The sequence below is a fragment of the Vulpes vulpes genome, chromosome 10, assembly GCF_048418805.1.
Source record: "Vulpes vulpes isolate BD-2025 chromosome 10, VulVul3, whole genome shotgun sequence".
Classification (NCBI taxonomy): Eukaryota; Metazoa; Chordata; class Mammalia; order Carnivora; family Canidae; genus Vulpes; species Vulpes vulpes.
In genome coordinates, this window is record NC_132789.1 from 37,917,377 (window position 1) to 37,989,465 (window position 72,089).

The 72,089-nt window shown below is 44.3% G+C and overlaps 7 long non-coding RNA genes across 7 annotated transcripts; all 7 read left to right on the plus strand.

The window, feature by feature from the left end:
• Positions 1 to 4,023: 4,023 nt before the first annotated feature.
• LOC140594172 (uncharacterized) lies at positions 4,024 to 5,736 on the plus strand. Its single transcript, XR_011994752.1, has 3 exons — positions 4,024 to 4,152; positions 4,589 to 4,705; positions 5,419 to 5,736. It is a non-coding gene; the product is annotated as an uncharacterized lncRNA (long non-coding RNA).
• Positions 5,737 to 10,664: 4,928 nt separating this feature from the next.
• On the plus strand, positions 10,665 to 12,375 carry LOC140594173 (uncharacterized). The gene is made up of 3 exons (XR_011994753.1): positions 10,665 to 10,793; positions 11,232 to 11,348; positions 12,058 to 12,375. It is a non-coding gene; the product is annotated as an uncharacterized lncRNA (long non-coding RNA).
• Positions 12,376 to 17,293: 4,918 nt separating this feature from the next.
• On the plus strand, positions 17,294 to 19,010 carry LOC140594174 (uncharacterized). Its single transcript, XR_011994754.1, has 3 exons — positions 17,294 to 17,422; positions 17,859 to 17,975; positions 18,693 to 19,010. It is a non-coding gene; the product is annotated as an uncharacterized lncRNA (long non-coding RNA).
• A 4,923-nt stretch (positions 19,011 to 23,933) lies between these two features.
• LOC140594175 (uncharacterized) lies at positions 23,934 to 25,642 on the plus strand. Its single transcript, XR_011994755.1, has 3 exons — positions 23,934 to 24,062; positions 24,499 to 24,615; positions 25,325 to 25,642. It is a non-coding gene; the product is annotated as an uncharacterized lncRNA (long non-coding RNA).
• Positions 25,643 to 30,559: 4,917 nt separating this feature from the next.
• Positions 30,560 to 32,268, plus strand: LOC140594332 (uncharacterized). The gene is made up of 3 exons (XR_011995051.1): positions 30,560 to 30,688; positions 31,125 to 31,241; positions 31,951 to 32,268. It is a non-coding gene; the product is annotated as an uncharacterized lncRNA (long non-coding RNA).
• Positions 32,269 to 37,186: 4,918 nt separating this feature from the next.
• LOC140594177 (uncharacterized) lies at positions 37,187 to 38,895 on the plus strand. Its single transcript, XR_011994757.1, has 3 exons — positions 37,187 to 37,315; positions 37,752 to 37,868; positions 38,578 to 38,895. It is a non-coding gene; the product is annotated as an uncharacterized lncRNA (long non-coding RNA).
• A 4,920-nt stretch (positions 38,896 to 43,815) lies between these two features.
• Positions 43,816 to 45,658, plus strand: LOC140594176 (uncharacterized). Its single transcript, XR_011994756.1, has 3 exons — positions 43,816 to 43,944; positions 44,381 to 44,497; positions 45,206 to 45,658. It is a non-coding gene; the product is annotated as an uncharacterized lncRNA (long non-coding RNA).
• Positions 45,659 to 72,089: the final 26,431 nt, after the last annotated feature.

Here is a 72,089-nt window from a genome sequence, read left to right on the forward strand (position 1 = left end):
CCCAGGTCCCCAGGATCAATCCCTGATCCAAAGGCAGATGCACAGCGCTTGAGCCCCCCAGGCATCCCAGGCACAGGATTTTGGTATCTCAGGGGAAATTATGTTTAACTCAGATACCAGTCAGAGACATTTCCAATTCTCAGTGACGACAGTTGTTTTACTTCCAGATAAGCAGCAAAAACCAAGCCCCTAGCAGTTAACAAATTTAATCATCTGCACACCACCGCATCCTACACTGCCATTAATATAACCTCAAGTGCTTATCTCTCCTTATTTTGTACATCTGGACATTTCCTTTTCGTATACTAGGATTGGCTGCACCATCGTTTTTTTTTTTATATAAATTCATTTTTTATTGGTGTTCAATTGCCAACATATAGAACAACACCCAGTGCTCCTCCAATCACGCGCCCGCCTCGGTGCCCTTCACCCAGTCACCCCCACCTCCCCTTCCCCCCCCCCCCGCCCCGTTCGTTTCCCAGAGTTACCAGTCTCTCATGTTCTGTCTCCCTTTCTGATATTTCCCACTCCTCATTTTTCTCCTTTCCCCTTTGTTCCCTTTCACTATTCTTTATATTCCACAAACGAGTGAGACCCTATAATGTGTGTCCTTCTCCGATTGAATGATTTCACTTAGCATAATACCCTCCAGTTCCATCCACGTCGAAGCAAATGGTGGGTATTTGTCGTTTCTAATGGCTGAGTAATATTCCATTGTATACATACACCACATCTTCTTTATCCATTCATCTTTTCATGGACACCGAGGCTCCTTCCACAGTTTGGCTGTTGTGGACATTGCTGCTAGAAACATCGGGGTGCAGGTGTCCCAGCGTTTCATTGCATCTGTATGTTTGCGGTAAATCCCCAGCACTGCCATTGCTGGGTCGAAGGGCAGATCTAGTTTTAACTCTTTGAGGAACCCCCGCACACTTTTCTAGAGTGGTTGCACGAGTTCACATTCCCACCAACAGTGCAGGAGGGTTCCCCTTTCTCCACATCCTCTCCGACATTTGTGGTTTCCTGCCTGGTTAATTTTCCCCATTCTCACTGGTGTGAGGTGGTATCTCATTGTGGGATCGATTCATAGTTCCCCGATGGCAAGTGATGCGGAGCATTTTCTCATGGCTGCACCACAATTTGCCTAAGTCCTTATTGACGTGCATTAAGGTTGTCTCGCATATTTCTCAACTCTAATAAAAAAAAAAAAAAAACCTCACCATGAACAGTCTTACAGGTATTGAGAATTATGGGTATTATGTTGTATCTTCCTCATTGTATGACATTTTTTTTTTCAGCAGCATTCATCAACATCAGAATGTCAAATTGTTGGAATCTGTCAGACTTGGGATTTTCTGCCCAAGAAAGCAGAATAAAGAGATCTGGCAAGAGAGCATAGACTTTGGTAAGAAAATCATTGAAATTAGGAATCATAGATTCTGAAGTGGGTGAGGAGAGAAATCAAGATAAAAGGAATCAGAATCAATAAGAAGAAAGGAAGGGTCAGTGGTTGTAGTCCCCATGAAGTAAGAACAATTCAGTGATTACATTGTAAGCTCAGGAAGTAGTAGTCAGAAAATGCAATGTGTGAGTACATGATTTCAGAAGTGGGAAAATTCTTGGGTACTGGAAAACACCAGGTATGGCCATAAGCAGCAGCTGAGGTAGAATGGATGGGTGGATATTATTGATAAAGAAATCAAAGGAGAAGACAAAGCATTGAATCTACATGGACACTGTAGATTGAACGGGATCATCTACATGGACGCTGACGTCACTCAAGATGATGGACTCAAGGGGTGCCAGGGTTGCTCAGTGCGTTGAGCATCTGCCTCTGCTCCAGATCATGATCCTGGGTTCCTGGGATCAAGCCACATGTCAGACTCCACACTGAGTGGGACATCTCCTTCTACTTCTCCCTCTGCCCCTCCCCAGCTTCTTCTCTCTCACACACACTGCCTCTCCTCCCTGTCTCTCTCTCTCTCTCTCTCTCTCTCTCTCTCTCCCTCCCTCCGTCCTGCTCTCGCTGTCATTCTCTGTCTGTCTGTCTGTCTCTCTCTGTCTAACTCTCTCTAATAAATAAATATTTTTGTTCAAAAACGATGATGGCTTCAAGACTAAGACTTTGAGATAAGCGCAAGTTTCTCATCGAAGAAACGGGTATCTATATCTGGAGTGCCAGGGAAATGGTGAGTAGCAAAGTTTCTATGGAACAAGAGATTTCCTAATGAGGAAGAGGCATAATAGCTTGAAGGTGTCAGAAGAAACAAGGAAAATACTGTACATCCCCACCTCGAAGAACCGTAGAGTTTGGGAGGAAGGGTCCCTATTTAAGACATACGCAAAGGAAGCAGTATTTTCATGGAAAATCCAGGTTACAGTTAAAGCCAGGAAACTCAAGAAACAGGAAATCATGAAACCGACTAAGGAAACAGGAAGTTTTCCAGGTATTCACCTGGACTTCTTAATAATATCACTGATATTCATGGAGTGGCCTAAGTGATGTACGAGGGCTTTGGAGAAGGGAATAAGTTAACTAGCTGGAGGCATGCACTTCCCACTTTACCCACACCTGCTTCCGATGCATTCTCTTGGTGCCCAGGCCCGGACTGCAGCACAGCCCTTGGATCGATCTTTGCCTAGTGAGGGGCAAAACTACATGTTCTCCCAAGGCCTAGGGACTCCTATGACATTTCTTCTGTCTGCTATTTCCTGGGATCACTCTCCAACCTCGCACCCGGGGCCATGTCCCTGGCTGGTGAGCCTGCTGACGTGCCCAGAGGGAGGGGCCCACACGTATCACAATGGGCATTGAGCCAGGGGATGATGCGCGGCCTGGCTTGGGACATAAATAATGGGGTAAGTCTGAGCTTATGTCCAGTTACTCATTTGGTCAAGATGAGTAACTAGCCAAACGCCCTTGGAGAAATGACAAAAAAGCTGCCTCGGATTTCTTCTTCTCGACCCCAGGCTCCACCTACGCACTCTATTCCTTGCTCCTCTCCACCCCGGGCTCCACCTATCCACTCTATTCCTTCCTCCTCCCGAAACCAGGCTCCACCTACCCACTCTATTCCTTCCTCCTCTCGACCCGGAGCTCCACCTACCCACTCTTTTCCTTCCTCCTCACGACCCCGGGCTCCACCTACCCACTCTATTCCTTCCTCCTCTCCACCCAGGGCTCCACCTACCCACTCTATTCCTTCCTCCTCTCGACCCGGAGCTCCACCTACCCACTCTTTGCCTTCCTCCTCACGACCCCGGGCTCCACCTACCCACTCTTTTCCTTCCTCCTCTCGACCCCGAGCTCCACCTACCCACTCTTTTCCTTCCTCCTCTCAACCCCGGTCTCCTTCTATCTACTCTATTCCTTCCTTCTCTCATTGTCCAAGGCCCTTTCCTCTTGTACGTAACTCTTTTTGTCCACAGAATACTCCCCAGCGTCGGCCACCCCTCTCAACTCATAAGCCTATCTCTTTCCCTCCTGTTCATAGTGCTGTCCCTCCTTGCCGCCCTAACGTACAGGTTTCCCCACCCAAATCTTGCTCTATTCCTTCCAAAACCTCCAGCCCCCGCTCCTTTTTTCTCGCTACTGTTCTCCGTTACTCCAGTTTGTTCTTTGCTCCTACTCCCCCTCCCAGCCCTAAGTAGACGTTAAAGTCTTATCCTCCCCAACATTCCAGCCAACTCCATCCAGACCTCCGTGATTCACAAATCCTATCCTGGAGAGATGATTTCCCTGTGAGTGGGACGGTTCTGACATCATCCAGAATTGCCAGAACAATCGATCCCCAGGAGCTTCACTTGGTGAATGTTGGGAACTCAAGACAATGCCAATCAACATTTAGCTTGCAGGGTAAGCCTTGTCCATCATGGCGTTTTCACCCACAACGTGGTTATCGTACTATTCTCTGTATGTTACCTTCATCCTTGTAAATCGCCTTCAGATGCCAGAGATACCTTTAGCAGGGTCGTCTCTGCCAGAAAACCAGTTTCTTTCCTCTCTTTCCTAATTAGCCGGCCTGAATGAATTCTACATTTATAACTGGTTTCTCCATGGAATTTGGTCTGTGACCCCAGAGCAAACAGCAAGACCAAGGACACAAGGTAGAGAAGAGTGAGTGGAAATCATGTCATCTGATCTCTACACAGGTGAGTCCTATTGATCTGCCCTGGATGAAAGTGAATGCGAGAATGGGTGACCTCGAAGAACTCCCACACAAGCACAAGACCCCTATTATAGACATAGAAGGATTCAAGGTTCTTTGGTCTGGTTCTTCCAAGACTCTATTGTTCTGCACCTAGGATTTGTGGAAACGGACTAGGGACTTTTTGCCGTTAACAAATGCTTCCTGCAAAAAAGAAGGGGGCCCCACATTATGATCTCATTGAAGCTCTGACCCTTGAACCTCTGAATCCCAGAAAATGGCAGGACCCGAGCCTGGAAGGAAAGTATACATCCATATCCTTTCCAGGTGATAGCATCAAATAAACAGATTATACATATGTGTACATAGTAAGTATACATTATATATATATATATATATTCGTATATATATTAAAGTCATCTTCATAAACCAATATATAGATCCCGTGGAATCTCAATCAAATTCGGACACATATCTTCAGGAAACGTGAGAAGCTGATGATACTTTGCAGCGACAGGCAAAAGAGCCAGGAATACCCATGACTCCTTTAAGAACTGGTAAGAATCATTTTGCTACCGGATACGAGACTTACCACAAGAGCCAAAATTCCATAGCCCTTGCCTCTCTACCTTTCTATTGTGGGGCGTGGCCCTCTCACCCCATTCTACAACTCTAGTCCAAGCAGGTGTCTTGGGCTGTCACAGGGCTGCCTGTGGGGCTGCCTCAGGGCAATTGGGGTAAAGAGCTCAGTTCAAAGAAAGCAAGGGAGGGAGGGAGGTGTGGACCCATGGCAAGAGAAAGAAAGGGAGGAAGCAAGAAGGGACAGAAGGAAGGAAGGAGGGAGGGGAAAGAAAGGAAGGAAAGAAGGAAGGAAGGAAGGAAGGAAGGAAGGAAGGAAGGAAGGAAGGAAAGAAGGAAGTAGGCAGGGAAGGAAGGAGGGAGAGAGGGAAGGAAGGAAGGCCTTAGTAGAAAGCTCCTCATTTACTGGAGCTTCCCTTCGCCAGTGGGGCATCAACCCTGGAGAGCAGACTGGGAGACCAAAGGGTCCAGCGGGGACGCCCAGCCTCCACAAGGGGAGCTGAGCCTGAGAGAGCTCCATTAGCCCCAGTGTAACTTAGGGCCCCCTGCCCCCCACCCCAGACATGAGACCACGCCACTCCCAAAGTGGGGACACTGGGGAAGCCACACTCAAACACCTGCAACTTCTGCCCTCCTGGTAAATTTGAGGAAAATGTATCCATTCGGTTAATTGTGTAAGTTAATCTTACAGCTTCTCTAAGATGGACGTGTCAGAGCGCTTGCTGTTGCTTCTCCGTGTAACCACGTCAACAACGTCCATTCTTTCATCCTGTGATCGTGTGCTGAGCCCCTGGGGTGTGCTGGCCCAGGCCCCACGGACTTTGGACCCAAGTCGCCCTCCCTCCCCCTGGGGCGTCCTTCTGATGCCCACGATCTCGTCTCTGGGTCAGCCCGCAATGTGATGACCGCAGGCTGAACCATGTCAGGGTGCACAGCGATATCGCGCTCCACAACGCTACAGTGTGGAGCTTGGGAGAAGATGATGGCCACACGTGGTGTTCAGCGCCCATCTCAGCCTCGTTCCTGAAACCCAGCCTGTGTGCCATGCGTGGATAAATAAAGATGACTTTCAAGCGTCAGTCGGACCTTTCCTTTGTGGAGTCTCACATTGTTCTGCCCGCATGCACTGGCTCAAATCCCTCATCTTGGGCATGGCTGCGTGGCCCAGCGGTTTAGCATGTGCCCTCGGCCCAGGGCGTGATCCTGGAGTCCCGGCATCGAGCCGCACAGCCGGCTCCCTGCCTGGAGCCTGCGTTCCCCCTGCCCGTGTCTCTACCTGTCTCTCTCTGTGTCTCTCGTGATTAAATATATACCATCTTTAAAAAGTACGTGGTGTCCATCTGAAGTGTATACTATCCACTGATTTCTTTATCTCAATGACTCCATTTTTCTTTCTGGGGTTGGTTTCGTTGTTTGTTTGTTTTGGCATCTGTTCTTCAGGGTCTTGTACTTTTTCATAGAACTTCAAGTTTTTGTTCTACGCCTTTCATGACATGAAATTATTGGTGAAGTATTTGTGTAAATATGCCCTTTCTTATACCTGTTGACCATCCCTCACATGGATTGTTTGCTCGACCGTTTCCTAGTTTTGGAGTGTGAGCTCACCTTCAGCGGGGCTTTCCTTGTGATCTGGACCATGGTGGTGCTCCTACAGTGTGATAAATTTGGTACCTAACACCTCAGAGGTCACATGGACCTAAAACCAGTTTCATTTTTCGCTGTGGATCTCTATATCACATAGTTCACATTTTGGACTCAAAACGAGGGCAAGCGGTAGGCACAGGATTTCTCTTATTTTGGTTTTAAGATTTTATTTATTTCCCCATGAGAGACACACAGAGAGAGGCAGTGACACAGGCAGAGGGAGAAGCAGGCTCCCTTCAGCGTGCCCGATGCGGAACTCGATCCCAGGTCCCCAGGATCAATCCCTGATCCAAAGGCAGATGCACAGCGCTTGAGCCCCCCAGGCATCCCAGGCACAGGATTTTGGTATCTCAGGGGAAATTATGTTTAACTCAGATACCAGTCAGAGACATTTCCAATTCTCAGTGACGACAGTTGTTTTACTTCCAGATAAGCAGCAAAAACCAAGCCCCTAGCAGTTAACAAATTTAATCATCTGCACACCACCGCATCCTACACTGCCATTAATATAACCTCAAGTGCTTATCTCTCCTTATTTTGTACATCTGGACATTTCCTTTTCGTATACTAGGATTGGCTGCACCATCGTTTTTTTTTTTATATAAATTCATTTTTTATTGGTGTTCAATTGCCAACATATAGAACAACACCCAGTGCTCCTCCAATCACGCGCCCGCCTCGGTGCCCTTCACCCAGTCACCCCCACCTCCCCTTACCCCCCCCCCCGCCCCGTTCGTTTCCCAGAGTTACCAGTCTCTCATGTTCTGTCTCCCTTTCTGATATTTCCCACTCCTCATTTTTCTCCTTTCCCCTTTGTTCCCTTTCACTATTCTTTATATTCCACAAACGAGTGAGACCCTATAATGTGTGTCCTTCTCCGATTGAATGATTTCACTTAGCATAATACCCTCCAGTTCCATCCACGTCGAAGCAAATGGTGGGTATTTGTCGTTTCTAATGGCTGAGTAATATTCCATTGTATACATACACCACATCTTCTTTATCCATTCATCTTTTCATGGACACCGAGGCTCCTTCCACAGTTTGGCTGTTGTGGACATTGCTGCTAGAAACATCGGGGTGCAGGTGTCCCAGCGTTTCATTGCATCTGTATGTTTGCGGTAAATCCCCAGCACTGCCATTGCTGGGTCGAAGGGCAGATCTAGTTTTAACTCTTTGAGGAACCCCCGCACACTTTTCTAGAGTGGTTGCACGAGTTCACATTCCCACCAACAGTGCAGGAGGGTTCCCCTTTCTCCACATCCTCTCCGACATTTGTGGTTTCCTGCCTGGTTAATTTTCCCCATTCTCACTGGTGTGAGGTGGTATCTCATTGTGGGATCGATTCATAGTTCCCCGATGGCAAGTGATGCGGAGCATTTTCTCATGGCTGCACCACAATTTGCCTAAGTCCTTATTGACGTGCATTAAGGTTGTCTCGCATATTTCTCAACTCTAATAAAAAAAAAAAAAAAACCTCACCATGAACAGTCTTACAGGTATTGAGAATTATGGGTATTATGTTGTATCTTCCTCATTGTATGACATTTTTTTTTTCAGCAGCATTCATCAACATCAGAATGTCAAATTGTTGGAATCTGTCAGACTTGGGATTTTCTGCCCAAGAAAGCAGAATAAAGAGATCTGGCAAGAGAGCATAGACTTTGGTAAGAAAATCATTGAAATTAGGAATCATAGATTCTGAAGTGGGTGAGGAGAGAAATCAAGATAAAAGGAATCAGAATCAATAAGAAGAAAGGAAGGGTCAGTGGTTGTAGTCCCCATGAAGTAAGAACAATTCAGTGATTACATTGTAAGCTCAGGAAGTAGTAGTCAGAAAATGCAATGTGTGAGTACATGATTTCAGAAGTGGGAAAATTCTTGGGTACTGGAAAACACCAGGTATGGCCATAAGCAGCAGCTGAGGTAGAATGGATGGGTGGATATTATTGATAAAGAAATCAAAGGAGAAGACAAAGCATTGAATCTACATGGACACTGTAGATTGAACGGGATCATCTACATGGACGCTGACGTCACTCAAGATGATGGACTCAAGGGGTGCCAGGGTTGCTCAGTGCGTTGAGCATCTGCCTCTGCTCCAGATCATGATCCTGGGTTCCTGGGATCAAGCCACATGTCAGACTCCACACTGAGTGGGACATCTCCTTCTACTTCTCCCTCTGCCCCTCCCCAGCTTCTTCTCTCTCACACACACTGCCTCTCCTCCCTGTCTCTCTCTCTCTCTCTCTCTCTCTCTCTCTCTCTCTCCCTCCCTCCCTCCGTCCTGCTCTCGCTGTCATTCTCTGTCTGTCTGTCTGTCTCTCTCTGTCTAACTCTCTCTAATAAATAAATATTTTTGTTCAAAAACGATGATGGCTTCAAGACTAAGACTTTGAGATAAGCGCAAGTTTCTCATCGAAGAAACGGGTATCTATATCTGGAGTGCCAGGGAAATGGTGAGTAGCAAAGTTTCTATGGAACAAGAGATTTCCTAATGAGGAAGAGGCATAATAGCTTGAAGGTGTCAGAAGAAACAAGGAAAATACTGTACATCCCCACCTCGAAGAACCGTAGAGTTTGGGAGGAAGGGTCCCTATTTAAGACATACGCAAAGGAAGCAGTATTTTCATGGAAAATCCAGGTTACAGTTAAAGCCAGGAAACTCAAGAAACAGGAAATCATGAAACCGACTAAGGAAACAGGAAGTTTTCCAGGTATTCACCTGGACTTCTTAATAATATCACTGATATTCATGGAGTGGCCTAAGTGATGTACGAGGGCTTTGGAGAAGGGAATAAGTTAACTAGCTGGAGGCATGCACTTCCCACTTTACCCACACCTGCTTCCGATGCATTCTCTTGGTGCCCAGGCCCGGACTGCAGCACAGCCCTTGGATCGATCTTTGCCTAGTGAGGGGCAAAACTACATGTTCTCCCAAGGCCTAGGGACTCCTATGACATTTCTTCTGTCTGCTATTTCCTGGGATCACTCTCCAACCTCGCACCCGGGGCCATGTCCCTGGCTGGTGAGCCTGCTGACGTGCCCAGAGGGAGGGGCCCACACGTATCACAATGGGCATTGAGCCAGGGGATGATGCGCGGCCTGGCTTGGGACATAAATAATGGGGTAAGTCTGAGCTTATGTCCAGTTACTCATTTGGTCAAGATGAGTAACTAGCCAAACGCCCTTGGAGAAATGACAAAAAAGCTGCCTCGGATTTCTTCTTCTCGACCCCAGGCTCCACCTACGCACTCTATTCCTTGCTCCTCTCCACCCCGGGCTCCACCTATCCACTCTATTCCTTCCTCCTCCCGAAACCAGGCTCCACCTACCCACTCTATTCCTTCCTCCTCTCGACCCGGAGCTCCACCTACCCACTCTTTTCCTTCCTCCTCACGACCCCGGGCTCCACCTACCCACTCTATTCCTTCCTCCTCTCCACCCAGGGCTCCACCTACCCACTCTATTCCTTCCTCCTCTCGACCCGGAGCTCCACCTACCCACTCTTTGCCTTCCTCCTCACGACCCCGGGCTCCACCTACCCACTCTTTTCCTTCCTCCTCTCGACCCCGAGCTCCACCTACCCACTCTTTTCCTTCCTCCTCTCAACCCCGGTCTCCTTCTATCTACTCTATTCCTTCCTTCTCTCATTGTCCAAGGCCCTTTCCTCTTGTACGTAACTCTTTTTGTCCACAGAATACTCCCCAGCGTCGGCCACCCCTCTCAACTCATAAGCCTATCTCTTTCCCTCCTGTTCATAGTGCTGTCCCTCCTTGCCGCCCTAACGTACAGGTTTCCCCACCCAAATCTTGCTCTATTCCTTCCAAAACCTCCAGCCCCCGCTCCTTTTTTCTCGCTACTGTTCTCCGTTACTCCAGTTTGTTCTTTGCTCCTACTCCCCCTCCCAGCCCTAAGTAGACGTTAAAGTCTTATCCTCCCCAACATTCCAGCCAACTCCATCCAGACCTCCGTGATTCACAAATCCTATCCTGGAGAGATGATTTCCCTGTGAGTGGGACGGTTCTGACATCATCCAGAATTGCCAGAACAATCGATCCCCAGGAGCTTCACTTGGTGAATGTTGGGAACTCAAGACAATGCCAATCAACATTTAGCTTGCAGGGTAAGCCTTGTCCATCATGGCGTTTTCACCCACAACGTGGTTATCGTACTATTCTCTGTATGTTACCTTCATCCTTGTAAATCGCCTTCAGATGCCAGAGATACCTTTAGCAGGGTCGTCTCTGCCAGAAAACCAGTTTCTTTCCTCTCTTTCCTAATTAGCCGGCCTGAATGAATTCTACATTTATAACTGGTTTCTCCATGGAATTTGGTCTGTGACCCCAGAGCAAACAGCAAGACCAAGGACACAAGGTAGAGAAGAGTGAGTGGAAATCATGTCATCTGATCTCTACACAGGTGAGTCCTATTGATCTGCCCTGGATGAAAGTGAATGCGAGAATGGGTGACCTCGAAGAACTCCCACACAAGCACAAGACCCCTATTATAGACATAGAAGGATTCAAGGTTCTTTGGTCTGGTTCTTCCAAGACTCTATTGTTCTGCACCTAGGATTTGTGGAAACGGACTAGGGACTTTTTGCCGTTAACAAATGCTTCCTGCAAAAAAGAAGGGGGCCCCACATTATGATCTCATTGAAGCTCTGACCCTTGAACCTCTGAATCCCAGAAAATGGCAGGACCCGAGCCTGGAAGGAAAGTATACATCCATATCCTTTCCAGGTGATAGCATCAAATAAACAGATTATACATATGTGTACATAGTAAGTATACATTATATATATATATATATATATTCGTATATATATTAAAGTCATCTTCATAAACCAATATATAGATCCCGTGGAATCTCAATCAAATTCGGACACATATCTTCAGGAAACGTGAGAAGCTGATGATACTTTGCAGCGACAGGCAAAAGAGCCAGGAATACCCATGACTCCTTTAAGAACTGGTAAGAATCATTTTGCTACCGGATACGAGACTTACCACAAGAGCCAAAATTCCATAGCCCTTGCCTCTCTACCTTTCTATTGTGGGGCGTGGCCCTCTCACCCCATTCTACAACTCTAGTCCAAGCAGGTGTCTTGGGCTGTCACAGGGCTGCCTGTGGGGCTGCCTCAGGGCAATTGGGGTAAAGAGCTCAGTTCAAAGAAAGCAAGGGAGGGAGGGAGGTGTGGACCCATGGCGAGAGAAAGAAAGGGAGGAAGCAAGAAGGGACAGAAGGAAGGAAGGAGGGAGGGGAAAGAAAGGAAGGAAAGAAGGAAGGAAGGAAGGAAGGAAGGAAGGAAGGAAGGAAGGAAAGAAGGAAGTAGGCAGGGAAGGAAGGAGGGAGAGAGGGAAGGAAGGAAGGCCTTAGTAGAAAGCTCCTCATTTACTGGAGCTTCCCTTCGCCAGTGGGGCATCAACCCTGGAGAGCAGACTGGGAGACCAAAGGGTCCAGCGGGGACGCCCAGCCTCCACAAGGGGAGCTGAGCCTGAGAGAGCTCCATTAGCCCCAGTGTAACTTAGGGCCCCCTGCCCCCCACCCCAGACATGAGACCACGCCACTCCCAAAGTGGGGACACTGGGGAAGCCACACTCAAACACCTGCAACTTCTGCCCTCCTGGTAAATTTGAGGAAAATGTATCCATTCGGTTAATTGTGTAAGTTAATCTTACAGCTTCTCTAAGATGGACGTGTCAGAGCGCTTGCTGTTGCTTCTCCGTGTAACCACGTCAACAACGTCCATTCTTTCATCCTGTGATCGTGTGCTGAGCCCCTGGGGTGTGCTGGCCCAGGCCCCACGGACTTTGGACCCAAGTCGCCCTCCCTCCCCCTGGGGCGTCCTTCTGATGCCCACGATCTCGTCTCTGGGTCAGCCCGCAATGTGATGACCGCAGGCTGAACCATGTCAGGGTGCACAGCGATATCGCGCTCCACAACGCTACAGTGTGGAGCTTGGGAGAAGATGATGGCCACACGTGGTGTTCAGCGCCCATCTCAGCCTCGTTCCTGAAACCCAGCCTGTGTGCCATGCGTGGATAAATAAAGATGACTTTCAAGCGTCAGTCGGACCTTTCCTTTGTGGAGTCTCACATTGTTCTGCCCGCATGCACTGGCTCAAATCCCTCATCTTGGGCATGGCTGCGTGGCCCAGCGGTTTAGCATGTGCCCTCGGCCCAGGGCGTGATCCTGGAGTCCCGGCATCGAGCCGCACAGCCGGCTCCCTGCCTGGAGCCTGCGTTCCCCCTGCCCGTGTCTCTACCTGTCTCTCTCTGTGTCTCTCGTGATTAAATATATACCATCTTTAAAAAGTACGTGGTGTCCATCTGAAGTGTATACTATCCACTGATTTCTTTATCTCAATGACTCCATTTTTCTTTCTGGGGTTGGTTTCGTTGTTTGTTTGTTTTGGCATCTGTTCTTCAGGGTCTTGTACTTTTTCATAGAACTTCAAGTTTTTGTTCTACGCCTTTCATGACATGAAATTATTGGTGAAGTATTTGTGTAAATATGCCCTTTCTTATACCTGTTGACCATCCCTCACATGGATTGTTTGCTCGACCGTTTCCTAGTTTTGGAGTGTGAGCTCACCTTCAGCGGGGCTTTCCTTGTGATCTGGACCATGGTGGTGCTCCTACAGTGTGATAAATTTGGTACCTAACACCTCAGAGGTCACATGGACCTAAAACCAGTTTCATTTTTCGCTGTGGATCTCTATATCACATAGTTCACATTTTGGACTCAAAACGAGGGCAAGCGGTAGGCACAGGATTTCTCTTATTTTGGTTTTAAGATTTTATTTATTTCCCCATGAGAGACACACAGAGAGAGGCAGTGACACAGGCAGAGGGAGAAGCAGGCTCCCTTCAGCGTGCCCGATGCGGAACTCGATCCCAGGTCCCCAGGATCAATCCCTGATCCAAAGGCAGATGCACAGCGCTTGAGCCCCCCAGGCATCCCAGGCACAGGATTTTGGTATCTCAGGGGAAATTATGTTTAACTCAGATACCAGTCAGAGACATTTCCAATTCTCAGTGACGACAGTTGTTTTACTTCCAGATAAGCAGCAAAAACCAAGCCCCTAGCAGTTAACAAATTTAATCATCTGCACACCACCGCATCCTACACTGCCATTAATATAACCTCAAGTGCTTATCTCTCCTTATTTTGTACATCTGGACATTTCCTTTTCGTATACTAGGATTGGCTGCACCATCGTTTTTTTTTTTATATAAATTCATTTTTTATTGGTGTTCAATTGCCAACATATAGAACAACACCCAGTGCTCCTCCAATCACGCGCCCGCCTCGGTGCCCTTCACCCAGTCACCCCCACCTCCCCTTACCCCCCCCCCCGCCCCGTTCGTTTCCCAGAGTTACCAGTCTCTCATGTTCTGTCTCCCTTTCTGATATTTCCCACTCCTCATTTTTCTCCTTTCCCCTTTGTTCCCTTTCACTATTCTTTATATTCCACAAACGAGTGAGACCCTATAATGTGTGTCCTTCTCCGATTGAATGATTTCACTTAGCATAATACCCTCCAGTTCCATCCACGTCGAAGCAAATGGTGGGTATTTGTCGTTTCTAATGGCTGAGTAATATTCCATTGTATACATACACCACATCTTCTTTATCCATTCATCTTTTCATGGACACCGAGGCTCCTTCCACAGTTTGGCTGTTGTGGACATTGCTGCTAGAAACATCGGGGTGCAGGTGTCCCAGCGTTTCATTGCATCTGTATGTTTGCGGTAAATCCCCAGCACTGCCATTGCTGGGTCGAAGGGCAGATCTAGTTTTAACTCTTTGAGGAACCCCCGCACACTTTTCTAGAGTGGTTGCACGAGTTCACATTCCCACCAACAGTGCAGGAGGGTTCCCCTTTCTCCACATCCTCTCCGACATTTGTGGTTTCCTGCCTGGTTAATTTTCCCCATTCTCACTGGTGTGAGGTGGTATCTCATTGTGGGATCGATTCATAGTTCCCCGATGGCAAGTGATGCGGAGCATTTTCTCATGGCTGCACCACAATTTGCCTAAGTCCTTATTGACGTGCATTAAGGTTGTCTCGCATATTTCTCAACTCTAATAAAAAAAAAAAAAAAACCTCACCATGAACAGTCTTACAGGTATTGAGAATTATGGGTATTATGTTGTATCTTCCTCATTGTATGACATTTTTTTTTTCAGCAGCATTCATCAACATCAGAATGTCAAATTGTTGGAATCTGTCAGACTTGGGATTTTCTGCCCAAGAAAGCAGAATAAAGAGATCTGGCAAGAGAGCATAGACTTTGGTAAGAAAATCATTGAAATTAGGAATCATAGATTCTGAAGTGGGTGAGGAGAGAAATCAAGATAAAAGGAATCAGAATCAATAAGAAGAAAGGAAGGGTCAGTGGTTGTAGTCCCCATGAAGTAAGAACAATTCAGTGATTACATTGTAAGCTCAGGAAGTAGTAGTCAGAAAATGCAATGTGTGAGTACATGATTTCAGAAGTGGGAAAATTCTTGGGTACTGGAAAACACCAGGTATGGCCATAAGCAGCAGCTGAGGTAGAATGGATGGGTGGATATTATTGATAAAGAAATCAAAGGAGAAGACAAAGCATTGAATCTACATGGACACTGTAGATTGAACGGGATCATCTACATGGACGCTGACGTCACTCAAGATGATGGACTCAAGGGGTGCCAGGGTTGCTCAGTGCGTTGAGCATCTGCCTCTGCTCCAGATCATGATCCTGGGTTCCTGGGATCAAGCCACATGTCAGACTCCACACTGAGTGGGACATCTCCTTCTACTTCTCCCTCTGCCCCTCCCCAGCTTCTTCTCTCTCACACACACTGCCTCTCCTCCCTGTCTCTCTCTCTCTCTCTCTCTCTCTCTCTCTCCCTCCCTCCGTCCTGCTCTCGCTGTCATTCTCTGTCTGTCTGTCTGTCTCTCTCTGTCTAACTCTCTCTAATAAATAAATATTTTTGTTCAAAAACGATGATGGCTTCAAGACTAAGACTTTGAGATAAGCGCAAGTTTCTCATCGAAGAAACGGGTATCTATATCTGGAGTGCCAGGGAAATGGTGAGTAGCAAAGTTTCTATGGAACAAGAGATTTCCTAATGAGGAAGAGGCATAATAGCTTGAAGGTGTCAGAAGAAACAAGGAAAATACTGTACATCCCCACCTCGAAGAACCGTAGAGTTTGGGAGGAAGGGTCCCTATTTAAGACATACGCAAAGGAAGCAGTATTTTCATGGAAAATCCAGGTTACAGTTAAAGCCAGGAAACTCAAGAAACAGGAAATCATGAAACCGACTAAGGAAACAGGAAGTTTTCCAGGTATTCACCTGGACTTCTTAATAATATCACTGATATTCATGGAGTGGCCTAAGTGATGTACGAGGGCTTTGGAGAAGGGAATAAGTTAACTAGCTGGAGGCATGCACTTCCCACTTTACCCACACCTGCTTCCGATGCATTCTCTTGGTGCCCAGGCCCGGACTGCAGCACAGCCCTTGGATCGATCTTTGCCTAGTGAGGGGCAAAACTACATGTTCTCCCAAGGCCTAGGGACTCCTATGACATTTCTTCTGTCTGCTATTTCCTGGGATCACTCTCCAACCTCGCACCCGGGGCCATGTCCCTGGCTGGTGAGCCTGCTGACGTGCCCAGAGGGAGGGGCCCACACGTATCACAATGGGCATTGAGCCAGGGGATGATGCGCGGCCTGGCTTGGGACATAAATAATGGGGTAAGTCTGAGCTTATGTCCAGTTACTCATTTGGTCAAGATGAGTAACTAGCCAAACGCCCTTGGAGAAATGACAAAAAAGCTGCCTCGGATTTCTTCTTCTCGACCCCAGGCTCCACCTACGCACTCTATTCCTTGCTCCTCTCCACCCCGGGCTCCACCTATCCACTCTATTCCTTCCTCCTCCCGAAACCAGGCTCCACCTACCCACTCTATTCCTTCCTCCTCTCGACCCGGAGCTCCACCTACCCACTCTTTTCCTTCCTCCTCACGACCCCGGGCTCCACCTACCCACTCTATTCCTTCCTCCTCTCCACCCAGGGCTCCACCTACCCACTCTATTCCTTCCTCCTCTCGACCCGGAGCTCCACCTACCCACTCTTTGCCTTCCTCCTCACGACCCCGGGCTCCACCTACCCACTCTTTTCCTTCCTCCTCTCGACCCCGAGCTCCACCTACCCACTCTTTTCCTTCCTCCTCTCAACCCCGGTCTCCTTCTATCTACTCTATTCCTTCCTTCTCTCATTGTCCAAGGCCCTTTCCTCTTGTACGTAACTCTTTTTGTCCACAGAATACTCCCCAGCGTCGGCCACCCCTCTCAACTCATAAGCCTATCTCTTTCCCTCCTGTTCATAGTGCTGTCCCTCCTTGCCGCCCTAACGTACAGGTTTCCCCACCCAAATCTTGCTCTATTCCTTCCAAAACCTCCAGCCCCCGCTCCTTTTTTCTCGCTACTGTTCTCCGTTACTCCAGTTTGTTCTTTGCTCCTACTCCCCCTCCCAGCCCTAAGTAGACGTTAAAGTCTTATCCTCCCCAACATTCCAGCCAACTCCATCCAGACCTCCGTGATTCACAAATCCTATCCTGGAGAGATGATTTCCCTGTGAGTGGGACGGTTCTGACATCATCCAGAATTGCCAGAACAATCGATCCCCAGGAGCTTCACTTGGTGAATGTTGGGAACTCAAGACAATGCCAATCAACATTTAGCTTGCAGGGTAAGCCTTGTCCATCATGGCGTTTTCACCCACAACGTGGTTATCGTACTATTCTCTGTATGTTACCTTCATCCTTGTAAATCGCCTTCAGATGCCAGAGATACCTTTAGCAGGGTCGTCTCTGCCAGAAAACCAGTTTCTTTCCTCTCTTTCCTAATTAGCCGGCCTGAATGAATTCTACATTTATAACTGGTTTCTCCATGGAATTTGGTCTGTGACCCCAGAGCAAACAGCAAGACCAAGGACACAAGGTAGAGAAGAGTGAGTGGAAATCATGTCATCTGATCTCTACACAGGTGAGTCCTATTGATCTGCCCTGGATGAAAGTGAATGCGAGAATGGGTGACCTCGAAGAACTCCCACACAAGCACAAGACCCCTATTATAGACATAGAAGGATTCAAGGTTCTTTGGTCTGGTTCTTCCAAGACTCTATTGTTCTGCACCTAGGATTTGTGGAAACGGACTAGGGACTTTTTGCCGTTAACAAATGCTTCCTGCAAAAAAGAAGGGGGCCCCACATTATGATCTCATTGAAGCTCTGACCCTTGAACCTCTGAATCCCAGAAAATGGCAGGACCCGAGCCTGGAAGGAAAGTATACATCCATATCCTTTCCAGGTGATAGCATCAAATAAACAGATTATACATATGTGTACATAGTAAGTATACATTATATATATATATATATATTCGTATATATATTAAAGTCATCTTCATAAACCAATATATAGATCCCGTGGAATCTCAATCAAATTCGGACACATATCTTCAGGAAACGTGAGAAGCTGATGATACTTTGCAGCGACAGGCAAAAGAGCCAGGAATACCCATGACTCCTTTAAGAACTGGTAAGAATCATTTTGCTACCGGATACGAGACTTACCACAAGAGCCAAAATTCCATAGCCCTTGCCTCTCTACCTTTCTATTGTGGGGCGTGGCCCTCTCACCCCATTCTACAACTCTAGTCCAAGCAGGTGTCTTGGGCTGTCACAGGGCTGCCTGTGGGGCTGCCTCAGGGCAATTGGGGTAAAGAGCTCAGTTCAAAGAAAGCAAGGGAGGGAGGGAGGTGTGGACCCATGGCAAGAGAAAGAAAGGGAGGAAGCAAGAAGGGACAGAAGGAAGGAAGGAGGGAGGGGAAAGAAAGGAAGGAAAGAAGGAAGGAAGGAAGGAAGGAAGGAAGGAAGGAAGGAAGGAAGGAAGGAAAGAAGGAAGTAGGCAGGGAAGGAAGGAGGGAGAGAGGGAAGGAAGGAAGGCCTTAGTAGAAAGCTCCTCATTTACTGGAGCTTCCCTTCGCCAGTGGGGCATCAACCCTGGAGAGCAGACTGGGAGACCAAAGGGTCCAGCGGGGACGCCCAGCCTCCACAAGGGGAGCTGAGCCTGAGAGAGCTCCATTAGCCCCAGTGTAACTTAGGGCCCCCTGCCCCCCACCCCAGACATGAGACCACGCCACTCCCAAAGTGGGGACACTGGGGAAGCCACACTCAAACACCTGCAACTTCTGCCCTCCTGGTAAATTTGAGGAAAATGTATCCATTCGGTTAATTGTGTAAGTTAATCTTACAGCTTCTCTAAGATGGACGTGTCAGAGCGCTTGCTGTTGCTTCTCCGTGTAACCACGTCAACAACGTCCATTCTTTCATCCTGTGATCGTGTGCTGAGCCCCTGGGGTGTGCTGGCCCAGGCCCCACGGACTTTGGACCCAAGTCGCCCTCCCTCCCCCTGGGGCGTCCTTCTGATGCCCACGATCTCGTCTCTGGGTCAGCCCGCAATGTGATGACCGCAGGCTGAACCATGTCAGGGTGCACAGCGATATCGCGCTCCACAACGCTACAGTGTGGAGCTTGGGAGAAGATGATGGCCACACGTGGTGTTCAGCGCCCATCTCAGCCTCGTTCCTGAAACCCAGCCTGTGTGCCATGCGTGGATAAATAAAGATGACTTTCAAGCGTCAGTCGGACCTTTCCTTTGTGGAGTCTCACATTGTTCTGCCCGCATGCACTGGCTCAAATCCCTCATCTTGGGCATGGCTGCGTGGCCCAGCGGTTTAGCATGTGCCCTCGGCCCAGGGCGTGATCCTGGAGTCCCGGCATCGAGCCGCACAGCCGGCTCCCTGCCTGGAGCCTGCGTTCCCCCTGCCCGTGTCTCTACCTGTCTCTCTCTGTGTCTCTCGTGATTAAATATATACCATCTTTAAAAAGTACGTGGTGTCCATCTGAAGTGTATACTATCCACTGATTTCTTTATCTCAATGACTCCATTTTTCTTTCTGGGGTTGGTTTCGTTGTTTGTTTGTTTTGGCATCTGTTCTTCAGGGTCTTGTACTTTTTCATAGAACTTCAAGTTTTTGTTCTACGCCTTTCATGACATGAAATTATTGGTGAAGTATTTGTGTAAATATGCCCTTTCTTATACCTGTTGACCATCCCTCACATGGATTGTTTGCTCGACCGTTTCCTAGTTTTGGAGTGTGAGCTCACCTTCAGCGGGGCTTTCCTTGTGATCTGGACCATGGTGGTGCTCCTACAGTGTGATAAATTTGGTACCTAACACCTCAGAGGTCACATGGACCTAAAACCAGTTTCATTTTTCGCTGTGGATCTCTATATCACATAGTTCACATTTTGGACTCAAAACGAGGGCAAGCGGTAGGCACAGGATTTCTCTTATTTTGGTTTTAAGATTTTATTTATTTCCCCATGAGAGACACACAGAGAGAGGCAGTGACACAGGCAGAGGGAGAAGCAGGCTCCCTTCAGCGTGCCCGATGCGGAACTCGATCCCAGGTCCCCAGGATCAATCCCTGATCCAAAGGCAGATGCACAGCGCTTGAGCCCCCCAGGCATCCCAGGCACAGGATTTTGGTATCTCAGGGGAAATTATGTTTAACTCAGATACCAGTCAGAGACATTTCCAATTCTCAGTGACGACAGTTGTTTTACTTCCAGATAAGCAGCAAAAACCAAGCCCCTAGCAGTTAACAAATTTAATCATCTGCACACCACCGCATCCTACACTGCCATTAATATAACCTCAAGTGCTTATCTCTCCTTATTTTGTACATCTGGACATTTCCTTTTCGTATACTAGGATTGGCTGCACCATCGTTTTTTTTTTTATATAAATTCATTTTTTATTGGTGTTCAATTGCCAACATATAGAACAACACCCAGTGCTCCTCCAATCACGCGCCCGCCTCGGTGCCCTTCACCCAGTCACCCCCACCTCCCCTTACCCCCCCCCCGCCCCGTTCGTTTCCCAGAGTTACCAGTCTCTCATGTTCTGTCTCCCTTTCTGATATTTCCCACTCCTCATTTTTCTCCTTTCCCCTTTGTTCCCTTTCACTATTCTTTATATTCCACAAACGAGTGAGACCCTATAATGTGTGTCCTTCTCCGATTGAATGATTTCACTTAGCATAATACCCTCCAGTTCCATCCACGTCGAAGCAAATGGTGGGTATTTGTCGTTTCTAATGGCTGAGTAATATTCCATTGTATACATACACCACATCTTCTTTATCCATTCATCTTTTCATGGACACCGAGGCTCCTTCCACAGTTTGGCTGTTGTGGACATTGCTGCTAGAAACATCGGGGTGCAGGTGTCCCAGCGTTTCATTGCATCTGTATGTTTGCGGTAAATCCCCAGCACTGCCATTGCTGGGTCGAAGGGCAGATCTAGTTTTAACTCTTTGAGGAACCCCCGCACACTTTTCTAGAGTGGTTGCACGAGTTCACATTCCCACCAACAGTGCAGGAGGGTTCCCCTTTCTCCACATCCTCTCCGACATTTGTGGTTTCCTGCCTGGTTAATTTTCCCCATTCTCACTGGTGTGAGGTGGTATCTCATTGTGGGATCGATTCATAGTTCCCCGATGGCAAGTGATGCGGAGCATTTTCTCATGGCTGCACCACAATTTGCCTAAGTCCTTATTGACGTGCATTAAGGTTGTCTCGCATATTTCTCAACTCTAATAAAAAAAAAAAAAAAACCTCACCATGAACAGTCTTACAGGTATTGAGAATTATGGGTATTATGTTGTATCTTCCTCATTGTATGACATTTTTTTTTTCAGCAGCATTCATCAACATCAGAATGTCAAATTGTTGGAATCTGTCAGACTTGGGATTTTCTGCCCAAGAAAGCAGAATAAAGAGATCTGGCAAGAGAGCATAGACTTTGGTAAGAAAATCATTGAAATTAGGAATCATAGATTCTGAAGTGGGTGAGGAGAGAAATCAAGATAAAAGGAATCAGAATCAATAAGAAGAAAGGAAGGGTCAGTGGTTGTAGTCCCCATGAAGTAAGAACAATTCAGTGATTACATTGTAAGCTCAGGAAGTAGTAGTCAGAAAATGCAATGTGTGAGTACATGATTTCAGAAGTGGGAAAATTCTTGGGTACTGGAAAACACCAGGTATGGCCATAAGCAGCAGCTGAGGTAGAATGGATGGGTGGATATTATTGATAAAGAAATCAAAGGAGAAGACAAAGCATTGAATCTACATGGACACTGTAGATTGAACGGGATCATCTACATGGACGCTGACGTCACTCAAGATGATGGACTCAAGGGGTGCCAGGGTTGCTCAGTGCGTTGAGCATCTGCCTCTGCTCCAGATCATGATCCTGGGTTCCTGGGATCAAGCCACATGTCAGACTCCACACTGAGTGGGACATCTCCTTCTACTTCTCCCTCTGCCCCTCCCCAGCTTCTTCTCTCTCACACACACTGCCTCTCCTCCCTGTCTCTCTCTCTCTCTCTCTCTCTCTCTCTCTCTCCCTCCCTCCCTCCGTCCTGCTCTCGCTGTCATTCTCTGTCTGTCTGTCTGTCTCTCTCTGTCTAACTCTCTCTAATAAATAAATATTTTTGTTCAAAAACGATGATGGCTTCAAGACTAAGACTTTGAGATAAGCGCAAGTTTCTCATCGAAGAAACGGGTATCTATATCTGGAGTGCCAGGGAAATGGTGAGTAGCAAAGTTTCTATGGAACAAGAGATTTCCTAATGAGGAAGAGGCATAATAGCTTGAAGGTGTCAGAAGAAACAAGGAAAATACTGTACATCCCCACCTCGAAGAACCGTAGAGTTTGGGAGGAAGGGTCCCTATTTAAGACATACGCAAAGGAAGCAGTATTTTCATGGAAAATCCAGGTTACAGTTAAAGCCAGGAAACTCAAGAAACAGGAAATCATGAAACCGACTAAGGAAACAGGAAGTTTTCCAGGTATTCACCTGGACTTCTTAATAATATCACTGATATTCATGGAGTGGCCTAAGTGATGTACGAGGGCTTTGGAGAAGGGAATAAGTTAACTAGCTGGAGGCATGCACTTCCCACTTTACCCACACCTGCTTCCGATGCATTCTCTTGGTGCCCAGGCCCGGACTGCAGCACAGCCCTTGGATCGATCTTTGCCTAGTGAGGGGCAAAACTACATGTTCTCCCAAGGCCTAGGGACTCCTATGACATTTCTTCTGTCTGCTATTTCCTGGGATCACTCTCCAACCTCGCACCCGGGGCCATGTCCCTGGCTGGTGAGCCTGCTGACGTGCCCAGAGGGAGGGGCCCACACGTATCACAATGGGCATTGAGCCAGGGGATGATGCGCGGCCTGGCTTGGGACATAAATAATGGGGTAAGTCTGAGCTTATGTCCAGTTACTCATTTGGTCAAGATGAGTAACTAGCCAAACGCCCTTGGAGAAATGACAAAAAAGCTGCCTCGGATTTCTTCTTCTCGACCCCAGGCTCCACCTACGCACTCTATTCCTTGCTCCTCTCCACCCCGGGCTCCACCTATCCACTCTATTCCTTCCTCCTCCCGAAACCAGGCTCCACCTACCCACTCTATTCCTTCCTCCTCTCGACCCGGAGCTCCACCTACCCACTCTTTTCCTTCCTCCTCACGACCCCGGGCTCCACCTACCCACTCTATTCCTTCCTCCTCTCCACCCAGGGCTCCACCTACCCACTCTATTCCTTCCTCCTCTCGACCCGGAGCTCCACCTACCCACTCTTTGCCTTCCTCCTCACGACCCCGGGCTCCACCTACCCACTCTTTTCCTTCCTCCTCTCGACCCCGAGCTCCACCTACCCACTCTTTTCCTTCCTCCTCTCAACCCCGGTCTCCTTCTATCTACTCTATTCCTTCCTTCTCTCATTGTCCAAGGCCCTTTCCTCTTGTACGTAACTCTTTTTGTCCACAGAATACTCCCCAGCGTCGGCCACCCCTCTCAACTCATAAGCCTATCTCTTTCCCTCCTGTTCATAGTGCTGTCCCTCCTTGCCGCCCTAACGTACAGGTTTCCCCACCCAAATCTTGCTCTATTCCTTCCAAAACCTCCAGCCCCCGCTCCTTTTTTCTCGCTACTGTTCTCCGTTACTCCAGTTTGTTCTTTGCTCCTACTCCCCCTCCCAGCCCTAAGTAGACGTTAAAGTCTTATCCTCCCCAACATTCCAGCCAACTCCATCCAGACCTCCGTGATTCACAAATCCTATCCTGGAGAGATGATTTCCCTGTGAGTGGGACGGTTCTGACATCATCCAGAATTGCCAGAACAATCGATCCCCAGGAGCTTCACTTGGTGAATGTTGGGAACTCAAGACAATGCCAATCAACATTTAGCTTGCAGGGTAAGCCTTGTCCATCATGACGTTTTCACCCACAACGTGGTTATCGTACTATTCTCTGTATGTTACCTTCATCCTTGTAAATCGCCTTCAGATGCCAGAGATACCTTTAGCAGGGTCGTCTCTGCCAGAAAACCAGTTTCTTTCCTCTCTTTCCTAATTAGCCGGCCTGAATGAATTCTACATTTATAACTGGTTTCTCCATGGAATTTGGTCTGTGACCCCAGAGCAAACAGCAAGACCAAGGACACAAGGTAGAGAAGAGTGAGTGGAAATCATGTCATCTGATCTCTACACAGGTGAGTCCTATTGATCTGCCCTGGATGAAAGTGAATGCGAGAATGGGTGACCTCGAAGAACTCCCACACAAGCACAAGACCCCTATTATAGACATAGAAGGATTCAAGGTTCTTTGGTCTGGTTCTTCCAAGACTCTATTGTTCTGCACCTAGGATTTGTGGAAACGGACTAGGGACTTTTTGCCGTTAACAAATGCTTCCTGCAAAAAAGAAGGGGGCCCCACATTATGATCTCATTGAAGCTCTGACCCTTGAACCTCTGAATCCCAGAAAATGGCAGGACCCGAGCCTGGAAGGAAAGTATACATCCATATCCTTTCCAGGTGATAGCATCAAATAAACAGATTATACATATGTGTACATAGTAAGTATACATTATATATATATATATATATTCGTATATATATTAAAGTCATCTTCATAAACCAATATATAGATCCCGTGGAATCTCAATCAAATTCGGACACATATCTTCAGGAAACGTGAGAAGCTGATGATACTTTGCAGCGACAGGCAAAAGAGCCAGGAATACCCATGACTCCTTTAAGAACTGGTAAGAATCATTTTGCTACCGGATACGAGACTTACCACAAGAGCCAAAATTCCATAGCCCTTGCCTCTCTACCTTTCTATTGTGGGGCGTGGCCCTCTCACCCCATTCTACAACTCTAGTCCAAGCAGGTGTCTTGGGCTGTCACAGGGCTGCCTGTGGGGCTGCCTCAGGGCAATTGGGGTAAAGAGCTCAGTTCAAAGAAAGCAAGGGAGGGAGGGAGGTGTGGACCCATGGCGAGAGAAAGAAAGGGAGGAAGCAAGAAGGGACAGAAGGAAGGAAGGAGGGAGGGGAAAGAAAGGAAGGAAAGAAGGAAGGAAGGAAGGAAGGAAGGAAGGAAGGAAGGAAGGAAAGAAGGAAGTAGGCAGGGAAGGAAGGAGGGAGAGAGGGAAGGAAGGAAGGCCTTAGTAGAAAGCTCCTCATTTACTGGAGCTTCCCTTCGCCAGTGGGGCATCAACCCTGGAGAGCAGACTGGGAGACCAAAGGGTCCAGCGGGGACGCCCAGCCTCCACAAGGGGAGCTGAGCCTGAGAGAGCTCCATTAGCCCCAGTGTAACTTAGGGCCCCCTGCCCCCCACCCCAGACATGAGACCACGCCACTCCCAAAGTGGGGACACTGGGGAAGCCACACTCAAACACCTGCAACTTCTGCCCTCCTGGTAAATTTGAGGAAAATGTATCCATTCGGTTAATTGTGTAAGTTAATCTTACAGCTTCTCTAAGATGGACGTGTCAGAGCGCTTGCTGTTGCTTCTCCGTGTAACCACGTCAACAACGTCCATTCTTTCATCCTGTGATCGTGTGCTGAGCCCCTGGGGTGTGCTGGCCCAGGCCCCACGGACTTTGGACCCAAGTCGCCCTCCCTCCCCCTGGGGCGTCCTTCTGATGCCCACGATCTCGTCTCTGGGTCAGCCCGCAATGTGATGACCGCAGGCTGAACCATGTCAGGGTGCACAGCGATATCGCGCTCCACAACGCTACAGTGTGGAGCTTGGGAGAAGATGATGGCCACACGTGGTGTTCAGCGCCCATCTCAGCCTCGTTCCTGAAACCCAGCCTGTGTGCCATGCGTGGATAAATAAAGATGACTTTCAAGCGTCAGTCGGACCTTTCCTTTGTGGAGTCTCACATTGTTCTGCCCGCATGCACTGGCTCAAATCCCTCATCTTGGGCATGGCTGCGTGGCCCAGCGGTTTAGCATGTGCCCTCGGCCCAGGGCGTGATCCTGGAGTCCCGGCATCGAGCCGCACAGCCGGCTCCCTGCCTGGAGCCTGCGTTCCCCCTGCCCGTGTCTCTACCTGTCTCTCTCTGTGTCTCTCGTGATTAAATATATACCATCTTTAAAAAGTACGTGGTGTCCATCTGAAGTGTATACTATCCACTGATTTCTTTATCTCAATGACTCCATTTTTCTTTCTGGGGTTGGTTTCGTTGTTTGTTTGTTTTGGCATCTGTTCTTCAGGGTCTTGTACTTTTTCATAGAACTTCAAGTTTTTGTTCTACGCCTTTCATGACATGAAATTATTGGTGAAGTATTTGTGTAAATATGCCCTTTCTTATACCTGTTGACCATCCCTCACATGGATTGTTTGCTCGACCGTTTCCTAGTTTTGGAGTGTGAGCTCACCTTCAGCGGGGCTTTCCTTGTGATCTGGACCATGGTGGTGCTCCTACAGTGTGATAAATTTGGTACCTAACACCTCAGAGGTCACATGGACCTAAAACCAGTTTCATTTTTCGCTGTGGATCTCTATATCACATAGTTCACATTTTGGACTCAAAACGAGGGCAAGCGGTAGGCACAGGATTTCTCTTATTTTGGTTTTAAGATTTTATTTATTTCCCCATGAGAGACACACAGAGAGAGGCAGTGACACAGGCAGAGGGAGAAGCAGGCTCCCTTCAGCGTGCCCGATGCGGAACTCGATCCCAGGTCCCCAGGATCAATCCCTGATCCAAAGGCAGATGCACAGCGCTTGAGCCCCCCAGGCATCCCAGGCACAGGATTTTGGTATCTCAGGGGAAATTATGTTTAACTCAGATACCAGTCAGAGACATTTCCAATTCTCAGTGACGACAGTTGTTTTACTTCCAGATAAGCAGCAAAAACCAAGCCCCTAGCAGTTAACAAATTTAATCATCTGCACACCACCGCATCCTACACTGCCATTAATATAACCTCAAGTGCTTATCTCTCCTTATTTTGTACATCTGGACATTTCCTTTTCGTATACTAGGATTGGCTGCACCATCGTTTTTTTTTTTATATAAATTCATTTTTTATTGGTGTTCAATTGCCAACATATAGAACAACACCCAGTGCTCCTCCAATCACGCGCCCGCCTCGGTGCCCTTCACCCAGTCACCCCCACCTCCCCTTACCCCCCCCCCGCCCCGTTCGTTTCCCAGAGTTACCAGTCTCTCATGTTCTGTCTCCCTTTCTGATATTTCCCACTCCTCATTTTTCTCCTTTCCCCTTTGTTCCCTTTCACTATTCTTTATATTCCACAAACGAGTGAGACCCTATAATGTGTGTCCTTCTCCGATTGAATGATTTCACTTAGCATAATACCCTCCAGTTCCATCCACGTCGAAGCAAATGGTGGGTATTTGTCGTTTCTAATGGCTGAGTAATATTCCATTGTATACATACACCACATCTTCTTTATCCATTCATCTTTTCATGGACACCGAGGCTCCTTCCACAGTTTGGCTGTTGTGGACATTGCTGCTAGAAACATCGGGGTGCAGGTGTCCCAGCGTTTCATTGCATCTGTATGTTTGCGGTAAATCCCCAGCACTGCCATTGCTGGGTCGAAGGGCAGATCTAGTTTTAACTCTTTGAGGAACCCCCGCACACTTTTCTAGAGTGGTTGCACGAGTTCACATTCCCACCAACAGTGCAGGAGGGTTCCCCTTTCTCCACATCCTCTCCGACATTTGTGGTTTCCTGCCTGGTTAATTTTCCCCATTCTCACTGGTGTGAGGTGGTATCTCATTGTGGGATCGATTCATAGTTCCCCGATGGCAAGTGATGCGGAGCATTTTCTCATGGCTGCACCACAATTTGCCTAAGTCCTTATTGACGTGCATTAAGGTTGTCTCGCATATTTCTCAACTCTAATAAAAAAAAAAAAAAAACCTCACCATGAACAGTCTTACAGGTATTGAGAATTATGGGTATTATGTTGTATCTTCCTCATTGTATGACATTTTTTTTTTCAGCAGCATTCATCAACATCAGAATGTCAAATTGTTGGAATCTGTCAGACTTGGGATTTTCTGCCCAAGAAAGCAGAATAAAGAGATCTGGCAAGAGAGCATAGACTTTGGTAAGAAAATCATTGAAATTAGGAATCATAGATTCTGAAGTGGGTGAGGAGAGAAATCAAGATAAAAGGAATCAGAATCAATAAGAAGAAAGGAAGGGTCAGTGGTTGTAGTCCCCATGAAGTAAGAACAATTCAGTGATTACATTGTAAGCTCAGGAAGTAGTAGTCAGAAAATGCAATGTGTGAGTACATGATTTCAGAAGTGGGAAAATTCTTGGGTACTGGAAAACACCAGGTATGGCCATAAGCAGCAGCTGAGGTAGAATGGATGGGTGGATATTATTGATAAAGAAATCAAAGGAGAAGACAAAGCATTGAATCTACATGGACACTGTAGATTGAACGGGATCATCTACATGGACGCTGACGTCACTCAAGATGATGGACTCAAGGGGTGCCAGGGTTGCTCAGTGCGTTGAGCATCTGCCTCTGCTCCAGATCATGATCCTGGGTTCCTGGGATCAAGCCACATGTCAGACTCCACACTGAGTGGGACATCTCCTTCTACTTCTCCCTCTGCCCCTCCCCAGCTTCTTCTCTCTCACACACACTGCCTCTCCTCCCTGTCTCTCTCTCTCTCTCTCTCTCTCTCTCTCTCCCTCCCTCCGTCCTGCTCTCGCTGTCATTCTCTGTCTGTCTGTCTGTCTCTCTCTGTCTAACTCTCTCTAATAAATAAATATTTTTGTTCAAAAACGATGATGGCTTCAAGACTAAGACTTTGAGATAAGCGCAAGTTTCTCATCGAAGAAACGGGTATCTATATCTGGAGTGCCAGGGAAATGGTGAGTAGCAAAGTTTCTATGGAACAAGAGATTTCCTAATGAGGAAGAGGCATAATAGCTTGAAGGTGTCAGAAGAAACAAGGAAAATACTGTACATCCCCACCTCGAAGAACCGTAGAGTTTGGGAGGAAGGGTCCCTATTTAAGACATACGCAAAGGAAGCAGTATTTTCATGGAAAATCCAGGTTACAGTTAAAGCCAGGAAACTCAAGAAACAGGAAATCATGAAACCGACTAAGGAAACAGGAAGTTTTCCAGGTATTCACCTGGACTTCTTAATAATATCACTGATATTCATGGAGTGGCCTAAGTGATGTACGAGGGCTTTGGAGAAGGGAATAAGTTAACTAGCTGGAGGCATGCACTTCCCACTTTACCCACACCTGCTTCCGATGCATTCTCTTGGTGCCCAGGCCCGGACTGCAGCACAGCCCTTGGATCGATCTTTGCCTAGTGAGGGGCAAAACTACATGTTCTCCCAAGGCCTAGGGACTCCTATGACATTTCTTCTGTCTGCTATTTCCTGGGATCACTCTCCAACCTCGCACCCGGGGCCATGTCCCTGGCTGGTGAGCCTGCTGACGTGCCCAGAGGGAGGGGCCCACACGTATCACAATGGGCATTGAGCCAGGGGATGATGCGCGGCCTGGCTTGGGACATAAATAATGGGGTAAGTCTGAGCTTATGTCCAGTTACTCATTTGGTCAAGATGAGTAACTAGCCAAACGCCCTTGGAGAAATGACAAAAAAGCTGCCTCGGATTTCTTCTTCTCGACCCCAGGCTCCACCTACGCACTCTATTCCTTGCTCCTCTCCACCCCGGGCTCCACCTATCCACTCTATTCCTTCCTCCTCCCGAAACCAGGCTCCACCTACCCACTCTATTCCTTCCTCCTCTCGACCCGGAGCTCCACCTACCCACTCTTTTCCTTCCTCCTCACGACCCCGGGCTCCACCTACCCACTCTATTCCTTCCTCCTCTCCACCCAGGGCTCCACCTACCCACTCTATTCCTTCCTCCTCTCGACCCGGAGCTCCACCTACCCACTCTTTGCCTTCCTCCTCACGACCCCGGGCTCCACCTACCCACTCTTTTCCTTCCTCCTCTCGACCCCGAGCTCCACCTACCCACTCTTTTCCTTCCTCCTCTCAACCCCGGTCTCCTTCTATCTACTCTATTCCTTCCTTCTCTCATTGTCCAAGGCCCTTTCCTCTTGTACGTAACTCTTTTTGTCCACAGAATACTCCCCAGCGTCGGCCACCCCTCTCAACTCATAAGCCTATCTCTTTCCCTCCTGTTCATAGTGCTGTCCCTCCTTGCCGCCCTAACGTACAGGTTTCCCCACCCAAATCTTGCTCTATTCCTTCCAAAACCTCCAGCCCCCGCTCCTTTTTTCTCGCTACTGTTCTCCGTTACTCCAGTTTGTTCTTTGCTCCTACTCCCCCTCCCAGCCCTAAGTAGACGTTAAAGTCTTATCCTCCCCAACATTCCAGCCAACTCCATCCAGACCTCCGTGATTCACAAATCCTATCCTGGAGAGATGATTTCCCTGTGAGTGGGACGGTTCTGACATCATCCAGAATTGCCAGAACAATCGATCCCCAGGAGCTTCACTTGGTGAATGTTGGGAACTCAAGACAATGCCAATCAACATTTAGCTTGCAGGGTAAGCCTTGTCCATCATGACGTTTTCACCCACAACGTGGTTATCGTACTATTCTCTGTATGTTACCTTCATCCTTGTAAATCGCCTTCAGATGCCAGAGATACCTTTAGCAGGGTCGTCTCTGCCAGAAAACCAGTTTCTTTCCTCTCTTTCCTAATTAGCCGGCCTGAATGAATTCTACATTTATAACTGGTTTCTCCATGGAATTTGGTCTGTGACCCCAGAGCAAACAGCAAGACCAAGGACACAAGGTAGAGAAGAGTGAGTGGAAATCATGTCATCTGATCTCTACACAGGTGAGTCCTATTGATCTGCCCTGGATGAAAGTGAATGCGAGAATGGGTGACCTCGAAGAACTCCCACACAAGCACAAGACCCCTATTATAGACATAGAAGGATTCAAGGTTCTTTGGTCTGGTTCTTCCAAGACTCTATTGTTCTGCACCTAGGATTTGTGGAAATGGACTAGGGACTTTTTGCCGTTAACAAATGCTTCCTGCAAAAAAGAAGGGGGCCCCACATTATGATCTCATTGAAGCTCTGACCCTTGAACCTCTGAATCCCAGAAAATGGCAGGACCCGAGCCTGGAAGGAAAGTATACATCCATATCCTTTCCAGGTGATAGCATCAAATAAACAGATTATACATATGTGTACATAGTAAGTATACATTATATATATATATATATATTCGTATATATATTAAAGTCATCTTCATAAACCAATATATAGATCCCGTGGAATCTCAATCAAATTCGGACACATATCTTCAGGAAACGTGAGAAGCTGATGATACTTTGCAGCGACAGGCAAAAGAGCCAGGAATACCCATGACTCCTTTAAGAACTGGTAAGAATCATTTTGCTACCGGATACGAGACTTACCACAAGAGCCAAAATTCCATAGCCCTTGCCTCTCTACCTTTCTATTGTGGGGCGTGGCCCTCTCACCCCATTCTACAACTCTAGTCCAAGCAGGTGTCTTGGGCTGTCACAGGGCTGCCTGTGGGGCTGCCTCAGGGCAATTGGGGTAAAGAGCTCAGTTCAAAGAAAGCAAGGGAGGGAGGGAGGTGTGGACCCATGGCAAGAGAAAGAAAGGGAGGAAGCAAGAAGGGACAGAAGGAAGGAAGGAGGGAGGGGAAAGAAAGGAAGGAAAGAAGGAAGGAAGGAAGGAAGGAAGGAAGGAAGGAAGGAAGGAAAGAAGGAAGTAGGCAGGGAAGGAAGGAGGGAGAGAGGGAAGGAAGGAAGGCCTTAGTAGAAAGCTCCTCATTTACTGGAGCTTCCCTTCGCCAGTGGGGCATCAACCCTGGAGAGCAGACTGGGAGACCAAAGGGTCCAGCGGGGACGCCCAGCCTCCACAAGGGGAGCTGAGCCTGAGAGAGCTCCATTAGCCCCAGTGTAACTTAGGGCCCCCTGCCCCCCACCCCAGACATGAGACCACGCCACTCCCAAAGTGGGGACACTGGGGAAGCCACACTCAAACACCTGCAACTTCTGCCCTCCTGGTAAATTTGAGGAAAATGTATCCATTCGGTTAATTGTGTAAGTTAATCTTACAGCTTCTCTAAGATGGACGTGTCAGAGCGCTTGCTGTTGCTTCTCCGTGTAACCACGTCAACAACGTCCATTCTTTCATCCTGTGATCGTGTGCTGAGCCCCTGGGGTGTGCTGGCCCAGGCCCCACGGACTTTGGACCCAAGTCGCCCTCCCTCCCCCTGGGGCGTCCTTCTGATGCCCACGATCTCGTCTCTGGGTCAGCCCGCAATGTGATGACCGCAGGCTGAACCATGTCAGGGTGCACAGCGATATCGCGCTCCACAACGCTACAGTGTGGAGCTTGGGAGAAGATGATGGCCACACGTGGTGTTCAGCGCCCATCTCAGCCTCGTTCCTGAAACCCAGCCTGTGTGCCATGCGTGGATACATAAAGATGACTTTCAAGCGTCAGTCGGACCTTTCCTTTGTGGAGTCTCACATTGTTCTGCCCGCATGCACTGGCTCAAATCCCTCATCTTGGGCATGGCTGCGTGGCCCAGCGGTTTAGCATGTGCCCTCGGCCCAGGGCGTGATCCTGGAGTCCCGGCATCGAGCCGCACAGCCGGCTCCCTGCCTGGAGCCTGCGTTCCCCCTGCCCGTGTCTCTACCTGTCTCTCTCTGTGTCTCTCGTGATTAAATATATACCATCTTTAAAAAGTACGTGGTGTCCATCTGAAGTGTATACTATCCACTGATTTCTTTATCTCAATGACTCCATTTTTCTTTCTGGGGTTGGTTTCGTTGTTTGTTTGTTTTGGCATCTGTTCTTCAGGGTCTTGTACTTTTTCATAGAACTTCAAGTTTTTGTTCTACGCCTTTCATGACATGAAATTATTGGTGAAGTATTTGTGTAAATATGCCCTTTCTTATACCTGTTGACCATCCCTCACATGGATTGTTTGCTCGACCGTTTCCTAGTTTTGGAGTGTGAGCTCACCTTCAGCGGGGCTTTCCTTGTGATCTGGACCATGGTGGTGCTCCTACAGTGTGATAAATTTGGTACCTAACACCTCAGAGGTCACATGGACCTAAAACCAGTTTCATTTTTCGCTGTGGATCTCTATATCACATAGTTCACATTTTGGACTCAAAACGAGGGCAAGCGGTAGGCACAGGATTTCTCTTATTTTGGTTTTAAGATTTTATTTATTTCCCCATGAGAGACACACAGAGAGAGGCAGTGACACAGGCAGAGGGAGAAGCAGGCTCCCTTCAGCGTGCCCGATGCGGAACTCGATCCCAGGTCCCCAGGATCAATCCCTGATCCAAAGGCAGATGCACAGCGCTTGAGCCCCCCAGGCATCCCAGGCACAGGATTTTGGTATCTCAGGGGAAATTATGTTTAACTCAGATACCAGTCAGAGACATTTCCAATTCTCAGTGACGACAGTTGTTTTACTTCCAGATAAGCAGCAAAAACCAAGCCCCTAGCAGTTAACAAATTTAATCATCTGCACACCACCGCATCCTACACTGCCATTAATATAACCTCAAGTGCTTATCTCTCCTTATTTTGTACATCTGGACATTTCCTTTTCGTATACTAGGATTGGCTGCACCATCGTTTTTTTTTTTATATAAATTCATTTTTTATTGGTGTTCAATTGCCAACATATAGAACAACACCCAGTGCTCCTCCAATCACGCGCCCGCCTCGGTGCCCTTCACCCAGTCACCCCCACCTCCCCTTACCCCCCCCCCCCGCCCCGTTCGTTTCCCAGAGTTACCAGTCTCTCATGTTCTGTCTCCCTTTCTGATATTTCCCACTCCTCATTTTTCTCCTTTCCCCTTTGTTCCCTTTCACTATTCTTTATATTCCACAAACGAGTGAGACCCTATAATGTGTGTCCTTCTCCGATTGAATGATTTCACTTAGCATAATACCCTCCAGTTCCATCCACGTCGAAGCAAATGGTGGGTATTTGTCGTTTCTAATGGCTGAGTAATATTCCATTGTATACATACACCACATCTTCTTTATCCATTCATCTTTTCATGGACACCGAGGCTCCTTCCACAGTTTGGCTGTTGTGGACATTGCTGCTAGAAACATCGGGGTGCAGGTGTCCCAGCGTTTCATTGCATCTGTATGTTTGCGGTAAATCCCCAGCACTGCCATTGCTGGGTCGAAGGGCAGATCTAGTTTTAACTCTTTGAGGAACCCCCGCACACTTTTCTAGAGTGGTTGCACGAGTTCACATTCCCACCAACAGTGCAGGAGGGTTCCCCTTTCTCCACATCCTCTCCGACATTTGTGGTTTCCTGCCTGGTTAATTTTCCCCATTCTCACTGGTGTGAGGTGGTATCTCATTGTGGGATCGATTCATAGTTCCCCGATGGCAAGTGATGCGGAGCATTTTCTCATGGCTGCACCACAATTTGCCTAAGTCCTTATTGACGTGCATTAAGGTTGTCTCGCATATTTCTCAACTCTAATAAAAAAAAAAAAAAAACCTCACCATGAACAGTCTTACAGGTATTGAGAATTATGGGTATTATGTTGTATCTTCCTCATTGTATGACATTTTTTTTTTTCAGCAGCATTCATCAACATCAGAATGTCAAATTGTTGGAATCTGTCAGACTTGGGATTTTCTGCCCAAGAAAGCAGAATAAAGAGATCTGGCAAGAGAGCATAGACTTTGGTAAGAAAATCATTGAAATTAGGAATCATAGATTCTGAAGTGGGTGAGGAGAGAAATCAAGATAAAAGGAATCAGAATCAATAAGAAGAAAGGAAGGGTCAGTGGTTGTAGTCCCCATGAAGTAAGAACAATTCAGTGATTACATTGTAAGCTCAGGAAGTAGTAGTCAGAAAATGCAATGTGTGAGTACATGATTTCAGAAGTGGGAAAATTCTTGGGTACTGGAAAACACCAGGTATGGCCATAAGCAGCAGCTGAGGTAGAATGGATGGGTGGATATTATTGATAAAGAAATCAAAGGAGAAGACAAAGCATTGAATCTACATGGACACTGTAGATTGAACGGGATCATCTACATGGACGCTGACGTCACTCAAGATGATGGACTCAAGGGGTGCCAGGGTTGCTCAGTGCGTTGAGCATCTGCCTCTGCTCCAGATCATGATCCTGGGTTCCTGGGATCAAGCCACATGTCAGACTCCACACTGAGTGGGACATCTCCTTCTACTTCTCCCTCTGCCCCTCCCCAGCTTCTTCTCTCTCACACACACTGCCTCTCCTCCCTGTCTCTCTCTCTCTCTCTCTCTCTCTCTCTCCCTCCCTCCGTCCTGCTCTCGCTGTCATTCTCTGTCTGTCTGTCTGTCTCTCTCTGTCTAACTCTCTCTAATAAATAAATATTTTTGTTCAAAAACGATGATGGCTTCAAGACTAAGACTTTGAGATAAGCGCAAGTTTCTCATCGAAGAAACGGGTATCTATATCTGGAGTGCCAGGGAAATGGTGAGTAGCAAAGTTTCTATGGAACAAGAGATTTCCTAATGAGGAAGAGGCATAATAGCTTGAAGGTGTCAGAAGAAACAAGGAAAATACTGTACATCCCCACCTCGAAGAACCGTAGAGTTTGGGAGGAAGGGTCCCTATTTAAGACATACGCAAAGGAAGCAGTATTTTCATGGAAAATCCAGGTTACAGTTAAAGCCAGGAAACTCAAGAAACAGGAAATCATGAAACCGACTAAGGAAACAGGAAGTTTTCCAGGTATTCACCTGGACTTCTTAATAATATCACTGATATTCATGGAGTGGCCTAAGTGATGTACGAGGGCTTTGGAGAAGGGAATAAGTTAACTAGCTGGAGGCATGCACTTCCCACTTTACCCACACCTGCTTCCGATGCATTCTCTTGGTGCCCAGGCCCGGACTGCAGCACAGCCCTTGGATCGATCTTTGCCTAGTGAGGGGCAAAACTACATGTTCTCCCAAGGCCTAGGGACTCCTATGACATTTCTTCTGTCTGCTATTTCCTGGGATCACTCTCCAACCTCGCACCCGGGGCCATGTCCCTGGCTGGTGAGCCTGCTGACGTGCCCAGAGGGAGGGGCCCACACGTATCACAATGGGCATTGAGCCAGGGGATGATGCGCGGCCTGGCTTGGGACATAAATAATGGGGTAAGTCTGAGCTTATGTCCAGTTACTCATTTGGTCAAGATGAGTAACTAGCCAAACGCCCTTGGAGAAATGACAAAAAAGCTGCCTCGGATTTCTTCTTCTCGACCCCAGGCTCCACCTACGCACTCTATTCCTTGCTCCTCTCCACCCCGGGCTCCACCTATCCACTCTATTCCTTCCTCCTCCCGAAACCAGGCTCCACCTACCCACTCTATTCCTTCCTCCTCTCGACCCGGAGCTCCACCTACCCACTCTTTTCCTTCCTCCTCACGACCCCGGGCTCCACCTACCCACTCTATTCCTTCCTCCTCTCCACCCAGGGCTCCACCTACCCACTCTATTCCTTCCTCCTCTCGACCCGGAGCTCCACCTACCCACTCTTTGCCTTCCTCCTCACGACCCCGGGCTCCACCTACCCACTCTTTTCCTTCCTCCTCTCGACCCCGAGCTCCACCTACCCACTCTTTTCCTTCCTCCTCTCAACCCCGGTCTCCTTCTATCTACTCTATTCCTTCCTTCTCTCATTGTCCAAGGCCCTTTCCTCTTGTACGTAACTCTTTTTGTCCACAGAATACTCCCCAGCGTCGGCCACCCCTCTCAACTCATAAGCCTATCTCTTTCCCTCCTGTTCATAGTGCTGTCCCTCCTTGCCGCCCTAACGTACAGGTTTCCCCACCCAAATCTTGCTCTATTCCTTCCAAAACCTCCAGCCCCCGCTCCTTTTTTCTCGCTACTGTTCTCCGTTACTCCAGTTTGTTCTTTGCTCCTACTCCCCCTCCCAGCCCTAAGTAGACGTTAAAGTCTTATCCTCCCCAACATTCCAGCCAACTCCATCCAGACCTCCGTGATTCACAAATCCTATCCTGGAGAGATGATTTCCCTGTGAGTGGGACGGTTCTGACATCATCCAGAATTGCCAGAACAATCGATCCCCAGGAGCTTCACTTGGTGAATGTTGGGAACTCAAGACAATGCCAATCAACATTTAGCTTGCAGGGTAAGCCTTGTCCATCATGACGTTTTCACCCACAACGTGGTTATCGTACTATTCTCTGTATGTTACCTTCATCCTTGTAAATCGCCTTCAGATGCCAGAGATACCTTTAGCAGGGTCGTCTCTGCCAGAAAACCAGTTTCTTTCCTCTCTTTCCTAATTAGCCGGCCTGAATGAATTCTACATTTATAACTGGTTTCTCCATGGAATTTGGTCTGTGACCCCAGAGCAAACAGCAAGACCAAGGACACAAGGTAGAGAAGAGTGAGTGGAAATCATGTCATCTGATCTCTACACAGGTGAGTCCTATTGATCTGCCCTGGATGAAAGTGAATGCGAGAATGGGTGACCTCGAAGAACTCCCACACAAGCACAAGACCCCTATTATAGACATAGAAGGATTCAAGGTTCTTTGGTCTGGTTCTTCCAAGACTCTATTGTTCTGCACCTAGGATTTGTGGAAACGGACTAGGGACTTTTTGCCGTTAACAAATGCTTCCTGCAAAAAAGAAGGGGGCCCCACATTATGATCTCATTGAAGCTCTGACCCTTGAACCTCTGAATCCCAGAAAATGGCAGGACCCGAGCCTGGAAGGAAAGTATACATCCATATCCTTTCCAGGTGATAGCATCAAATAAACAGATTATACATATGTGTACATAGTAAGTATACATTATATATATATATATATATTCGTATATATATTAAAGTCATCTTCATAAACCAATATATAGATCCCGTGGAATCTCAATCAAATTCGGACACATATCTTCAGGAAACGTGAGAAGCTGATGATACTTTGCAGCGACAGGCAAAAGAGCCAGGAATACCCATGACTCCTTTAAGAACTGGTAAGAATCATTTTGCTACCGGATACGAGACTTACCACAAGAGCCAAAATTCCATAGCCCTTGCCTCTCTACCTTTCTATTGTGGGGCGTGGCCCTCTCACCCCATTCTACAACTCTAGTCCAAGCAGGTGTCTTGGGCTGTCACAGGGCTGCCTGTGGGGCTGCCTCAGGGCAATTGGGGTAAAGAGCTCAGTTCAAAGAAAGCAAGGGAGGGAGGGAGGTGTGGACCCATGGCAAGAGAAAGAAAGGGAGGAAGCAAGAAGGGACAGAAGGAAGGAAGGAGGGAGGGGAAAGAAAGGAAGGAAAGAAGGAAGGAAGGAAGGAAGGAAGGAAGGAAGGAAGGAAGGAAAGAAGGAAGTAGGCAGGGAAGGAAGGAGGGAGAGAGGGAAGGAAGGAAGGCCTTAGTAGAAAGCTCCTCATTTACTGGAGCTTCCCTTCGCCAGTGGGGCATCAACCCTGGAGAGCAGACTGGGAGACCAAAGGGTCCAGCGGGGACGCCCAGCCTCCACAAGGGGAGCTGAGCCTGAGAGAGCTCCATTAGCCCCAGTGTAACTTAGGGCCCCCTGCCCCCCACCCCAGACATGAGACCACGCCACTCCCAAAGTGGGGACACTGGGGAAGCCACACTCAAACACCTGCAACTTCTGCCCTCCTGGTAAATTTGAGGAAAATGTATCCATTCGGTTAATTGTGTAAGTTAATCTTACAGCTTCTCTAAGATGGACGTGTCAGAGCGCTTGCTGTTGCTTCTCCGTGTAACCACGTCAACAACGTCCATTCTTTCATCCTGTGATCGTGTGCTGAGCCCCTGGGGTGTGCTGGCCCAGGCCCCACGGACTTTGGACCCAAGTCGCCCTCCCTCCCCCTGGGGCGTCCTTCTGATGCCCACGATCTCGTCTCTGGGTCAGCCCGCAATGTGATGACCGCAGGCTGAACCATGTCAGGGTGCACAGCGATATCGCGCTCCACAACGCTACAGTGTGGAGCTTGGGAGAAGATGATGGCCACACGTGGTGTTCAGCGCCCATCTCAGCCTCGTTCCTGAAACCCAGCCTGTGTGCCATGCGTGGATACATAAAGATGACTTTCAAGCGTCAGTCGGACCTTTCCTTTGTGGAGTCTCACATTGTTCTGCCCGCATGCACTGGCTCAAATCCCTCATCTTGGGCATGGCTGCGTGGCCCAGCGGTTTAGCATGTGCCCTCGGCCCAGGGCGTGATCCTGGAGTCCCGGCATCGAGCCGCACAGCCGGCTCCCTGCCTGGAGCCTGCGTTCCCCCTGCCCGTGTCTCTACCTGTCTCTCTCTGTGTCTCTCGTGATTAAATATATACCATCTTTAAAAAGTACGTGGTGTCCATCTGAAGTGTATACTATCCACTGATTTCTTTATCTCAATGACTCCATTTTTCTTTCTGGGGTTGGTTTCGTTGTTTGTTTGTTTTGGCATCTGTTCTTCAGGGTCTTGTACTTTTTCATAGAACTTCAAGTTTTTGTTCTACGCCTTTCATGACATGAAATTATTGGTGAAGTATTTGTGTAAATATGCCCTTTCTTATACCTGTTGACCATCCCTCACATGGATTGTTTGCTCGACCGTTTCCTAGTTTTGGAGTGTGAGCTCACCTTCAGCGGGGCTTTCCTTGTGATCTGGACCATGGTGGTGCTCCTACAGTGTGATAAATTTGGTACCTAACACCTCAGAGGTCACATGGACCTAAAACCAGTTTCATTTTTCGCTGTGGATCTCTATATCACATAGTTCACATTTTGGACTCAAAACGAGGGCAAGCGGTAGGCACAGGATTTCTCTTATTTTGGTTTTAAGATTTTATTTATTTCCCCATGAGAGACACACAGAGAGAGGCAGTGACACAGGCAGAGGGAGAAGCAGGCTCCCTTCAGCGTGCCCGATGCGGAACTCGATCCCAGGTCCCCAGGATCAATCCCTGATCCAAAGGCAGATGCACAGCGCTTGAGCCCCCCAGGCATCCCAGGCACAGGATTTTGGTATCTCAGGGGAAATTATGTTTAACTCAGATACCAGTCAGAGACATTTCCAATTCTCAGTGACGACAGTTGTTTTACTTCCAGATAAGCAGCAAAAACCAAGCCCCTAGCAGTTAACAAATTTAATCATCTGCACACCACCGCATCCTACACTGCCATTAATATAACCTCAAGTGCTTATCTCTCCTTATTTTGTACATCTGGACATTTCCTTTTCGTATACTAGGATTGGCTGCACCATCGTTTTTTTTTTTATATAAATTCATTTTTTATTGGTGTTCAATTGCCAACATATAGAACAACACCCAGTGCTCCTCCAATCACGCGCCCGCCTCGGTGCCCTTCACCCAGTCACCCCCACCTCCCCTTCCCCCCCCCCGCCCCGTTCGTTTCCCAGAGTTACCAGTCTCTCATGTTCTGTCTCCCTTTCTGATATTTCCCACTCCTCATTTTTCTCCTTTCCCCTTTGTTCCCTTTCACTATTCTTTATATTCCACAAACGAGTGAGACCCTATAATGTGTGTCCTTCTCCGATTGAATGATTTCACTTAGCATAATACCCTCCAGTTCCATCCACGTCGAAGCAAATGGTGGGTATTTGTCGTTTCTAATGGCTGAGTAATATTCCATTGTATACATACACCACATCTTCTTTATCCATTCATCTTTTCATGGACACCGAGGCTCCTTCCACAGTTTGGCTGTTGTGGACATTGCTGCTAGAAACATCGGGGTGCAGGTGTCCCAGCGTTTCATTGCATCTGTATGTTTGCGGTAAATCCCCAGCACTGCCATTGCTGGGTCGAAGGGCAGATCTAGTTTTAACTCTTTGAGGAACCCCCGCACACTTTTCTAGAGTGGTTGCACGAGTTCACATTCCCACCAACAGTGCAGGAGGGTTCCCCTTTCTCCACATCCTCTCCGACATTTGTGGTTTCCTGCCTGGTTAATTTTCCCCATTCTCACTGGTGTGAGGTGGTATCTCATTGTGGGATCGATTCATAGTTCCCCGATGGCAAGTGATGCGGAGCATTTTCTCATGGCTGCACCACAATTTGCCTAAGTCCTTATTGACGTGCATTAAGGTTGTCTCGCATATTTCTCAACTCTAATAAAAAAAAAAAAAAAAAACCTCACCATGAACAGTCTTACAGGTATTGAGAATTATGGGTATTATGTTGTATCTTCCTCATTGTATGACATTTTTTTTTTCAGCAGCATTCATCAACATCAGAATGTCAAATTGTTGGAATCTGTCAGACTTGGGATTTTCTGCCCAAGAAAGCAGAATAAAGAGATCTGGCAAGAGAGCATAGACTTTGGTAAGAAAATCATTGAAATTAGGAATCATAGATTCTGAAGTGGGTGAGGAGAGAAATCAAGATAAAAGGAATCAGAATCAATAAGAAGAAAGGAAGGGTCAGTGGTTGTAGTCCCCATGAAGTAAGAACAATTCAGTGATTACATTGTAAGCTCAGGAAGTAGTAGTCAGAAAATGCAATGTGTGAGTACATGATTTCAGAAGTGGGAAAATTCTTGGGTACTGGAAAACACCAGGTATGGCCATAAGCAGCAGCTGAGGTAGAATGGATGGGTGGATATTATTGATAAAGAAATCAAAGGAGAAGACAAAGCATTGAATCTACATGGACACTGTAGATTGAACGGGATCATCTACATGGACGCTGACGTCACTCAAGATGATGGACTCAAGGGGTGCCAGGGTTGCTCAGTGCGTTGAGCATCTGCCTCTGCTCCAGATCATGATCCTGGGTTCCTGGGATCAAGCCACATGTCAGACTCCACACTGAGTGGGACATCTCCTTCTACTTCTCCCTCTGCCCCTCCCCAGCTTCTTCTCTCTCACACACACTGCCTCTCCTCCCTGTCTCTCTCTCTCTCTCTCTCTCTCTCTCTCTCTCCCTCCCTCCGTCCTGCTCTCGCTGTCATTCTCTGTCTGTCTGTCTGTCTCTCTCTGTCTAACTCTCTCTAATAAATAAATATTTTTGTTCAAAAACGATGATGGCTTCAAGACTAAGACTTTGAGATAAGCGCAAGTTTCTCATCGAAGAAACGGGTATCTATATCTGGAGTGCCAGGGAAATGGTGAGTAGCAAAGTTTCTATGGAACAAGAGATTTCCTAATGAGGAAGAGGCATAATAGCTTGAAGGTGTCAGAAGAAACAAGGAAAATACTGTACATCCCCACCTCGAAGAACCGTAGAGTTTGGGAGGAAGGGTCCCTATTTAAGACATACGCAAAGGAAGCAGTATTTTCATGGAAAATCCAGGTTACAGTTAAAGCCAGGAAACTCAAGAAACAGGAAATCATGAAACCGACTAAGGAAACAGGAAGTTTTCCAGGTATTCACCTGGACTTCTTAATAATATCACTGATATTCATGGAGTGGCCTAAGTGATGTACGAGGGCTTTGGAGAAGGGAATAAGTTAACTAGCTGGAGGCATGCACTTCCCACTTTACCCACACCTGCTTCCGATGCATTCTCTTGGTGCCCAGGCCCGGACTGCAGCACAGCCCTTGGATCGATCTTTGCCTAGTGAGGGGCAAAACTACATGTTCTCCCAAGGCCTAGGGACTCCTATGACATTTCTTCTGTCTGCTATTTCCTGGGATCACTCTCCAACCTCGCACCCGGGGCCATGTCCCTGGCTGGTGAGCCTGCTGACGTGCCCAGAGGGAGGGGCCCACACGTATCACAATGGGCATTGAGCCAGGGGATGATGCGCGGCCTGGCTTGGGACATAAATAATGGGGTAAGTCTGAGCTTATGTCCAGTTACTCATTTGGTCAAGATGAGTAACTAGCCAAACGCCCTTGGAGAAATGACAAAAAAGCTGCCTCGGATTTCTTCTTCTCGACCCCAGGCTCCACCTACGCACTCTATTCCTTGCTCCTCTCCACCCCGGGCTCCACCTATCCACTCTATTCCTTCCTCCTCCCGAAACCAGGCTCCACCTACCCACTCTATTCCTTCCTCCTCTCGACCCGGAGCTCCACCTACCCACTCTTTTCCTTCCTCCTCACGACCCCGGGCTCCACCTACCCACTCTATTCCTTCCTCCTCTCCACCCAGGGCTCCACCTACCCACTCTATTCCTTCCTCCTCTCGACCCGGAGCTCCACCTACCCACTCTTTGCCTTCCTCCTCACGACCCCGGGCTCCACCTACCCACTCTTTTCCTTCCTCCTCTCGACCCCGAGCTCCACCTACCCACTCTTTTCCTTCCTCCTCTCAACCCCGGTCTCCTTCTATCTACTCTATTCCTTCCTTCTCTCATTGTCCAAGGCCCTTTCCTCTTGTACGTAACTCTTTTTGTCCACAGAATACTCCCCAGCGTCGGCCACCCCTCTCAACTCATAAGCCTATCTCTTTCCCTCCTGTTCATAGTGCTGTCCCTCCTTGCCGCCCTAACGTACAGGTTTCCCCACCCAAATCTTGCTCTATTCCTTCCAAAACCTCCAGCCCCCGCTCCTTTTTTCTCGCTACTGTTCTCCGTTACTCCAGTTTGTTCTTTGCTCCTACTCCCCCTCCCAGCCCTAAGTAGACGTTAAAGTCTTATCCTCCCCAACATTCCAGCCAACTCCATCCAGACCTCCGTGATTCACAAATCCTATCCTGGAGAGATGATTTCCCTGTGAGTGGGACGGTTCTGACATCATCCAGAATTGCCAGAACAATCGATCCCCAGGAGCTTCACTTGGTGAATGTTGGGAACTCAAGACAATGCCAATCAACATTTAGCTTGCAGGGTAAGCCTTGTCCATCATGGCGTTTTCACCCACAACGTGGTTATCGTACTATTCTCTGTATGTTACCTTCATCCTTGTAAATCGCCTTCAGATGCCAGAGATACCTTTAGCAGGGTCGTCTCTGCCAGAAAACCAGTTTCTTTCCTCTCTTTCCTAATTAGCCGGCCTGAATGAATTCTACATTTATAACTGGTTTCTCCATGGAATTTGGTCTGTGACCCCAGAGCAAACAGCAAGACCAAGGACACAAGGTAGAGAAGAGTGAGTGGAAATCATGTCATCTGATCTCTACACAGGTGAGTCCTATTGATCTGCCCTGGATGAAAGTGAATGCGAGAATGGGTGACCTCGAAGAACTCCCACACAAGCACAAGACCCCTATTATAGACATAGAAGGATTCAAGGTTCTTTGGTCTGGTTCTTCCAAGACTCTATTGTTCTGCACCTAGGATTTGTGGAAACGGACTAGGGACTTTTTGCCGTTAACAAATGCTTCCTGCAAAAAAGAAGGGGGCCCCACATTATGATCTCATTGAAGCTCTGACCCTTGAACCTCTGAATCCCAGAAAATGGCAGGACCCGAGCCTGGAAGGAAAGTATACATCCATATCCTTTCCAGGTGATAGCATCAAATAAACAGATTATACATATGTGTACATAGTAAGTATACATTATATATATATATATATATTCGTATATATATTAAAGTCATCTTCATAAACCAATATATAGATCCCGTGGAATCTCAATCAAATTCGGACACATATCTTCAGGAAACGTGAGAAGCTGATGATACTTTGCAGCGACAGGCAAAAGAGCCAGGAATACCCATGACTCCTTTAAGAACTGGTAAGAATCATTTTGCTACCGGATACGAGACTTACCACAAGAGCCAAAATTCCATAGCCCTTGCCTCTCTACCTTTCTATTGTGGGGCGTGGCCCTCTCACCCCATTCTACAACTCTAGTCCAAGCAGGTGTCTTGGGCTGTCACAGGGCTGCCTGTGGGGCTGCCTCAGGGCAATTGGGGTAAAGAGCTCAGTTCAAAGAAAGCAAGGGAGGGAGGGAGGTGTGGACCCATGGCGAGAGAAAGAAAGGGAGGAAGCAAGAAGGGACAGAAGGAAGGAAGGAGGGAGGGGAAAGAAAGGAAGGAAAGAAAGAAGGAAGGAAGGAAGGAAGGAAGGAAGGAAGGAAGGAAAGAAGGAAGTAGGCAGGGAAGGAAGGAGGGAGAGAGGGAAGGAAGGAAGGCCTTAGTAGAAAGCTCCTCATTTACTGGAGCTTCCCTTCGCCAGTGGGGCATCAACCCTGGAGAGCAGACTGGGAGACCAAAGGGTCCAGCGGGGACGCCCAGCCTCCACAAGGGGAGCTGAGCCTGAGAGAGCTCCATTAGCCCCAGTGTAACTTAGGGCCCCCTGCCCCCACCCCAGACATGAGACCACGCCACTCCCAAAGTGGGGACACTGGGGAAGCCACACTCAAACACCTGCAACTTCTGCCCTCCTGGTAAATTTGAGGAAAATGTATCCATTCGGTTAATTGTGTAAGTTAATCTTACAGCTTCTCTAAGATGGACGTGTCAGAGCGCTTGCTGTTGCTTCTCCGTGTAACCACGTCAACAACGTCCATTCTTTCATCCTGTGATCGTGTGCTGAGCCCCTGGGGTGTGCTGGCCCAGGCCCCACGGACTTTGGACCCAAGTCGCCCTCCCTCCCCCTGGGGCGTCCTTCTGATGCCCACGATCTCGTCTCTGGGTCAGCCCGCAATGTGATGACCGCAGGCTGAACCATGTCAGGGTGCACAGCGATATCGCGCTCCACAACGCTACAGTGTGGAGCTTGGGAGAAGATGATGGCCACACGTGGTGTTCAGCGCCCATCTCAGCCTCGTTCCTGAAACCCAGCCTGTGTGCCATGCGTGGATAAATAAAGATGACTTTCAAGCGTCAGTCGGACCTTTCCTTTGTGGAGTCTCACATTGTTCTGCCCGCATGCACTTGCTCAAATCCCTCATTCCTAACTTGGGAAGGGAAACAGGCATTCAGATCCAGTAAATAGAGAGATACCCCCCCCAAGTCAATAAAAACCGTTCAGCACCTCGACATTTAATAGTGAAGCTTGCAAATTCCAAAGATAAAGAGAAGATCCTTAAAGCAGGAAGATAGAAGAAATATCTAACCTTTATGGGGAGAAATATTAGATTAACAGCAAACCTCTCCACAGAGACCTGGCAGGCCAGAAAGGGCTGGCAGGATATATTCAGGGTCCTAAACGAGAAGAATATGCAGCCAAGAATACTTTATCCAGCAAGGCTCTCATTCAGAAAAGAAGGATAGATAAAGAGCTTCCAAGATAGGCAACAAACTGAAAGAATGTGACCACCAATCCAGTTCTGCAAGAAATACTAAGGGCGATTCTTTAATAGAAAGAGGATGTCCAAGAAAACAATCCACAAAAACCATGACTGAATAGGTAGTATGATGACAATAAATTCATATCCTTCAATAGTAACTCTGAAAGTGAATGGGCTTAATAACCTCATCAAAAGGTGCAAAGTTTCAGACTGGATGAAAAGGAAAACCCATCTATTTGCTGTTTACAAGAGACTCATGTGAGACATAAGGACACCTACATCCTGAAAATAAAAGGTTGGAGGACTATGTACCATTCAAAGGGTCCTCAAAAGAAAGCAGGGGTAGCCATCCTTATATCAGATAAACTAAAGTTTATCCCCAAGACTGTAGTGAGAGATAAATAGGGACACTATATCATACTTAAAGCATCTATCCAACAAGATGACCTAACAATCATCAATATTTATGCCCCGAATGTGGGAGCTGCCAAGTATATCAATCAATTAATAACCAAAGTTAAGACATACTTAGATAATCATACACTTATACCTGGTGACTTGTACGTAGTGCTTTCTTTTTTTTTCTTTTGTTTTTTCGTAGTGCTTTCTATAATCAACAGATCTCTAAGCACATCTCCAAAGAAACAAGAGCTTTAAATGATACACTGTACCCGATGAATTTCACAGATATTTACAGAACTTTACACCCAAACTCAACTGAATTCATCTCAACTGCACATGGAACCTTTTCCAGAATAGACCATATACTGGGTCACAAATCAGGTCTGAACTGATACGAAAAGATTGGGATAGTCCCCTTCATATTTTAAGAGCGTAATGCTTTGAAATTAGAATTATATCACAAGAAGACGTTTGCAAGGATTTCAAAAACATGGAGGTTAAGGACCATCCTGCTAAAACATGAAAGGGTCAACCAGGAACATAAAGAAGAATTAAGAAGATTCATGGAAACTAATGAGAATGAAGATACAACCATTCAAAATCTTTGGGATACAGGAAAAGCAGTCCTGAGGGGGGAAATACATCACAATGCAAGCATCCATCCAAAAACTGGAAAGAACTCAAATACAAAAGCTAACCTTGCACCTAAAGGAGCCAGAGAAAAAAAAGCAAATAGATCCTACACCGAGCAGAAGAAGAGAGTTAATAAAGACTTGAGCAGAACTCAATGAAATAGGGACCAGAAGAACTGTGGAACAGATCAACAAAACCAGGAGTTTGTTCATTGAAAGAATTAATAAGATAGATAAACCATTAGTCAGCCTTATTAAAAAGAAGAGAGAGAAGACTCAAAATAATAAAATCATGAATGATAAAGAAGAGACCACTACCAACCTCAAGGAAACACAAACGATTTTAAAAACATATTATGAGCAGCTATGTGCCAATAAATTAGGCAATCTAGAAGAAATGGACGCATATCTGGAAAACCAGAAACTACCAAAACTGGACATGGAAGAAATAGAAAACCTGAACAGGCCGATAACCAGAGAGGAAATTGAGCAGTCATCAAAAACCTCCCAAGACACAAAAGTCCAGGGTCAGATGGCTTCCCTGGGGAATTCTATCAAACGTTTAAAGAAGATACCATACCTATTCCAGTAAAGCTGTTTGGAAAGATGAAAGAGCTGGAGTACTTCTAAACTCGTTCTATGAGGCCAGCATCACCTTAATTCCAAAATCCGATAAAGACACCACCAAAAAGGTGAATGATAGACCAATATCCCTGATGAACATGGATGCAAAAATTCTCAACAATATACTAGCCAATAGGACCCAACAAAACATTAAGAAAATGATTCACCATGACCAAGTGGAATTTATCCCTGAGATGAAAAGTTGGTTCAACACCCATAAGAGCAATCAATGTGATTGATCATATTAACAAGAGAAAAAACAAGAACCCTATGATCCTCCCAATACAGGCAGAGAAAGAATTTGATATAATACAGCATCCCTTCCTGATCAAAACTCTTCAGAGCGTAGAAGGGATACAGGAAACATTCCTCAATATTTTAAAAGCCATCTACGAAAAGCCCACAGCAAATAACATTCTCAATAGGGAAACACTGGGAACCTTTCCCCTAAGAACAGAAACAAGACAGGGATGTCCACTCTCACCACTGCTATTCAACATAGTACTAGTAGTCCTAGCCTCAGAAATCAGGCAACAAAAAGAAACAAATTGCATTAAAATTGGCAAAGAAGAAGTCAAACTCTCCCTCTTCGCTGATGACATGATACTCTACATAGAAAACCCAAAAGACTCCACCCCAAGATTGCTGGAAGTCATAGAGCAATTTGGCAGTGTGGCAGCATACAAAATCAATGCGCAGAAGTCAGGGGCATTCCTATACACTAAAAATGAGACTGAAGAAAGAGAAAATAAGGAGTCAATCCCATTTGTAATTGCACCCAAAAGCACAAGATACCTAGGAATAATCCTAACCAAAGAGGTAAAGGATCTATACCGTAAAAATTACAAAACACTTCTGAAAGAAATTGAGGACGACAAAAGAAATAGAAAAATATTCCATGTTCATGGATTGGAAGAATTAATATTGTGAAAATGTCAAAGCTACCCATGTAATTTACACATTTAATGAAATCCCTATCAAAATACCATGGACTTTCTTCAGAGCGTTGGAACAAATTATTTTAAGATTTGTATGGAATCAGGGGATCCCTGGTGGCGCAGTTGTTTGGTGCCTGCCTTTGGCCCAGGGCGCGATCCGGGAGACCAGGATCGAATCCCACATCGGGCTCCCAGTGCATGGAGCCTGCTTCTCCCTCTGCCTATGTCTCTGCCTCTCTCTCTCTCTCTGTATGTGACTATCATAAATGAATAAAAATTAAAAAAAAAGATTTGTGTGGAATCAGAAATGACCCCAAATAGCCAGGGGAATATTGAAAAAGAAAACCAGAGCTGGGGGTATCACAATGCCAGATATCAGGTTGGACTAAAAAGCTGTGGTCATCAAGACAGTGTGGTACTGGCACAAAAACAGACACATAGATCAATGGAACAGAACAGAGAATCCAGGAGTGGATTCTCAACTTTATGGTCAACTAACATTTGACAAAGGAGGAAAGACTGTCCACTGGAAGAAAGACAGTCTCTTCAATAAATGATGCTGGGAAAATTCGACATCCACATGCAGAAGAATGAAACTAGACCACTCTCTTGCACCATACACAAAGATAAACTCAAAATGGATGAAAGATTTTAATGTGAGACAAGATTCCATCAAAATCCTAGAGGAGAGCACAGACAACACCCTTTTTGAACTTGGCCATGGTAACTTCTTCCAAGATTCATCCATGAAGGCAAGAGAAACAAAAGCAAAAATGAACTATTGGGACTTCATCAAGATAAGAAGCTTTTGCAAAGCAAAAGATACCATCAACAAAACTCAAAGACAACTTACAAAATGGGAGAAAATATTTGCAAATGACATATGAGATAAAGGGCTAGCATCCAAGATCCATAAAGAACTTATTCAACTCAACAGCAAAGAAACAAATAATCCAATCATGAAATGGGCAAAAGACATGAACAGAAATCTCACAGAGGAAGACATAGACATGGCCAACAAGCACATGAAGAAATGCTCTGCATCACTTGCCATTTAGGGCAATACTAACAAAACCACAATGAGATATCATCTCACACCAGTGAGAATGGGGAAAATTAACAAAGCAGGAAACAACAAATGTTGGAGAAGATGTGGAGAAAGGGGAACCCTCCTGGACTTTTGGTGGGTATGTGCACTGGTGCAGTCACTCTGGAAAACTGTGTGGAGGTTCTTCAAAGAGTTAAAAATAGATCTGCCCTACAACCCAGTAATTGCACTGCTGGGGATTTACCCCAAAGATACAGATGCAATGAAACGCCGGGACACCTCCACCCTGATATTTATAGCAGCAATGTCCACATTAGCCAACTGTGGAGAGAGCCTTGGAGTCCATTGAAAGATGAATGTATAAAGAAGATGTGGTACATGTATACAGTGAATATTACTCAGCCATTGGAAACGACAAATACCCACCATTTGCTTCGACGTGGATGGAACTGGAGGATATTATGCTGAGTGAAATAAGTCAATCAGAGAAGGACAATCATTATATGGTCTCATTCATTTGGGGAATATAAAAATAGTGAAAGGGAATAAAGGGGAAAGGAGAAAAAATGAGTGTGAAATATCAGAAAGTGAGACAGAACATGAAAGGCTCCTTACTCTGGGAAAGGAACTATTACACAGAAACGTAATAGACTAGAAACGACAAACACCTATTATTTGCTTCAAGATGGATGTACCTGGAGGGTATTATGCTGAGTGAAATAAGTCAATTGGAGAAGGACAAACATTATATCATCTCATTCATTTGGGGAATATAAAAAATAGTGAAATGGAATAAGGGGAAAGGAGAAGAAATGTGTGGGAAATATCAGAGAGGGAGACAGAACATGAGAGACCCCTAAGTCTGGGAAACGAACAAAGGCTGGTGGAAAGGGAAGTGGGCAGGGGGTGGTGGTGAATGGATGATGGGCACTGAAGGGGGCACTTGATGGGATGAGCACTGGGTGTTATGCTATATGTTGGCAAATTGAACTCCAATAAAAAAATAATTACTACGAATGTAAATGGACAAAACACTGATGAAAAGACATAGGGTGATAGGGTGGATTCACAAACAAAACTCTAAAAAATAAAACAAAACAAACTAAACTCTTTCAATCAACAACAGCAACAACACCAACAAAAGGAAACAAGTCTCGTTTATATGCTGACTATTAGAAATTCATTTCAGATCTACAGACACCTGCTGAATGATAGTGAGCAGATGGAGAAAAATATTGATCACTCAAGAGGTTGTCTGAAGAAGGCAGGAGTAGGAACACTTCTTCCAGACAAAACACATTTTAAAATGGAGGGTGTAGTAAGAGACAAAGAAAGACATTATGTAATAAGAGTGGAGACCTCACAACAAGAAGATTTAACAGTTTTAAATATATGTACACAAAACATAGGATCACCTGAATACATAAAGCAATTAGGCATTAAGGAACTAATTGACAGTAATACAACAATAGTAGGAGACTTTAACACCCCTCTTACATTAATAGAGGGATGACCCAAACTGAAAATCAAAAAGGAAACAATTACTTGGACTAATTCACTGGTTCAAACTTGTTCAAACAGCAGAATACTCATTCCTTTCAAGTGCACATGGTAACTTCTTCAGCATAGGTCACAGATCAGGCCACAAAACAAGTCTCAAAAATTCAAAAACATTGAAATCATACCAAGCATCTTTTCTTTTTTTTTTTTTTTTTTTTTTTTTTTTAATTTTTTATTTATTTATGATAGTCACAGAGAGAGAGAGAGGCAGAGACACAGGCGGAGGGAGAAGCAGGCTCCATGCACCGGGAGCCCGACGTGGGATTCGATCCCGGGTCTCCAGGATCGCGCCCTGGGCCAAAGGCAGGCGCCAAACCGCTGCGCCACCCAGGGATCCCTCCAAGCATCTTTTCTGAGCACAATGTTGTGGAACTAGAAATCAATCCCAAGAGAAAAAAAATTGGAAAAAAACACATACACTGTGGTTTACACCATGCTAGCAAACAATGAATGCATCGAAGGAAAACTCCAAGAAGACAGAAAAAATTACATGGAAACAAATAAAAATGGCAAGACAATGGTCCAGCATCTTTGAGATACAGCAAAATGGATCCTAAAGAGGGAAGGTTACAGCAATACAGACCTACCTCAAACAAAAATCTCAAACCACATAAACCTACGCTAAAGGACTCGGCAAAAGAACAGTAAATAAAACAAAAAAACAGCAGAAGGCCACAAGTACTAAAAATTAGAGCTGAAATATATGTTCCAGAAACAAAAGTAAAAACCAGTAGAACAGATTCATGAAACCACTATCTAGTTCCTTGAAGATCAACAGAATGATAATCTTGTAGCTAGACTCATGAAAGAAGAAGGGAGAAGCAAACAGAATCACAAAGGATAAAGGAGAAATTACAGCCAATTCCATACATTCATTAAATGATTGAAACAGAATATCATGAAAAACTATTGGCCAACATATTGGACAACCTACAGGCAGTGGATAAATTCCTAGAAGTCTAGAAGCTAAAAAAACTGAAGGAGGAAGTAGGTGAAAAGTTCAATGGACTGAATACCAGCAAGGAAATTGAGTCAGTAATAAAAATAACTGCCAACAAACAAACGTTCAGGACCAGATGGCCTCATAGGAATTTCGACCAAACACTGAAGGAGTGCTAATACCTGCTCTTCTGAAATTCTTCAAAAAAAAAAAATCAGACCCGAGGGAGGGGCCTATTCAGTTTTGCTGTTACCTCAATTGATTAGGCAAATTGTACCTGTTGTGGTTTGTGCACTAGAACTACTTAAAATGGTCGATTTTGTCTGTCTCCTATACCTTTCTTTTCATTGTTAAGGGCATATATGTAAAAAATTTTTTTAAAAAGTTTTATGGGTAGGGATCCCTGGGTGGCGCAGCGGTTTGGCGCCTGCCTTTGGCCCAGGGCGCGATCCTGGAGAGCCGGGATTGAATCCCACATCGGGCTCCCGGTGCATGGAGCCTGCTTCTCCCTCTGCCTGTGTCTCTGCCTCTCTCTCTCTCTCTCTCTCTCTGTGACTATCATAAATAAATAAAATTTAAAAAAAAAAAAATAAATAAAAAGTTTTATGGGTAAACCTTTAAAATAGCTTCCAAAATTTTGGTAACCTGAATCTTTGACATTTCATGTATATTGAAATTCGATTTACAACCCACAGTATAACAGCCAGTACTTATCCTGACAGGTGATCCCTCAGTTCCCATCACCCAGTCACCCCATGCCCCCCGACCTCCCTTTCCCCAACTCTTTGTTCATTTTCCAGAGTTAGGATTCTCATGGTTTGTCTCCCTCTCTATTTTTCCCATTAATTTCCCCTCCTCCCCTGGATAATCCTTTCACTATTATTATAATCCCCATATGAATGAAACTATATAATGTTTGTCCTTCTCTGATTGACTTATTTCACTCAGCATAATCCTCTCCAGTTCCATCCAGGTTGAAGAAAATGGTGGGTATTCGTCCTTCTAATGTCTGAGTAATATTCCATTATATATATATATGGACCGCATCATCTTTATCCATTCATTTGTCTAAGGACACAGAGGCTCCTTCCACAGTTTGGCTATTGTGGATATTGCTGTAATAAACACTGGAGTCAATGTGTCCTGGCATTTGACTGCATCTATATCTTTGGGTAAATCCCCAGCAGTGCAATTTCTGGGTCATAGGGCAGATCTATTTTTAACTCTCTGGGGAACGTCCACACAGATTTCCAGAATGGCTGCACCAGTTAACATTCCCACCAACAGTGCAGGAGGGTTCCCCTTTCTCCACACCCTCTGCAACATTTGTTGTTTCATGTCTTGTTAATTTTCCCCATTCTCACCATTCTGTGGTGGTATCTCATTGTGGTTTTGATTTGTATTTCCCTGATGGCCAGTGATGTGGAGCATTTTCTCACGTGCTTCCTGGCCATGAATATGTCTTCTTTGGTGAAATGTCTGTTATGTCTTCAGCCCATTTGATGATTGGACTGTTTCTTTCTTGGGTGTTGAATTTGATATGTTCTTATTAGATCTTGGATACTAGCTCTTTATCTGATATGTCATTTGCAAATATCTTCTCCCATTCTGTAGGTTGTATTTTAGTTTTGTTGACTGCTTCTTTTGCTGTGCAGAAGCTTTTATCCTGATGAAGTCCCAATAGAGTTCATTTTTGCTTTCATTTCCTTTGCCTTCATAGATGTATCTTGCAAGAAGTTGCTGTGGCCAAGTTCATAAAGGGTGTTGCCTGTCATCTCCCCTAGGATTTTGATGGATTCTTGTCTCATCACATTGAGATCTTTCATCCATTTTTAGTTTATCATTGTGTCTGGTGTGAGAGAATAGTCTAGTTTCAGTCTTTTGTACGTGTTTGTCAACTTGTCCCAACACCATTTAATGAAGAGAGTGTCCTTTTTACAGTGGATAGTCTTTCTTGCTTTGTCAAATATTAGTTGACTATAGAGTTGAGAGCCCATTTCTGGGGTCTCTATTCTGTTCCATTGATCTATGTGTCTGTTTTTGTGCCAGTACCACACTGTCTTGATGATCACAGCTTTGTACTACAGCTTTAAATCTGGCATTGTGATGCCCCCTGATCTGGAGTTTTTTTCCCAATATGCCCCTGGCTATTCGGGGTCTTTTCAGATTCCACAAAAAAACTAAGATTATTTATTCCAACTCTGTGAAGAAAGTCCATGGTATTTTTATAGGGATTTCATTGAACCTGTAAAAGGCCCTGGGTAGCATAGACACTTTCACAATATTTATTCTTCCAATACATGAGCATGGAAAGTTTTTCCATCTCTTTGATTCTTCCTCAATTTATTTCAGAAGTGTTCTGTAGTTTTTAGGGTATAGATCCTTTACCTCTTTGGTTAGGTTTATTCCTATGTATCTTCTGGTTTGTGGTCCAATTGTAAATAGGATTGAGTCCTTAATTTCTCTTTATTCCCACTCATTGTCAGTGTAGAGAAATGCCACTGATTTCTGGGCATTGATTTCCATATCCTGCCACATTGCTGAATTGCTGAATGAGTTCTAGCAATCTTGGGGTGGAGTCTTTGGGTTTTCAAAGTACAGTATCTTGTCATCTGCGAAAAGGGAGAGTTTGACTCCTTTGCCAATTTGAATGTCTTTTGGATAGGACTTATCATACTGTGTTGAATAGCAGTGGTGAGAGTGGACACCCCTGTCATGTTCCTGATCTTAGGGGAAAGGCTCTCCCATTTTCCCCATTGACAGTGATGTTTGCTGTGGGCTTTTCAGAGATGGCTTACAGATATTGAGGAATGTTCCCTGTGCGTAACTCTGAAGAGTACTGATCAGGAATGGATGCTGTACTTTGTCAAATGCTTTCCCTGCATCTATTGAGAGGATCCTATGGTTCTTGTTTTTTGTCTTGTTGATGTGATCACGTTGATTATTTTATAAGTGTTCAAACCCCTTGCATCCAAGGCATAAATCCCAGTTGAAACCCGGCCCTGCCGCTCATGATGTCTGAACCTTCAAGGCACCAGTGTCTGCCTGGCAAGCTGCTCATCCCAGCCCACCACCTCCTGGGCGGCGATCTGCACATGGAATAAGGGCACCTGAACCCTGGCCCTGGGGAGGAGGGCCCGGACCTGGATAGAGGTGGCAGATCCCGAGCCTGGCTCATGCCAGCCTTCGCTGTCCTTCCCACTGCTTAACTAACTCCAGTAGGGGAAGAATAAGATCAGAGATGCACAAACAGTGGGGAGTTGTAGAGGAAACAGGGAGTCATTTGACTTGGGCACACAGGGAAAGTTTCTCCAGGCATGTGTCAGCTGTAGTTGGAAGGGAAGTGCGTTGAGGCCAAGGGAACAGCAAGGGTAAAAGTGTGGAGGCAGGCCCATGCAATGTATGAATTTCTAAAACTCAAACAAATGATAAGGTAACACATAGCCATTGTCAGTGTTTTAAAGTTAGTAAAAGAAAACGTAGGTCTCCCCACCTCAGCCCCCAGCCCTCTTCCTCTGGAAGATTTAATGCAAGTGGCTCCCACTGAACCTGCCTCCTGGTGCAAGCATGCCTCTGTGTAGTCCCACCAACAGGATGGACTGGTGGTGCAGGTTTTGGATTTAGGTCAAAAGGAGGCCTAGCATCTTTCATTTTGGTGCTCTGGGAGCAGCCAGCTGCTGTGTAAGCGGTGTGGTGGCAGTGCTGGGAAGACTGCACGGTGAGGAAAAAACTACAGAATGATGAATCGAGGGCCCGAGGACTATAGTGGATGACTTAGGCTCCAGACAGCCAGCAGCCACCTGGGCCTTCCCAGCCGAGGTGTAACACATGAGAGTCAAAACCCTGAACCCTCCATCCAGCAGCCAGTACCGGAGCAGAGAGAAGTCCGGCCTCTTCTCCGTGCCCTTCCCGCATTGTAAAGACCCTAGGATACAGCTATAAGGAAGGTGTTAATGGTACACGTTATTAGAGGAAACCTCAGGTACTTTTTATAATTGCTGCCAAAAAATTAAAATTCTTTTCATCTTCTATAGATTGAAAGCCATAGGGACAATTTTTCTTCTTTTGCTTTTCAAGTAAAAAGGGATAAAAACTGAAGTGCAATCAAACTCTTCCTTGTATCAGTTTAAACTATTTTAAGCAGAAAATTCTTTAGTTGTGTTTAATGGTTTTTAATCAATAAAATGCAACAATGACACATCAGCTGATTTTACAATGAACCTGTCCTGTATAATTTTTGATGGGAAGAAGGATATACTCAAATAATGATGTCTTCAGTATCAAAAGACTTCACATCCTTTTCTTATAATTGCTGCCCAAACATATACAGAAATCATCATCAAAGTTTTGACTCTGTATAGAAGAACTTTTGAGACAATTTTAAAATTTAGGAACATTGAAAAAACTGACCAACTCTCAAAGCTTACTGTGTCAAAATTTCTGAAAAACATCTCTATAATTTATAAACACTAGCTCATGTCTGATAATAAAATTTAATCTTGAAAAAGAATCTTCACAGCATTTAAATATTTCAACATACTCCCGTGTACACTAGTGATTTGTTTGAAAATATTCAAACACAGGGATGCCCGGGTGGCTCAGTAGTTTGGCGCCTGCCTTTGGCCCAGGGTGTGATCCTGGAGACGTGGGATTTAGTCCCACATTGGCCTCCCTGCATGGAGCCTGCTTCTCTCTCTCTCTGCCTCTCTCTCTGCCTGTGTCTTTGCCTCTCTCTCTGTCTCTCTCATTAATGAATAAATAAATATTTAAAAAGAAAATATTCAAACATAACCAAGTAATATTTAATTTTTAATGCCTTAAAACCAGAATATGTAATACTTCTTCCGTGGCATCCCATGTGGCAAACTTGACAAACTGCGCAATGTTAGCAGCCATTAATTACACTTAAACTTATTTAAAATTCTACCTACAGATATATATGTGTATAAATATAGAAGTGATTTCTTTTACATTACTTTCTCCTCAAAGCAGATATGTATTCTATCTTTCTCAGTCCCACCATGAGATTTCCAGTCATTGTTAATATTCAAAACATTCATATTTTGGTTCAAAGGGAAGATAACGTGAACTTAACTAATACTCCCAAGCATGAACTTTATTCTCAACTTTGTGTGGCCAAATGAGTACTAAATTCAGTGCTTGTTATGTATTCTGTATTGCTAAACAGTAACAAGGGTGTGGATTTTCTACTATGTAAGTTAATAAGCCAGATGTTTCTCCATACAAAACTTCCTTAGAAACATTTTTGAACAGCTTACCTAAATACATAAAATATTTTAAAGTTATTAATAAAAACAGATGTGTCAGTAATTTACAAATGGGCAAAAATTAATCTCCGTATCATTTCACTTTGACATCAACCAGGTAATTTTTCTAAAATAAAGATAATCAAAAGATTCCCATGAGAAAACCTGCTTATACTTTAAGTGCATTTGCAACTGATTATGAGTACAATGGCATATACACATGTGCCAGGTATATAAGGCAGTTTTTCATTCTATTAAGCTTACATACCTTTCTTCAGCAGTCTAGTAAAATGCCAAACTTATAGTTTGTGGAACCTAACTTTAAAAATAAAAGAGTACTCAGGGGTTGTACTTGACGACACTTAACCTCTTATCAATGAGGTAAATGTGAAAAAATAATTTACCCAATTTCATACACTGTCCTATCCTCAGGCAAATAGTCTTCAAAGTGTGAACTGAGATGCTGTATAGAGAATACTATGTAATTCCCTTCAGTAAATGAGCAGATGCTTGGTGCCTTTAATGAAATCATGGTGGTGGTTTCTATTTCAGTGGGTGAGTATTCAATTGCTAACACTAGGTCTCTCTATGCCAAAAGAAGTAAAGAAAAGAATCAACTCTATTAGTAACTGAATGAAAACATTCAGAAGGCCTATGAGCAAGAAGTATGTTGTATATGTCAGGCGCAGGGATACACCAACTGATAAACACACACAGGAAACCTAAGCTGCTTATAAAAGAACAGAATTAGCAAAACTGCAGCCTTCCATGAAGCAGGATCCTGAGCAAAGAGATTTAACCAGGTGGCATGGTAGTCATCTGAAGTGACACAGACCCACAGACTAGTAACCTGAACCAGGCAAAACTGACACCTGTGTACTCTAAATGCTTACTTATTCATAACTGATACTCCTCAATACTGGCAGTGCTTGGTTTTTTTTTCCCCAAAGGTACCCAAAGTGTGTTGAAGTAACGAATACAAAACAAGGGTGTGCATTGTATTATTAGAAACAGTCGAGAACAAGAACACAGTTTTAAACAAAGCAGAAATTCTGTGACTCCTAATATCAAATAATTATGTTTGCAAAGAATACCAGAATAGGAATGATGTTACATTTTAACAGCATTTAAATTTTACAATTTTTCCTATATCCTATATTACATCTGATTCTGACAATTATCCTGTGAGATCAACAGTAAAGTTTTTACTGGCTAGTGAGGAATTGCAATTTTCGGTTCCTGTTCTACATCAGAAAAATTTCCATATAATTGGATGCTTTCTGTAACACCATTAAAATAACTTATAAATATACTAAAAGACAAAATTAGTCATATATTCCTAGGTGAGTTTTTCACTCACCTCCTAGGTAGTCCATATATGATTCTCCAAACATGTTACAGACTGAATCCTTGTGATCCCCTCAAAGATTCACATGATAAAATCTAGTCCTCATGGTATTAGGACCTGAGGTGGTTGGGAGGTGATGAGGTCATGAGGGTTTAGCCCTCATGAATGGGATTTTCGCCCTTGTAAAAAAATAACCCAGCCCGCAGAGCTGCCATGTGGGAGACACAAGAAGAGGCCACTTCCTGGCCTCTGAACCAGGAAGTGGGCTTCCTCCAGACACCAAATCTGCAGGTGCTTGGGCCATGGACATCCAAAATCTATATCTGTGTATGAGCCACCCAATCTACTCTCTGCTATTCTGTTACAGCACTGAGGCAACAAAGTAACCAATTATTGTGCTGCCCTTTTTTAAGATTTTATTTATTCATGAGAGACACACAGAGAGGCACAGAGTGGAGAAGTGGGAGAAGTGGGCTCCATCCCGGATCTCCAGGATCACGCCCTGGGCCAAAGATGGCGCTAAAATGCTGAGTCACCCGGGCTATCCATGTGCTGCCTTTAAAAATCAGATCTTAAGAAATGTTTTCTTTATATAATATTTTAAATGAGTAAAGAACATTCAGTAAGCAAGGCAAGTATGGAGCATACTACTAAGCTGTGTGCTTTCCCCTAATCTCATCTCATAGCCTACTGTCTGAAAGATAAATATATGCTGAATCATTTCATCATTCCCTCAGTTGGTTTGATAGTTTTACAACATATGTACATATCCTTTATATAATCTAATAAATACTATATTATCTCATTATAATGTAACAATATATTTTATAATATTATAAAATAAAACAATAAATACTATATTTCTTAATTTGGCTTTTTTTTTTTCAAAAACGGGATGATATGGTGGTAATAAATAGACATTTGGGTTGTTTCCAAAGTTTCCTGATTCCTGAACATAGATCTTGCTTTTTGAAGAGTTTCTATTGCAGAAAAAAAATCTATGTTAAATCTATCAACTTCCAGGTGTTCCCATTTTGTCCATATTCTCATTTTCTCTCCTATAAAAAATCTGTAAGTCTAAAAACAAGAACAGCAAATACGTTTCCATTATACAAAATTTAAATACATTCACAAACAATAGGCAACATAGCTACAAGTAGTCAAATTTATTTGAAGTGATATTAAATGTTATTAAACTTTGGAAGAAATAACTTTGAACATTTTGGAAGGAATAACTTCCTCCCACTCCATAGACAGTACTGAGCATACAGTGGGATGGATGAGGACAGTCTACATGATGGCATGCTGTCCAATCCACAGTGGTCTCCACGTTTGGGAGATCTGAGCCTCAGTACTTCTCTGCTGGGCATCCATAAACAGCAGCCTGCCACAGCACACAGAAGATGACCGAGTGCCAGGAGGCAGGAACAACAGATGATATGTTCCCAGGAAACTCAGATAGAAAGACTGTAACAGCAATTCAAGCAATAATTTATATTGAAACACCAATAACACCAGAAGAATAAAAAGATCAATTCTATATATTATACTTTTCCTCAAATTCTACTTGACTCTGAAACCTGAAATTAAAAAAAAACTGTACCTCTTCAATAAACAAATCCGGCCAGTCCTTTATGACTTCCACATCTACTTTCAAAAGGAGAAACCTAACACTTAAAACTTCCAAAGCCATAACCTTAAGATTAATAATAATAATAATAATGTAATTATAGGATGGCATTTGTAGACCTAATAGCCTCAAGTACAGTATACTGTAAGTAGTCACCGATTACAACAATGGGGATTCAGCACGCAACTTTTGTTTCAATTTTTAGATTAAAAGGAGTAGGTACAAAGTAAAACTGGAATTCCCTCCAAAGAGAAAACTTCATCCTCCTATTTATTTGGCACTCTGTTGTAAGAAAATCAACATTTTTCAATCAGTAAAGAAATTAAAAAAGGACAGCAATAACTTGAATGCACATTCTTAAATTAGGAAAAGTCACACTCACATAAATCCACTGAGACATAATTCAATACTTCTACAAATATTCATAATAATTCCCACTGCTGTATTTCTATGAAAGAAATAGTAGTTTTATTTTGTGCAACGTAATCAAAATAATGTACACTCACTGATATCTCCCTCTGGCGCTCTCTCTCTCTCTCTCTCTCTCTCTCTCTCTCATCTCATGAATAAATAAGTAAATATTTAAAAGTAAAAAATTAAGGGGATCCCTGGGTGGCTCAGAGGTTTGGCGCCTGCCTTTGGCCCAGGGCGTGATCCTGGAGTCTCAGGATCGAGTCCCGCATCTGGCTCCTGGCATGGAGTCTGCTTCTCCCTCTGCCTGTGTCTCTGCCTCTCTCTCTCTCTCTCTCTCTCTGTCTATGTCTATTGTGAATAAATAAATAAATAAATCTTTAAAAAATAAATAAAATAAAAATATAAAAATAAATATAAATAAACCTATTATGCACATCAAAAAAAAAAAAAAAAGACAAGTGAAATTAGAATTCAATAAGAAAGAATATATCAATATGTGGTGTTTTATTTAAAGAGAACTAAAGAAACATTATAGAATAATTTGGAAAAAATGACTTCAATTTCATGTCATATGTAAATGTAGACAAAATTATCTAATAAATACATATACAATTAAAATTCACCATGACAATTGTTGTGCAGTAAGATTATGCTAGAATTTTTAAAGAGTTTCTTTAATTTCCAAATATTCTCTAATTAGTGTCTTAATTCAACAATCTTAAAAACATAAAAAATAAAAGCAAGTGAATTTTTCTGGATATCCCTTCCAGCACTGTCCACTACAGAGGTGGAGGTTCAGTGAGTCCACAGGATCTTGGACTCTAAAAAAGAAAGCAGGTACTGGGTCATAGGTCAGGTCAAATTTGTGAGTCAAGCCACCAGCCCACTTCCATGCTCACATTTAGCATGTGCCACCTCATGAGGTTCGCTCTGGAAATACGAAGATGAACAGACATTCCCAGCTTCAGAAGGAAGTCAGCACATAACAATTTCCCTAAGTAGGTGACAGATAGACAAAGATTGTTGTAAGAATCATGAGTTCATTAAAAAATTCTCAGTGCTAATCTATCACCTGAAGATCAGAAAAATCAGTGTTTCTAGCCAGGGGTTGAACACTAAACAGTACTACAAAATAACTAAGGAGCCAAAATTGGAATCAACTAATCAAAGTGCCCCATGGCAATAGTAAATGCCTTGGGTAGTGCATTATGATAATTTAGTATGTAGTATTTACTTGATTCTGATTCTGAGTATTGATTTTGAGATACATAATTGCTTTACTAACATCTTTTCCAAAGGTGAAAAAACTCAAATGTACCAGGTGACTGTAAACACATCACAATTTCAAAAATGTTAAAATATGAAAAAATGTATCATAAGCAGGAAGAGGTAATAAATCATAACATATCTATTCTCTTAGGGGCAATAGACATAATATACAAATATCTAAAAAGGCAGAATGTTCCAGATAAAGGCAGAAGGAGTGTAGTAATATTTCTTTCACAACATTTTCGACTGCAAGAAGTTATTTGCATTAAAAATACCTGTATGAATACCAATTAGGGAACTTCACAGATGTTAAAATACTGACAACTCATTAGGATTTTATCACTACCTATCCTAAAAGGGAATATTATATACTTCCAATAAACTTCCAAGGGTCCTCATCTGATTTAGTAATTTAAAACCTCAGAGAGAATATCCTATATTATAAATATGAAAACTTCAGAGTATCATATGGTCTTGCATTTAAGTAAAGATTAACCAAAACGTTCAACAAGAATGGGTATGCCTTGCACACACACACACACACACACACACACACACACACACACCTCCTATGACAGCATAAACCCTGACCAAACACATTCATGTTCCTTCAAAATGTGTATCAAAGACAAAAAAAAAAAAATGCTGTTCTCATTTTTTAATTCGTTCCTGTATATGGTGAATCCACACCACGTAAAAATGACATACAAACAGACAAACCCATCTTTCAAGTTTGCAACTCTGGTTTTCAGCTGCCTGCTATTTATCTCCAATCTGAATACTCAACGGTCATTGTAAATTCAGCATAAACAGTGAAAGTGTCATCTTCTCTGCCACACTGCAATCCCTAATCCCTGTAACTTCCTCTTTCTTCTGTGTTCTCTATCTTGGTTAATAAAACACCACTTTCTAACGATGCGTCCAAATCACAAATCTAAAGTCAACCCTCACCATGCTAAGTCACACTTATGGCAACAGTGAGCAAGTCTCAGCTCCACATCCCCTGGGTCTCTCCTCCTCTACCCATCCATCTTTCTTCCCTTACTTAATGATTTCATCATCCATTTTCTGAACAATTAAAAGAAAGATCCTAACTGACCTGGATGTCTAAATTCAGCCATGAACTATGGTGAAGACATACTATGCATAAGGTAACCACATGATTTTTTATACAAAATATAGATAACACTTACAAGACAGAAACGGGGTTACCAGACAAGACATTAGAACAGCAGAGACATAGCTTCTTGGTTGCTTCAGTAGAAAAATCTGTGAGAAAAAAAGAAAAAGAAAAAAGAAAAATCTACGAGAATAAACACCATAAGCTACATTCTACAACTCAGGATGAAAATAAATAAATAAATAAATAAATAAATACCCTATCACTCTTTGTAAAATAAAAGGTCCACCAAGAAGATGATTATTTTCAACATCTGACTTTACTTTAAACAAAACAGTCATGAGTGTAGTTGAGTACTACCGTCAACATGTATTTAAAATAGAATAAAGCACGAATCAGGTTATCTCTGGAAAATACTACCTTGAACTAAATAAAACTCGTTTTTACAGTAAAAACAAAGTCAGCCATTTCATGTATTTAAACCTAATTAAGCTACTAGTCTCATCTCTCTGTAAATTATTTCTCACTGTATATTCTATAGCTTCAAGATACTTTTATGAATGTGGCTCTCTTTTTTCCATTAAATTTAACATAAGAGTTGATGCCCAAAAACTTTCCCTCTTTTACGATAAGCCTCTTTAGGGACAAAAAATTACTTATTCATTAAAGAAATAGGCCCAGAACAGTAAAAATAAAATAGGTTTTGACTGTTATCTTACTTGATAGGCACTAAAGGGAACTCAACGCCATACAACCCAATTTCAATATGCCACGGCTTATGGGTACAAACAGCAGTTTCCATTTTTGTATTCTCTTTAGAAAATAGTGCTATTTTCTAAACATGCTAAGGTTGTAGAGCACCCCTACAGCTGCTTGCTCAGGACCACCTATTTGGGATGATTACTGTCCAAGTAGGTGCCCAGTAGCATTTAGGGGTATGCTGAAGACATAGGACAGTGGGGCTACTGGGGACCATGGCACCTCTGTTGTTCTGCTTTGCTCATTGCTGCAGAGGAAACCTCAATGCACCAAGTCTGACTGCTGTCAAGACCCTCACCACCTCACCAGTCCCAGGGCCCCACCCGGGATCATATGTACTTCCTCCCAGGTAGACACTCTCGGAAATTTCCACACATGGTCTCATTTACTCCCCCACAGGCCTCTATAAGGCAGACACTTAGAGATGAACACGAGCTCTAGCAAAACAAAGCCTACAGCAAGGGTCACTCCAGGAATCCAAAGTCATATGTGACTGCACACCCATGCTTTACCTCTTCATACAGAGTGGCAAATACACAATTTTCCAACTAGATTATACTGTATGAGAGTCTTTGACGACCATCTACTATTCAAGCATACATAAAAGAACAAAGGCCCCATGGAGTGAGGAAAGGTGACACAGCTTGAAAAGGGCAAGCATGGAAACAGACACCAGGTCTTCTAAATTGCCCTCAGAGATCTTTTCCCAGTAATGCAGTAGACAGGGGCAGCATTCCTGTTATGCAGTCTAGGAGTAGGACAGAGAAAAAAAGAGGTCATTAGTCTTAGGGACAACTGCTGATGGCTTTCTAAGGAACACGGCTTAATAAGTGGGAGATATAAAGATAAGAATACAGTTGCTCCTTGAACAACAGGTGTTGGAATTGCATGGGTCCACTTCTTTATACAGTACAGTACCATATATGTCTTTACTCTTGTGATTTTCCTTTTTTTGAAGATTTAGTTACTTATTTGAGAGATAGAGATTAAGAGAGAGTGTGTACACATGAGTAGGGGGACAGAGGGAGAGAATTCCAAGTAGACTCATTGCTGAGCATGAAGCCTGATGCAGGGCTTGATCCAAATATCATGAGATCATGACCTGAGCCAAATCCAAGAGTCAGACACTTAACTGATTGCATCACCCAGGAGCCCAATGATTGCACAACCCAGGCGCCCCTCTTCCATAGGATTTTCTTAATAAAATTGTCTCTTCCCCAGCTCACTTCATTGTAAGATACAGTATATATTATATTTCATAAGAGATCCTGTTATGAAAGTATCTCATGCATGCATGCACACACACCATCCATACAGAGCCTTGTGTGGGCTCCTTGTTTTCCACTTGATGCCAGAGAGACTTCCCTGTTTCTTCCACAAAGTTCACATTTCCAAAGCCAACCAACAGCACTGCAAACATGGACTAGTGGTAACAGGAGTGAGGGATGTCTTAGCCCAGTTAGACCAGAGAAGTGGCAAACACTGTTGCCGCCAAAACCAACGGAAAACCCATTTACAAATGATGGTCACAAACGACACTTCCCTATGAAATAAAAGCAGCACCCTGTTCTCTTGTCCAAACTCTCTATGGCCACAACGAATCGACAAGCTTCCAGCATTCCTGCACTAACTTGCTTCCCTTATGTTTGTGACCTCAGATACGTGACTTTTCTTTTGTGCAGCTCAGGTTTTGATGTTTTTGTAACTTCTTCTAAAACTTTCTAAGGTTTTGTTGTTTTAATTTTCTTCAAAGAATATCAAAACTTTCTAGCTAAGGATCTCCTACAAATGACTGTGTTGTCTTTATTTCAAATAATTAATAAACTTCCTTTGTGCTTAAGAGTCATTAGGCACCATGACAATTCACTGGTTAGTTCTCAACACTTTGCAATTCAGATCACTAGTTAGCTTTCTTCCTGGTCTTCAGACCTGCTTCAATAAAACAGGGAAGTTGAAAAAACAACTTTCATCCGTCATTGGTGAAAAATCCCATAGGAGTTCAGGATTGTTGCACTCTAAGGGATACATTGAAGCAAATATGTATTTCTAGAAGACAATGAATTTATGGTGAGAAAAAGATACAGCACCTCTAAATTGAAGAGCTTCTTCCTCAAAAGTATAGCTAACAAAAAAAGTCATGGCATACGTCCAAAAAAAAAAAAAAAGCCTTAAACAAGGGAGGAAAATAAGTATAACATGTTAAAAAGATGGCCAAATGAGAGAGGCTTCCTGCCTCTCAGGATGATTTCCTTAACTTTTACTGCATTTTATAAATATCATAAAATAATGATGATAATTTTATTTAGTTTTTATAAAGATTTGTCTATCTATCTATCTGTCTATCTATCTATCTATATCTATCTATCTATCTATCTATCTATCTATCTATCTATCTATCATCTATCTATTTAATCCTGAGAGACACAGAGAGGGAGAGAGAGGCAGAAACACAGGCAGAGTGAGAAGCAGGCTCCTCGCATATCTCCAATGGGACATGCAGGAAAACTTCACGTAAACTACTTACAAAGACAAAATTATTTTCACACTTTTTAGTATTCAATATTTAATGTTGATGCCTGGAGGAAAGGTCTTAAGTACTACATAGGCTCAGACATTGTAGAAAAGGATGTAGTACTGCCACGTCTACCATCAATTCTATCTAAACGGGTGCTATTTTATGGTGTTAGCTATTACTATATATAAAAGTATTGAACGCAAAGATTCTTTGGACATATTCTTACAGTTTCCCCAAATGTATAAGATGGTAATAGGACTTTTTGAGCATTCATTTTTCTCCCTCCGTATTCACTAGCATCTCTCAAAAATAAGCTCTAAGGAAACACCATAAATTTCATATAAGACTGCCATGTTGATATATATCTACTCAAATTGTGAAGGAATTATTTAACTCAGATTATAAGCAGCTACAGTTACCAGTTCTTTCAATCTGGGACCTCATTTCCACTCGTGTGGGATTGTTCTCCTATTTTAATAATAACCAATTTAACAATCAGCTTGCCAGTCAACTACTTTAGAGTTAGTTTCACTAAAGGTAGCTCTCTTCTCATTTATACATGAATTGACTGATACTGTGGGACTACTTATTTTTCTAATATATTTGTAAAAGGGCTCTGTATTCAACTTAACAAACCTTCTGGAAGAATGAGCTCTGGCTCTTTTGTTTAAACTCAATCTTTTCCTTGTAGAACATCAATGTATATTTTAGAATTTTCTTCCAATAGTTTAGGACTCACTTAAACTTCTAGTCATAATACACAATTTCCTTTTGTTGTTGAAAGGACTTAGAAATGCAACAAAGTTATGAGCCTGAAATTTTATGTTTTTTGAATGTCAGTAAAAACCAAACAGAAGAAAGGAAGCAACAAATGTTGGAGAGGATGTGAAGAAAGGGGAACCCTCTTGCACTGTTAGTGGGAATGTGAACTGGTGCAGCCACTCTGGAAAACTGTGTGGAGGTTCCCCAAAGAGTTATAAATAGATCAGCCCTATGGCCCAACATTGCACTTCTAGGGATTTACCCCAAAGATACAGATGCAGTCATACTCTAGGACACCTGCACCCCGATGTTTCTAGCAACAATGTCCACTATAGCCAACTGTGGAAGGAGCCTCGGTGTCCATCGGAAGATGAATGGATAAAGAAGATGTGGTCTATGTATACAATGGAATATTACTCAGCCATTAGAAACAACAAATACCCACCATTTGCTTCAACGTGGATGGACCTGGAGGGTATTATGCTGAGTGAAATAAGTAATTAGAAAATGACAAACATTATATGGTCTTATTCATTTGGGGGATATAAAAATTAGTGAAAGGGAGTAAAGGGAAGGAGACAAAGTGAGTGAAAATATCAGTGGTGACAAAACATGAGGGACACCTAACACTGGGTAATGAACAAGGGGTAGTAGAAGCGGAGGTGAGTGAGGGTTGGGGTGACTGGGTGATGGGAACTGAGGGGGACACGTGGTGGGATGAAAACTGGGCGTTACGTCATATGCTGGCAAATTGAACTCCAATAAAAAATTTAAAAACATAAAAATAAAATAAAACAAAATCTTCACTTAGGGTCAGCCCCATTGGCTCAGCCATTTAGCAACACCTGCAGCCCAGGTTGTGATCCTAGAGACCCGGGATCAAGTCCATGTCGGGCTCCCTGCATGGACCCTGCTTCAACTTCTGCCTGTGTCTCTGCATTTCTCTCTCTCTCTCTCGTGAATAAATAAAATCCTTAAAAAATTAAAATAAATACATAAAAACATCGCTGAGAAAAATCAGAGAGGATGACAAAACATGAGAGACTCTTAACTCTGGGAAATGAACAAGAGGTAGTGAAAGGGGAAGTGGGTGGGGAGATGGGGTGACTGGTGACAGGCCCCGAGGATGGCACTTGATGTGATGAGCAGTGGGTGTCATGCTATATGTTGCAAATCTAACCCCAATAAAAAATACAAACAAAAAACCCCCAAAATCTCCACTTAAAAACAAGGAAACAAGAAATTCAAGGAATTAAATTAGAATACATCATTCTCCATTTCACAGGACTCGCTCTATGGTTAATCCTCACGAGAATGAACACAGAAAGGAAGATACTCCCTTACTGTATAATGAAAATCATGATTTTTATTTTTTTAAAATCATGATTTTTATAAAGTTTTTCCAAATCAGAAAGCTATCAAAACTAGTTCTTTCTCTCTCCTCTTTCCTGATTTTCAGGAAGAGACCCTTCTTAGCACATGATCTGGTACATAATGAGCACTGCTGGTTGGCTGCACACACATGTACAACAACATGAACCCAATAAGTAGAACCAAAGGTCACTCTCATTCACAGCTCTCCAATTCTTTTCAATTACTAGACATTTGAAGTTACAAGGCAGACATTGAAGGTTGACTAAAATGAAGTAAAACCCCTCCACTCTTTCAGGGATCTCTTTTGCCCTTCTTGTTGCCTTCTGAGTCTGGCCCCCTGAAGGCTGTAGAGCACCCTGTTCTCTTTATATGGGTCACAGATGGCCTGAGCCACATGCTTTACTCCACTGTCATCCATCCAGCACCACTTGGCTTTTCTTCCTTCTGGTATTTCACTTACAGACCTTGCCTTTCAATCATTAGTCCTGTGACTCTATGCCCTTAGACTTGTCCTAGTCCTATCTCCCCTCCATTGCTTTAGGGCCAACCTTCCAGGGTTGGCAAAACTCTGAATATGTTTACTGGCTAACTTTCAAAACTGCCTTTTGAGCATTCATTCAGAAGGTGTACCTTCTGGGTCCTCTCACATTCCTTACAAATGAGGACCTTCAAAAAGCATCTTCTTATCACTTTTTCTCATACTTTCTCATGCCGACAATTCTAAGCATAGGATTCTATATATGTAATTTTAAGCACATTTTAACAAATTGGAATTTTTTGAAAACCTGTTAAGATTTTGTTTTCAGTATTTCTTACAAAATAGATTACCATCACAACATATTTAACATCCATGTTTTTCGAAGCGTACATTGACTGTTAGAAATAAGGCAATACCTATTCCAAAATTCATTCTAAGATCAACATATAAACAAATATTAAATGTATCATCCAGACGAATTTAGTCACTCCTCAAAAATATTTGTCTGTGTCTAATGATGTGAATGCATGTTACGTGAAGGAAAGAGGAAAAGAAATCATCTGTGCCTTAAGTAACCTAGGGTCCAGAGAGAGACCACATTCCCCAGCAGAGCGCATGATACACCTCATACTCAGGAACACGCAGCACTTGGACGGGCACTTTGTCCATCTGTGGAAGCTCAGATAAGGCTTCTGAGAAGCATTTCTGGAAGATGAGCAGAATTTAGGCATGCAAGAACGTAGAAGAAAACAAGGCACACAGTCAGAGAACTGGACGGAATTTAGCATGGCTCTAGCTAATTGGGAGAGGACGAAGGCAGGAATGAAAGGGAAGATGAAGAGGTAAACAGAAGCTCCTTAGCCCATCACTTGAGTTGAGAGGGTAATGAAGAGTGTAACCATTTTAAGTTCATTGTCCTGAAACCTAATACCTCTATCTATACTGTTTTTTTTCCTGACCTACCTTTATTATTTAGGCTAAACAGTATATTTAACAAAAGATGAAATTAACTTTTTTTTTTGGCCAGGCAATTGCTGAGGCACTGTCACATTTATTATTTGAGGTATAAGTAAACTCAAATGGAAAAATAAAGCTTATCTCTTTGAGGAGCTGCTATTACCCTAAAAGGCGAAATCTGCACGTCCGTTCAGACATTTAACACTTATTAAACTGTTCTAGCCCAGATCCAGGTCATGGAAAAGGGGGAGAAAAAGACCTAAGCAAGATTTCGGGATTCTTTGAGCACAAACTCATTCCACCCACGGTAGATATAAAATTTTACAGACTGTGGGTAAACCATACTATTAAATAAAATCAGGTTTTGTAGTTATGCGCATATGAAGAATGTGGAAAACAGAAATCCTTCACTGGGCTACTGTAGTCTATAAAACACTTATAATTATTATTTTTAAACAAATAAAAAGGTAAAGATGGAAGACTATGTTCTATTTTTGTTAATTTTTTTTATCAGAAAAGATACCTCTCCCTGTTGGAAATTAATTTTTAACCCCATGTAATCTCGATTTGATAAACTAAAGTTGATGAAAAGATACAGAATTTAGAATTAATATTTATTTTTATTTACTAAGCTCTTTGGCTTACCTCAGTGGAGAGTTAAATTCTCTTTGTTCTTAAGATTTATTTACTTATTTATTCATGACAGACGGAGAGAAGAGAGAGAGAGAGAGAGAGACAGAGACAAGCAGGCTCCATGCAGGGAGCCCAAGGAGTTAGGACTCCATCTCAGGTCTCGAGAATCACACCCTGGGCCAAAGTCAATGCTAAAACATTGGGCCACCGGGGCTGCCTGGAGGGTTAATTTCTAATGAAGATTAAGTAGCAAGTGTTCCAAAAGTGGTAATTAAATTACTACAAAAGCAAAAATATAAAACACATAAGTCTGATACAGTTATCCAACAACAGGTTATGTTTTAAAGCATCACCCGCTTTGCTCAGCTTTGTAGACTGATGGGAGAAGAATTTTCCTATCTAAGGCCCATCTTAGTCTATCTAAGACTTAGTTATGAGATTGTACAACAAGAAAAAAAACTATTTATGTAAAATAAGCAAACATTTGTTTAACTGATGTATTCAACAGGTCAAATAGATGGAAATAAATGACATTAAAAAAATAAAAACCACCAGGGAAATCTTCAGGGGTCTAAAGAATGTCATTGTTTTTCAAAAGACATCCAAATGATATAAACAGGAACAACACACGTACAGAAGGAAAAGTTGCCGGAGACACCAACATGAACAATTTCACTGCTACATTAAATGCTGTACATCATTATGAGAATGATGTGAATGCATTCGTAAATAAGAATTTTAAATCTTGGGCACAGTACTTTTTTTTACATAAGCAATTATGAAATAATGTATTTCAAATATGAAAGAGTACATGTAACAATGATATAATGGAGTTTCGAAGAGGTTGTAAATTTATGGGCCAATACAGAAAACTGAAATTGGTTATTGAATTAGATTCAGGATACTTTTACTAGATACTCATCATTTCTAACACATTTGCTAGGTGGTTAGGCAATTAAACAATGAATCAAAGAAGATCTCAAAGAGCTGAGAATTTAGCATATTAGGTAAACAAAAAATCTTAAGCAACGTTTTCAAAACATAGTAACGCATCAATGTCTGAATGAAACAACCAGAGATTAAAGAATTCTAATTCCTAAAACAATAGACTATGAAGACAAATTATGAAATTTGTTCAAGACATAATAAACAACTATAATCTGGAGAGTACATTTTTATGATGAGAGAAACAACATTTTACAAGTTTAGGACTGCAGCCCTAGCAACAGGGAGCAAATTTACTCGTGAGAAACTAATGAAGGACTCAGCTTCGATTGAACCTGACATTTTTAAGTGACATGTGGGATACTTGCATCTAAAAGGGAATCTGGAGGACTGCCTATATCTCTTTCTCAGGGACTTTCATCACTGAGGTTCCCAAAATCTGTGCAAGGCCCCAAAACAACAATGTACCTTTAGAAA